Raw genomic sequence first — 52,658 nt, forward strand, 5'->3', positions numbered from 1 at the left:
ATAACAACTGGACGTAAAGAAAGCGTTCAAGAAATGTTAGCTACTAGCTTTCTTCTCTGACAATCGGTTTTGTCAGTTGGTTCCCACTAAGTTGTGGACTTTTTCGGACCAGGACCAGATATCTTGTCTTTTGATTTTCATCCACTCCCACACCATGCTAGGGCTTTGTCCAGCGTCTGGCATGAATGGTAGCACAAAATGAAAGTTAAAAATATGCTGTTGAATTAAATGATTTCTTCCCTTATGGATAAAGATAAGAATCTCAAGGTCTTAGCCCAAAGACTAATGTCCATCTCTCTGCCCCCACCTGTCCCCACCTTTAAAAATAAAGCAGGCCACTGTCTCCAGTTTACACCCTCACTCACAGTTCCATTCACCTTCCCCTTTCCTAATCAGAGGGATCTTGGGGTGGGGCTTCAAGGAACCTCTAGGAGTTTGAAGGGGAGGGAGCCTGGAACCATAGACTAGCTGTGACAAGTCAGGGGTGGGATTTGGTAGTTCAGAAAAGGAAGTACCAGACCAGGAATGGGGGATGGGAGTGATGGTGGAGTGGGCTAGTTCAGGATGGACCAGAAATGAGATGTTGAGGAAAGCCAGAAAGGACCGGTTGGCGGAGTGGGGGGGGGGGATGGGTGGGTGATGACTAGAATCTCGCGGAGGGTCGCTTGTGAGGGCACAGAAGCAAAGGCAGGTGATTGGACGAGAAGGAGAGTCCTAGTTGCCAAGGCAGCTGACTAGAGGAGAAGGTCTTCAGTTGAGGAGAAGGTCTCGACTAGAGAAGGAGGGAGCTCCGGCTCCGTGTGTTCTCTAAGTAGAGTCTGTGGATCGACCCCCAGATATCCCTGCTGACGTGTCACCCGGGAAAGGCTTAAGCCTTCCCGGGCGCCACCCCTCCCCGCTTCGCTACCCACCCACCCCCTGAGCCCCGCCTCCGGCGCCGCCCCTCCGAGGCCCGCCGCAGCCTACTCCACCGCGTCACCGGCTCCCCGAGGTGACCACAACATGGCTGCGGCGCCGGGGCTGCTCTTCTGGCTGTTCATGCTCTGTACGACCTGGCGAGCGCTGGGCCAACCGGACCCGAGCACCGGCCGGCGCTTCTCGAAGCACAAACTCTGTGCAGACGTGGAATGCAGCAGTGAGTGCAGGCAGGCGGGCGGCCCGGGGGCTCCGCGGTGGCTCTTTGGGGCCGCATGGGGCTCCGATCCCCCGGTCCCCAACACTGCGGGCTGGGCTAGGGGGTCGCAGGATGACGGGTGGGGGGGCAGGAGTGACAGAGCCTCGGGACCCTGCGTGTGTCCCCTCCGGCTCTGCCGGCGACCCGGCCAGCCTGCTCGGGTTGCGGGGGGCTTTGACTCCTACTTGTTGCCAGCGTTTTATTTTTCTCTACTGACTGAAGCGGGGGTTGGGAAACACGATTCCCCAGGGACAGCTCTCAGTTTCTTCCCTTCCAGGATTCACCTAGGATCTCAGTGGGTGATGGGGTTGTGCGCCGCGCGCTGGGGCTCCCCACGCTGTAGCAGAGCGCTTTTCTGCCCCCTCCACAGGGACCTGGGCCGGTGCGGTATCAGGGCAGATGCTCTCCAGGGCTTGGTAGCCCTAATCCCAGCGGCAGGTTGATGGTGGGGCTCCTTGGGAAAGGCTCACTGGCCCCTTCGTCCTTTTGCTGCACTGAGGATTGGGCTGGTTTTGCCTTTTAACAGGACTAGAGTTGAGGCTTGGGAAGAGCACTGAGTCCAGGCACGCAATGTGTTCCGAGGTCTCGGCCTGACTCTGCTTCAATCCTGTCATTTCTGTGCATAGAAGCCTCCCTTCATATTTGAGGTAGGGTAGCAGGTGGGCCAATAATCTTTTGCTTTTGAAAGAGGCCAAGGATCTGCACCGGCCACCTGGGAACTGCAGCCTCTTCTGTGCGCAGGAAGCAGACAGAATTGCTTCCCAGTCCTGGATTGGAGGTGGGCGGTGGGGAGGATGTAGCCATTCAGATTCAGATGAAGAGGTTTGTTGCAATAACAATAATAAATACTCCAAGATTTTTATAAGCCAATTCAGTTTTAGACTCAGTCGCTAGTGTTCTTGGAACCTCTTTCCTCTATATATTTACTGGCCCAGAATACTTCTTATGGCCTCCTGCTTGGTTTCTAGTAACCTTGCAACTTGATGACTGTGTTGTCCATAAATTGTAAGCAGTACATATTTTAAAATATTCATGCTAAAAAGGCCAAGAAGTTTACCATTGAGCTCTTTATGCCTAAATTGGTGTTACCAAAAACAAATTTTATAATTTGAATTGTTTGTTCCACTCCAATAAAGAAAAAAGATGTCTCCAATATATGTTAAGCAGTTCCTAGAGGTAACCCTAAGGCTGGAGTAAATAAACACTCAGAAAAAGCAAAGCAGCTGCCATGATATTTCCTTTCAGTTTTGCTATTCTTCGCTATCGAGCGCTATCCTACGTGGCTACCTGAACAATCTCGTCACTGATGCTTCCTCAGTACTGAGGCATGGTGTTGGTAAGGTTCAGTGGGGTATCATAACTTGAGAAATGGCCTGTGTCCAAACAGATGTGACCAAACACAACAGGTGGGTCTGTGTTGTGTTGTAGGAAGTAGTGAGGTGTGTATGTCAGGTGTCCTTGTGTGCCTTCCAAATAAGTGCTCCAAAAAAAAAAAAAAAAAAAAAAAAAGAACTAAATAGGTGCTCCATAGTATGCATTATGTTGTCACCTAATATATTACTGATTTGTAAATCCTCTATGACCTAAGGGGGAACAAGAGAAACATTGCCATTTCCACTTGTGATGAGAATTCCCCACCTTAAAGTGTCTCTCACCTTCAACTTGGCCTCTTAATTATATATGAATTAGGATGCTGACAGTTCTGAAAATAGTACTATTTTAGTTTCAAAAAAAACAAGTTACCCTCTCCAAATCTGTGTTTATTCCTCAGACATATATTTTTATAAAACACACATTCTTGTGTATTTTACTGCTAATTGGCTTTTAGAAAAAGTATTATTTCCATTTCTTTGTGCCTTTTACATACATCTATTGTCCATTTCGTCTTAAATCAGAAACTGTATATTTGGTCAACCAAAAGAAAAATGTTGCTTCTACCAGTTTCTAGATCAATTGTGCTTCTAGTCCTGCATTTTAAGCATGAAGGTATTGCCTGACCTTTTCTCATGGTTAAACTTGTTCCTTGTCAGATAGGATACCCACTTTTGATTTTGTTTATTAAAAAAAATACGAATGAGGATGTTTTGAAACAATCTTAATGTTAAATAGAGTCAACAATATTTGCTCAGAGAAAATACATTTCCTGGTAATTTACCCAGATCCTGAACACAGAGACAGCAACTCTGCTGCAAATGAAAGTGACAGTATTTACGGCTGAATGGTAGCACTTGCAGCCACTTAAAGGTAATGTCTTTTAGCGGTTAGTTCAAGTTAATTAACCCCTTGGGGGTTCCTGGATATTCTAACCTCTTCCCTATTACCTCTGCATGAAGCCATACTTAAGCCTGTCCGTGTCTACACTTGGATTTACATATTTGCAAAATGAAGCTTTTTATGATTATGAAACAGAAAAAAATTGAGGCCTGCAAGAACCAAGAGTTTCACTGAAACCAGCCATGGTTGGTGGTAGCCACTTTGCTTTTTATTTCTCAGCACAGAGAAAAATAGAGAAGCTTCCTTTTCCTTTGTCTAATTGCAGGGAATATTGTATTTTATAGCAATAAAATCTCTAAGGATTTTAGATACTTTGAGCAGGTGAATTAAAAGTGATTCCAGAGAGTACTGGAAAAACTTGATTTTTGTTCATAGTGGGATTCATATTTCCTGATGAGTCAATATGGACTGTGAAAAATCAAATCCTAATGTTTGTTTTCCTTTTTTCAATGTTTATATACAGTGTTAATGTATCGAGGTGAAGCTCTTGAAGATTTCAAGGGACCAGATTGTCGTTTTTTGAATTTTAAAAAAGGTGACCCTGTATATGTCTACTATAAACTTGCAGAGGTATCACCAGAACTTTGGGCCGGAAGTGTAAGTAAAAGTTTGACAGGTGTTATATTCTTACTTTTGATGGGTTTTTCAGCAGTATAGATTTAAATGACTGATTTCTTGGGGTCTTTGTAGAGTTAACCTGACCTCTCTGCCAGGCCCTGTGCTCCTAACATGCCTTAGGCCTGGCACAGCATAGAAAGTCAGGAGACTTTCTGAAACAGAACTGAACTGGTTGTGGTTGCTACCCCTCACATCAAGTTCCAGAAGGCTCTACACATCATAAAGGTTGTCATGGGGGCTGGGGATGTGGCTCAAGCGATAGCGCGCTCGCCTGGCATGCGTGCAGCCCGGGTTCGATCCTCAGCACCACATACAAACAAAGATGTTGTGTCAGCCGAGAACTAAAAAATAAATATTAAAAATTCTCTCTCTCTCTCCCTCCTCTCTCTTTTAAAACAAAAAATAAATAAAAAAAAATAAAGGTTGTCATGGTGAAAACCTGACAATTCTTAGCTTTGCTGCTTCAAAAGGGAAGGATTCATGGACATTAGAGTTAATCCTGTAAATTAAGTCTGAGATAGTAACTCAGGCATGCATATTTAAAGTTGATTTTTGTGTATTTTACCTAATCATTTGTGCTGTTTTTACTCTAAAAAAGCAGAATATTATGTTTATTATGTGCTTTTTTCCCCCCCTTTTTTTCTTTTTAGCAACTTCTGGGTCATCCATTTCCTGCTTTTCCTATATTCTATGCCTGAAGGTTCCCCCAGGGGTTCTACTTCCAGCCAGTTGTATGGATCTTCTGATGAAAGACATGACATTGTTTATATCATGCTTTGATATTTTAAATGGGGAGATTCACTAGGAGTGCCCTCATTGAGAGGCTTATGAGTATTGTCCTTTTCATTTAAAAAAATGTGATATGTGGATTGTTTACTTAAAATAGTAGCAAGGGTCTTTGATGGACTGTAGGAATGTTCCAGTTTAGAGACATTCGGGGTTGCATCCTTGAAAGTTCTCACCCTAAATAAAACACCACACAGCAGAAAATAAGACAGAAAATAAGAGTAATCCCTATGGGAAAACTAGTTTCATTTTGTTGCCATTTCTGATTCTTAGGGAATGATCTTGAAACATGGTGTCTCTAAGTACAAACTTTATATTTAGACAGAGTCCCAGTTGCAGTACTCCATATAAAGAACCATCTATTGTTTCTTTCAAGTATACCAAATAGGATTGGTAACCTTTAAACTTGGAACTGTTTCCCCATGTATCTAAGTGGCATTTTTCATATAGTAGTCGTCTTTCTCCCCTTCTTTGAGCTTTTGGATAAATGGGCTTGATTTACATTTTCTCCTGCAACATTGTAGCCTGTTAACTATGTTCATCCCTAGGACTCTTGCCATTCTGGGTGGCAGCACTCATCCTGTCTTCCTGAGGAGCCCTGCTTTTAGCCCTGACCAGAAAGGATCTTTGCCGACTGATGAGTGTTTGGGTGGCACTTTGTTTGCATTGCTCCTGTGGCATTCATTTGTCTTCTTTGCCTTCAGTCAGGTTGTGTTTTATCTTAGCTCCCTATAAAGTGAAAAACTCAGTTAGGAAAGGACCCCTGTCTAATCCATCTTCCTTTTGAATATTTCCTTTCAGGGCAGTGGCACTTAAGTACATTTGTTCTGATAGTAGCTTATGCAGAATTTGTTCTCTTGTGGCAGTTCTTTGCTCCCCACCCACAAATCAAATCAACAGCACCTTGGCAGGGATGATGTATGGAAGCAAAATCAGATATAAAAATTATTTCCAGTCATGAGCCTCCATGATTCTGCATCATTTTTTTTTCATATCACAAGAAATGGGATACCACCCAGTGTGTAATTATGGAGCTTTATATAATCTGTGGTCTCAATTGACACAGATTAAGAAGAGATAGATGTGTTTCCTTTCTCCATACATCTCTGGTTTCTTTCCCTTTTCCAAATTTAACCTTAATAGAATTTTCATCAGAAGGGAAAAGTGTATTTCCCCTCAGACTCGCCTCTCATGTCATGAGTGTTATACTTAAGAAATTAAAAACTCTTTAGTTTTTAAAATGATTCTCCTTTCGAGTTTTTAGTTTTCATTCTGCAACGTTGTTGGTTTTCTAGAGTCTCAGACTTTATCTGCAGTGATGAAGCTTTTAATTGCTCCGTCTTATCTAATCTTCATGGCAGTATTCTACCACTAATACTGGCTCTCAGATGGTTTCTAGATATAACAAGAACATTCATAAATGGGGATATTTTAGAGGTAGTGATAAGATGCCTTTTTTAATTTTCTTTTTCGGGCATTTGATTTGCCTATCAGTTTTCTTTAATTATTGGCAAGAATCTTCTGTTCCTTTTAGTCAGTAGTTAGTAATAAGAGTGTCTTTCTCAAGGGGAACTTTATATACCTTTTGTACACTTTATGTAACTTCATATAATTTAGCTGTTGGTGCTGAAAATAAATGGGGTTCTTTTCTGCAGAGGATTTATTTTGGGTGAAACTGAAGCTTGATATGTGGTTTCATATTGCATTATATTGTAATTTTATTTTCTCCCCAAGTACTTGTAAAAGTAGATTTGGAAAAAGCTAGGAAAGCATATACTATCAATACATTTGCTATAGTGGTAATACATTTTAGATATTTTGTATTGTTTTTACTTATTAATTTTTATGACTGTTGTGTATTGGTTAAGAAAGACATAAATATTGGTTTATGAGCAATGCTACAAAATGTACAGTAAATTCTTGCTAGAGGTTATTTGGAATTGCATTTATAACCAGCTTTGATTTACATAGTTTTAACCATATAATATACAAAAATCTCCTATGCAGATCTTTTATTTACTTTAGAAGTCTTAACTTTATATGCTCTGTGTTGAGAATTAAGCTAAATGTAAAAAAGAAAACTTCAGTGGTTGGAAATGTTGTTTTAACAGTTCTGTACTTAATTTTTATTTGGAATAATAATCTCAGTGTAATTGTTATAGCAACTTTCTTTCTTGGTTATACCATATACCTATCTATTATATGTATATTTCCTGCCACTTCTGAGAAATCTCTTATTGTACAGAATTTATTTGATATTTGTCTCTTTTGCACTATAGATTGGCCGTATTTTTGGATATTTTCCAAAAGATTTCATCAAGGTAGTTCGTGAATATACTAAAGAAGAGCTACAAATTCCAACAGATGTAAGTTATGGATTTCTTTTTTGTTCTCAATTGTAAACTGGCTTATAAATCCATCAGTTATATTCAGTTAACTGCTTCTGAAAGTTTTATAATGTGTTTGGGGGGCAATCTAACATTTGTGTATCAGATTTTCATTTGAAATCGGACTACCTGTAAAAAAAAAAAAGTTTGAAAGGCATTCAAGGATGATTATATTGTAATCTGAGAGTTGTCTAATATATTGAAACAGATATTCTTGTAGAAGGCTGTTTAGTGAACTATAGGGCTTTTCTCTTCTGTTTTATATGTGAAAAATAAATAATTTAATATATTTGTACTTGGCTATTAAATTTAAGAGGTAAATAATTTCATTTTATAGGCAAAACTCATTGGATAGTATTAGACATTTTAAGTATATTTAGGTTAAATTAATAAACTCTAACTTTTATACTAGGCTAGAAATATGTACTTACAAAGGTTTTCCTATTCTTAGTCATATATGGGGTCATAGTCATGTTATAGATTTGGAAAAGGGGACCTGAGCGTTTCAGGTGATGTTCAGTCTCAGATCTTTTAAGGCCCCACTGCTTCCTTTATACAACATTCCTGTATGGTGCTCTGACTTAAATTGATTTTGTGACTGAAAGGATTTTGTGTTCTAGAATTCTCACTTCAGCTGATTATTTTCTAGAGTTTTAAATTGTATAGTAATTGATGCCCACCAACACTGAAACATCCTTGGGCAGCTCTTTGTAGTGGCTGTAGAATATGCAATTTGCTAGGCTAAGACAGTTCTTAGATTAGATGGGCTGAATGGATAAAGTCATCCTGTTTTTTTGTTGCTGTTCCTAAAATTTCTTCATAATCTCAGGGGCCATAAAATCACTTCTGTTGCTTGTTGGAATTCATTGTTGGTAAAGAGAGTTCTTGGGATTTAAGCTGTGACAGCAGTTCACTGATTACAGAGAACTCATTTGTTTTGAACTCTGCCTTCTCATTATATTTCCCATTACATGCATCCCTCATGGCTTAGTGATGGGGAGAGGAAATCACTCATCCCTACTACATTGAACTGCCTCCCCCACCCCCGGAACCCCCGCAGAATATTATGAAGATTTAATTAGGAGATGGAAATTTTTTTTTTAATTTCCATTCATACTATGGCTCCTTTTATATCAATTTGCTTACTAGTGGCAAGAAGGAAGACTAGATAAATATATAGATAGTCCTGAGAGAGATCTTAGTGACTGTGAAACCCTGATGAAGAGAAAGGTGTATACCTTGTTGAATCTTGTTTTCAGTTTGTTCTTGTGGTAATAATGTGAGGAGCCTCCTTAATATCATTCTTTATTCCATCAAATGTACTTGTATCTCAGTAAGATACTTTAAAACTGATTCATCTTTCTCAATGCTGCAGGATCTTCCAGCTTCTCCTGAGCAAATGATTAAGAGTTAAATTTCTGAAACATAGGTGTAGATATTAAGAGCTGGAGGATCCTATAAGTGATACCTTGCCTTTCCCTACTTAAGTTCAGAGCAAATTGAGAGAGACCCAAGAGTCAGGCAGTTGGAGACCAAATTGTCACCATTTTTACTCATTATGCTTTTTAAAGAATATGACCCATGTTAAAAAAAGAAAGAAAGAAAGAAATAATAGACTTTCTAACACTGTAGTCTAGAAAAAGACAGATTTACTCAGCCATAGATGGAGTTAGCCAATGGGGGTTGGGAGCATGGATGAGTTTGCTTTTGTGACACTTTGTTATTGACACACTAATGGTTTTCTTTTCCTTACAGGAGACAGATTTTGTATGTTTTGATGGTGGAAGAGATGATTTTGATAATTATAATGTAGAAGAACTTCTAGGATTTTTGGAATTGTATGATTCTGCAAATGAAGATTCTGAGAAAGCTATAGAAAAAGAGGAACAATTTCCTGAAGTCTCCCAGGATGTTGAACCTGAACCTAAACCAATAGAGGCAAACTCACAACAAATTGAAAGTGCATTCTCAGAAAACACTATGGATCTTGAGGAACAATTTTTGGCTCAGAAGAACCATCCTCATGCAGATAGTCAAACAGATTTTGAAGAAATACTACCAGATAAATTGAAAGTGCCAGAAGGTGAAAACAACAAAACCAGCAACATTTCTCAGGTCTCAAACGAACAGGAGAAGACTGATGCTTATAAACTTTTGAAAAAAGAAATGACATTAGACTTGAAAACCAAATTTGGCTCTACTGCTGATGCACTTGTGTCTGATGATGAGACGACCAGACTGGTGACTTCATTAGAAGATGATTTTGATGACGAGGAATTGGATGCTGATTATTATGCATTTGATAAGGAAGAAGAGGAGAATGAGGAAAGCTTTGGGGAGCTCCCGTTACTAACCTTTATAAATGAAGAAGACATGAAATTCACAGTGGAGTTTGGAATGGAGAAAGATTCAATAGGTGAAGAGCAGAATTCAAATGAAGAAGATAAGGTTGAGGTAACTCTGCCCCCGGGCATCAAAGATGATGATAAAAATATACTGACAACCTTGGAGGATACTTTATTTATTGGCACAGGTGGTGACAAGAAAACAGATATGATGGATTTGGAGAATTCTTATTCAGAAGAAGAAAAAGAAGATGAGGAAGCTTTAGTCCCAGATAAAAAACAGAAGAAACCACAAGCAGCAACAGATTATATTTATCCTGAAAATGCAGAATATGGTCTTCTTGTGGAAACCTCTAAGACAGATAATGATGAAGAGCCAAAAGTGGACATCGAACTTTATATTAAAGGAAAAGAAACAGATGTTCAGGAGCCTAAGAAGCACCTGATGCAAGATGTTTCAGAATTAGAGGATGAGAAGGTAGAAGGGATGATTGCATATACTTCTCCCCAAAGCAATAAGCTCAGCTCATTACCAGCTGTTGAAAAGAGCAAGGACACATTAAAATCAGCCTTTGCAAACAAAGAGGATGACATAAAAGAAGCAGTTATTCATACCTCAAAAGAAGTGAATGAAGAACTCTCTTCACCTAGAGAGAAGATTTTGGAAGATAGCTTTGAGATTCTGATGACCCAAGAACAGAGTAAACCACCAGAATCCTTGGGTATTACAACATTCCTGGGAGATAATCAAAATGATGCATCCAAAGATGGAATGGAGGAGCCAGATTCAGTAAATACATCAACCCTGCACATAGACTCAGTGGAGCATCAACCTCAGGAAATTAAAGAGGGACTAGTTCTGAAAACTGAAAATCAATCTGGATTCTCCTCTCCAGATGGAATTGGTTTGTTAAGAGAACCGGAAGAAGAGGTCCCCAGTCCTGGAAAAAATCTTTCTTGGCAACAAGAAAGAGATGTGATTGTTACAGTTAGTCAAGTAAATGAGAAGATAGGGCTTTCCAAGGACGAGGGTAAAGAGCAGTCCTCGGCTGAAGAATTGATTCATCATAAGGCAACACAGGGGACTCAGGAAATAAAAAAAACAGAGCAAACTGACGAGGTAGAAGTACCAGGTCTCCATACAAAAAGGCTAGCAGCAGTAGAGGAGGATTATTATCCCCCTCTAGAACTACTAGAGGATGAAAATGCTCTAAGTGCAAAACAGTCAAAAGAAAAACATTCTGGGATTCAGAATGTTAACCAACACGTTCTTGAGAAAGCAATTTTAGAGACTATCAATCCTGATCTAGAAACCAAAGAAAACAAACAAGAAATGAGTATAATTTGGGAGATTTTAAAGAAAACTGAAACCACAGCCCAAAGGGTAGACATGATGGACAAGGAACGAGGTGATATGGAAATGGAAAAGGAGGAAAGTCCTCTGGCAGATGAGGAAGCCCAGGGACTCTTTGACAGAAGTGACGAGGAAAACACTCAGATTTCAGGGATAAGTGAAGTATTTCAGGATAAAGATTCTGACGATCTTGAAAAAGACAACCCTAAGGAACATCTGAACACTTTAGGGTTTACAGAAAAGGCTAGTGGAAAAGAAATCTCAAAAGAGGACCTTGAGGACATAGGGCATATCACAGATGCAAAAAGCCAGGGTCCTGCTTCTGCAGACCTTGAAGATGATATATTCCCACAGAGTCCACATATAGCCCTAAAGCCAGAGCTTAGCGATCAGGGGGAAGACTTGCCCATAATCCGCAGCTTCTTTATAGAACAAAAGTCCTTGCAACGCTTCCTGAAATACTTTGATGTCCAAGAACTGGAAGCCATGTTGCAAGAATTGTCTTTAAAGCTGAAGTCAGCACAGCAGGAGAGCCTGCCCTACAACGTGGAAAAAGTTCTAGATAAGGTCTTCCGTGCCTCTGAGTCACACATTTTGAGCATAGCAGAGCAAATGCTTGATAATCGTGTGAATGATAATACAGACCCAGGAATAAAGGAGAGTAACATGTTTGAAGAGGCTGCAGTGCTTGATGATATCCAAGACTTGATCTATTTTGTGAGGTACAAGCACTCCACAGTGAAGGAGACTGCTCCATTGATAACAGCGCCTCCTCTAGAGGAAATCTGGGCTAAAGCTGAAGGTAAATACCTGCCTGCGGCTTGGGCTGGAGAAAAGGAGTTGTTCTTCCAGATATTTTTGTGTATTATTGTAAAGTTCTGTTCAGTTTCCATGTGCCTAAAGGAGAAAGAAGGCTGACTCAGGAGCCCCATATGTTCCTTTATTCATTCTTTTGGGCTAGAGCATGAAAGGACATTGCTTATTCCTTTTTTTTTCTTTAGGACAGTTGGGATTGGTTAGCATGTTCAAAAAGAAATTTTATAAAAAGCTAAAGAGAAAGATATAAATGAGAAACTAATGCACAAAAGTAGACCTGTTAACAGTACACATTTTATGTTAAAATTATAAAAGGGCTTTATTAAACATAATTTCTTAATCATAAAATACCTGTACTAGATCATGTGGGTGTGGAGTGACTAGCATAACCTTTTTTTTTTTTTAGAATTTAATCTCTTTTTATGTGGTGCTGAGGATCGAACCCAGTGCCTCACCTGCACTAGGCAAGTGCTCTACCACTCAACTGTAGCCCTAGAATAACTTTTAATGGATAGCTTGCCTGAATTCCCCTCCCCAGCATTTATCTTTTGTGGATACCATGCTATTTCCAGTCTCTTGGGGGAGAGGTCACTTATTCTGGTTTTACTCCACTGGGTTCTAAGGTCCTTGCATTCATATTAATCAAGGATGGAACCAGGATGACAAGCCTTGTAATGTAGTGCTTGACACATAGAAGCCTTTCAATTAAATATTTGTCAAACTAACAATAATGAGCCAATATCCTGATAAAAGCTTTGTTTCCTGGTTTCATATTTGATCATCTCTATCCATTGTTTTTCAAAATGAAATATTTCAACTGAGAGTATATGATAAGAATTCCAGAAGGACATAAAGCCATTGGAAAATTTACTTCCCAAGAGTATTAATTTTACCTGATAATTGGGGGAAGAAAACAGTTGTACATTTAATCAAAGCAGATATATTTTGGATAAGAATGCAAAGTGCAAGTGAATGTTCAGGGTAGAATATGAAGCTGTAAAGAGATAATCTTTGCTCTGGATCCTATTGGTCTATGTCCTGAGCTCAGGAAGGAGATAGGTTCACTATTTGGCTCTTAGGTTACTTTGAACATATTTGAAAGGCACATTAAGCAAGCTAGACTTATGGATTTCCCTTCTCTATACTGGCTCGTTGAGACCAGCACACTTGTAGATGAAAGAGTTCCTGTTATTTCTGAGCAGAATAGACATTTCACATTTTTGTTCTGGACCAGAATTCTCTTCTGCACATTTATTTATGTGGGTGTATGTTGGTTTGCCAAGGGAAGGTAAGTTATTGAAGCTTCTATCATAAATGTATTTGTTTATGAAATACTTTGGATTAAAGGCTTCTTTATAAATTTGACTGTATAGTTCAGTCATCCTTTAAGTGGGATGAAAACAATTAACCCTCCCATATCCTTGCCCAGTTGTTCTCATGGGCGCATGCCAGGACATGGAGGGCAGTGTTGAGGTATCTGGAGCTGTGTGCTGAGGGGGTGTGCTGATCATTGGGCTTAAGTGGGGGTAGATAGTGTCATCCATCTGGCTCAATGCATTCTTCTCCCTTGTAGAGATGCAGCCATCCCATGAAGATGATTTTCCTAAAGAGAACACAAATCATCTTAATAGAAATCTTCATGAAGAGACTCGTCTCCTGAGTCATCATTTTAATGTGAACTATCCTGAAGAGCCCAGCCTCTTGAGTCAACCTGTGACTGAGGACATGGGTGTTTCAGAAGTGTCTCAGATCCCAAATACTGAGAAAGTAGACCCAGGTAAAGCTTGCCAGTTTTTCTCTACAAAGTAGAGGCATTATCATAATGAAGGCTTTCAAGGATATTTGTTGCCAAAGGTACGAAATAGAGCAGAGAGTGATATAGGTACATGTGAGTTAAAAAAAAAAAAAATCTCTCAAGTGAGAGAAAAGCAAGAATAAAGATGACTAGAAATCAAAAATAGGCCAGAGACTGTAACTCACCTAAAAGCAAATATTTAGCTATGACTAGCTTGTGTAAACCATTTACAACTAAAATATTATTCTTCAAAGGCCTTATGCTCTAAAACTGTAGTTTTCAACCAGACCAACAGCACCAGAAACTCTGGGGGTGGGACCCACAATCTGTGTTTAGCAGGCCTTCCAGGAAAGTCTGGCCTGGTACAAGTTAGCTTGAATAATCAATGTTCATAGTCTCATAAATTCTGTGTTTTTTCCCTTTTCTTCTAAATGGAATATAATATAGCTCAAGTCCTGTTTTGACTTGCTTCCTGGACATGGTAATTAAACTTTTTCAAATGCAGTCAGTGGCCCAGATCTTTATACTATATACTTACAGGAAACAGTACAGAACTGCAGTCCATTTTAGATTGACACTTATGAATACTTCATCATAGTGCACAGTATCCAGTGGGAGATGAGAAACAATTTTTCAAAAAAATCCCCAATAATGGAATCAACAGCATTCTACTTTTGTGTTGCTCACTCTCATTTTATCAGTAAATTAGATGATGACTAATTGTTTTATTTTATCCATCCAGTATGGTGCTATGAAGCCATAATTACTGTATTTTGTGTTTTTAAAGGTTCTGGTCTGTAAGCATAGCTATAGCATTATCCTGCACCAGTGCAGGGCTTGGCAGCACTGATCTGAACCCCCACCACCATCTGCACACATAGAGTGTAGGAGAACTCATAGCAGGGGGGGATTCAGTTAATTTGAGAAAGAATAACATATCAGTACTCCCATTTTCCAGAAGACATTGCTTCCATATATGAACACTACTGACTTCTGAACTGTCTTTAACTCCATAAGGTTCTGAAAATGAATCACGCACCATTAAGATTTGTTATTTTCATGCTCCAAAACTTTCAAGATTAGGGAAAACTTGGCTTACAAAATTAAGAATGAATTATTTCCCTGGCCTTTTAGGTTCCACCACAAAATGATGTCAATGACCTTTATAGGTAAAATCTTCCCAAATGTCATTTAATGTGTCTCAGGTGCTGAGATGCTGAGCCAATGGGGCAGACTTCACCAGCAGTCAAATTCATAGACCAATAGTGAATGGAGGGCCTGGGGTTGTAGCTCAGTGGTAGAGCGCTTGTCTAACATATGAGGCACTGGGTTTGATTCTCAGCACTGCATACAAATAAATAAAATAAAGGTCCATCAAAAACTAAAAAAAAAAAAAATAGGCAAAAGCTTAAAAAAATAGTAGTGAATGGAATCTCAGGGTTGAGAAAGACCTTAGAGGAAACTGGTCCAACTTCTTAATAACTGCATGTTGGACTCCTGCTGTTTAATCAAATATACCCCAGGCTCATGTAACTCATACTGAAATTCCACCCCTACAAGCTCTCAGGTCTAACTGGAATTCTACCTCATTCACAGAGCCTCAAAGCAGGTCTGTACCCAATTCCCTTTAGTCTCTTGGTATTACTGTGTTCTTTTTAAATAGCTGTCATCTGTCCATTCAATAAATAATTGTTGAGTATCTCTGCCAGGTGCCAGATACTGTGTTAAGTCTTGGCTCATTCCACCTGCAAATCTGCAAACCAAGACTCCCTCTCTTTCAGCTTTCCTAAAATTTTAAACACAAAGTTTCACCAGCACTAAATCCATGTTTTTTGAATGTGATCCTGTCTATATATCTCTGGTTTTAAAAATTTTCCTTGAGTAAATATTGTTCTGGTAGCAGTTGTATGGCCATGGAAGTAGTGGAGAGTAGACTGGAGATTGTTCATTTTATAATTGAAGGGTCTGACAGCTCTAATTAGGATTTTGAAGTTTTCTTCTCTGTGTTAATTGTCTTTAGGAGAGCCACATATTCCAGGCACTGTGACATATATTTAGTGAAACACTCGATGAATATTGAAACTGAAGAGAGACAATTCTTATTCTATAGCATAAAATAAAATAGCCATTTCCCCTTTCAATTTTAGAGCTACTTATAACAGAAGGTACTCCTGTTGATGCTGCTGATACAGAAAACCAACTAGGAATAAACGTGGAAGAGCCAGCAGATGCCACCCTTTTGGACAACATACTTTTCTTGTTATATTCATTCTTGCTTTATTTGTTTAAGATGGTAAGTTTGACATAGTTTCTTCAATTAGAATGTTGATTATTTATTAGTTTTTAAGTGGCTTCTGGTCATAAAGTGAAGAACTTAAAATGTCTTTATGAAAATGACTCCTGACCCTTTGAGTAGATAGCTCCAGAAACAAAAGCCATAGGGGTGTGGCTTTAATGGCTACTTGGTTTAGCACTTGAGGAAGATTTGCTGTCTACCAAGGCTGGACATTTGCACACCTGTAAAAACTTGGTTCTTCTCCTCAGAACCTTTCATTCTGGCAGGGAGATAACAGCATTCACTTGAAACACAGTAAGATAATGGCAGAAAGAGAGGTATTTATTCGATGGTAGAACATTATTGTCCATAAATGCATTTATTATGGTTGGAAGGGTGATCAATAAGGTCAGAAAGTAGTTGAGATGTGTTTGAAGCACAGGCAAAGGGCAAACAGGAGTCTGACATGTGGTTTGTTGTTGATTAGACAGGCTGGGGTGGAGGATGGTGGGGGAAGCTGGCAGTCAGAAGAAATGTGTTCAGAGAAATGGAAACATGAAGAAAAGGATATTTGGGGAGGGCAGGAGAATGTGAATAGTTGGTGTTGTAAAGTGTGAAGTTGGAGGGGGATGGGCCTGTTGGAGAGGCCAGCAAATCTTAAAGGAAGTCATGAGCCAAAGTAGCATTAGACCATTAATAGTGGGGATCCTTAGAAAGTTTTAAGAATGAAAAGGAATTAGGTTAGATCTGTTTCTTAGAAAGAGTCACTTAAGGCTGATCTTTCTAAAGAAAATCATGATTCAAACAAGACATTTAATCTGTCTAGAAGCTTATCTAAGCGTTTTAGGACTTACCTCCCCCCCATTGGTATTTGTTGATATTGGACTTTTAGAATTTAATTATAGGAATGAGAAAGCTTTTAGAGGTTGGAGGTCCTAGGGCCTTTGTGACAGTAATCCTCCTCAACTGAAGTTGTTTCCTGTAGATTGTGTTATTTCAAGGCTTGTGTAAGAAAGATGATGTTGTTGTTTTCCTTGTAAAATGTATAGATTTTGAAGCCAGGTAGATCTGGTTTCAAATCCCAAGGTTATCATTTAGAAGTTTGGGCAAATAATTAAACTTTTGAAAAAAGTTTTCCTCATCTGAAAAATGTAGATAATGCTTACTCCAATCATAAGAATTAAATGATTTGACAAGGTAAAATGTCTGGTGAGGTGTCTGGCATTTTGAAGGGTTTTACCCCTACGCACCCCCTAATTCTCATGTAGGCAGTCAGAAGGTGGTATAAATCAATGAATACCTGGGGAGGAAAGACCACCAGGGTGGAAAAGATGTGGTGGGGAGAAACAAATCATTTTTCAGTTGGCTCCATGTTTGTTCATGATGGTGGCAGCCACCTGGGTAAGGGGTATGTACAAGCCAGGCAGTTAGAATGATATTTCCAGTGATTAAAGTAGTCTTCCACAGTCATAATTTGATTATCAGAATGAATCAGCATCACTTGGAAAGTTAACAGCCTCACGATATGGAAAGGATTTCTTTATTCATATTTTTAGGTATGCACAGAGCCCTCCTCTAGGTCTAGGTCGGGGGACACGAATGTGGTGCAGGTGTGTCAGTGATTGTACGGTGATAGGTAAGACATAGACGTGAGTGGCAAAGAAGAGGCACAATGTTAAAAGACTGATTTGAAAGGAGATTTCAAAAAGGCATTTTGATGGCCCAGTATGTACAGGACATTGTGTGAGGACTAAAAGAGTCTAACAGGTGTAAGGCATGATTGTGATTTTTGAAAGCCTTAAGAAAAGGACTTAACAAATATATGCAAAAATTATGAACAAATCAATGTAAAATCTTAAACAAGTAGTATGATATCTGTTAGGACTGGAGAGTAATAGGCTCTGATGTGTTTGGGAGATGTGCACCAATCAGGTTCATTGATCAATGGAATCTTAGTAGAATCTTAGTGTTAGAAGAAACCTTGGAAGGCTGTTAGTCTAGTTTCTCACTCATTGCTGTTATTTTCTTTACTGTGGCCCTGACGAGTAGTTATGAGGCCTGTACACCAGTATTTCCTGGCATGAGTCACTCTCTTACAAGGCTATATGTTCTTCTGTTGTCTAGTTCATCCTTGTATTGACTCCAAATTTTCCTCCACATGATTTCCTCTATAAAACTGAATTCTTTTCTACATAGAAATCCTTTAAATATTTGAAGTTATATCTTAATTTAAAAATTATTTTTAGTATTTTTATCATGGAAACTTTCAAATAAGAGCAGAGAGAATAGTAGGGGACTATAGATAACCATAACATACTGTACATTTTAGAATACTAGAAGAAAAGGTTGTGAAAGTTTTACCATAGAGAAATGATGTTTGAGGAGGTAGATATATTTAACTGATTTAAACGTTACATAGTGTAATCATGCATCAAAATGTCATGTTACCTACTTCAATAATTATAATGTTTGTTTCTATGTACTAGTTAAAAAATAAATTTAATTAGAAAAGCTTTAAAGAAAAGCACAGAGAATAGTATAATGAACCCACGGGCCATCACCCAACTTAACAGTAATTCCTTGATAGCCAATATCAGTGAGTTTTTTTAAATTTGTTCTAATTGGTTATACATGATAGCAGAATGCATTTCGATTCATTGTATATAAATGGAACAAAACTTTTCCTAGTTGTACACAACACATTTGTATTCCTACATGTACCTCGGGTAATAAGGTTCATCTCATTCCACCATCTTTCCTATCCCTATGCCCCCTCACCTGTCCTACCTCCCCTTTGCCCAGTCAAAGTTCCTCCATTCTTTCCATGCCTCTTACCACCCACCTTACCCCCATTATGGGTCAGCATCCACTTTCAGAGAGAACATACAGCTTTTGGTTTTTGGGATTGGCTTACTTCCCTTAACCTGATATTCCCATTCACCCGCAGATGCCATAATTTTTTTCTCTTTTAAGGCTATAAGTAATATTCCATTTCATATATGTACCACAGTTTCTTTATCCATTCATCTGTTGAAGGGTTGGTTCCACAAAACTATGGAATGCTTCACAAATGTGGGTGTCATCCTTGCTCAGGGACCATGCTAATTTTTTCTGTATTGTTCCAATTTTAGTATATGTGCTGCCAAAGCAAGCACACTCTGAGTTTTAACAAATGTAGATACCCATGTAAAAACTACCATAATCAAGATATAGAACAGTTTTTTCACTAGAAAAGGGGTTTCCTTGGGATCCTTCCCAGTGAGTTCCTTCACCACCTGTTCCAGGCAACCACTGATAACTTTTTTTTTTAAACTATAGATTCATTTTTCCTACAGTACTATTTCATATATATGCCACTATAAATGGACTCATATCTAGGAGTGCAATTGCCTCCTACGTTTAATGTATGTTTTTATCTTATGTGATACTGTCAAGCCATGCTAAAAAATGACCACAATCATTTTATACTTCCACCAGCAATTTAGGAGACTTCCACTTGACTTCATCTTCACTAGCACTTGGGCCATTCTAGTGGGTATGTCTTTGTGAGTTTATTTCCTGATAATTAATGATATTGAGTGAACTTTTTTTTTTTCTTTTGAGATAGGGTCTCACTAACTTGCTTAGGCCCTTGATAAGTTGCCAGCCTCAAACTTGGGATCCTCCTGCCTCAACCTTCTGAGTTCTGGGATTACAGACATGTGCCATGATGCCTGGATCAAATACTTCTTCATGAGCTTGTTGACCATACTGTTTTTGTATGTCAACTCTCTCTGGCTAGCTGGAATCCAGACTTCTCCCAGCTCAGTGCCAACTGTGGGATTGGTTAGCTTATAGTTGTTCTTGGCCCTCGCAGGTACTGCTTAGAATGTAGCCCCAAACTGAAGACCACCTCCATGCAGATTTCTGGAACTCTCTTTCTTTGTGGCTCCCATCTTTCTGGTAGTTTTCTCTACATATTTTTGGCTGCTTAATCTCCTGGAACTCTGGTCTCTCTCTCCTCAGTGAGACTGTTATGCCCCATTTGGGTTCCCCTTCCCAAACTGAGGTCTAGAGGGTGCCTCCAGGTAGAATGCTCACTATTTGTTCTCCTGCTCTTAGGGGTGACAGTTGCATGTCCCTTGTGGCTTTCTATCTGAAAAATAGCTCTTTAAAAATATATTTTGACTGGGCATGGTGGCACATGCCTTAATCCTAGTGGCTCGGGAGGCTGAGACAGGAGGATCATGAGTTCAAAGCCAAAAGTGAGGTGCTAAGTAACTCAGTGAGACCCTGTCTCTAAATAAAATACAAAATGGGGCTGAGACTGGGGATGTGGCTCAGTGATCAAGTGCTTCTGAGTTTAATCCCTGGTACCAAAAAAAAAAAAAAATGTATATATATATATATTCCAACTTTCTGGTTGCTTTCAGTGGGAGAACAAGTCTCATATAAGTTACTCTCTATTGATTTATCCTTTTGTTGTAACTTTTTACGATAATTGAAAAAAATATGTTTGTGGGACTTCTAGGATATATTGTAGTTTTGGTGAATAAATGACATCCCCCTGGTACAACAATTTAACCTGTTTAGTCTATTGCCTTTTTTTTTTTTTTTTTTTTTTTTTGTTTGGTGGTGTTGGGGATTGAACCTCGGGCTCCATGCATTCTAGGCAAGTGCTGAGCTAACAACCTCAGCCTTTCTCTGTTGCTTTATATTTCTTGGAAATTGGTAGTCAGGTTTAGGTTCAATTCTGTTTCTTATGAAAACTTAATAAAATATTGCATTGACATCTGCATGTCCTCTCCTTTGATGTTGACTACTAGTCAACAGTGACCTTGGTGAGATTTGCTAATATATTACAGGTTGCAAAATAGCAATGGTCTGAGTTGCTGGGATTTTTCTTTCTTCATTTAAAGGCTGGGATGCCTATACAAATAAAAATTTATGATTGATTATTCTTTCTTTCTTTTTTTTTTTTTGTACTGGGGATTAAATTCAGGGGCACTTGGCTAGTGAGCCATATCCCCAGCCTTATTTTGTATTTTATTTATATACAGGGTCTCACTGAGTTGCTTAGCAATTCGCTTTTGCTGAGGCTGACTTTGAACTTGCTATCTTCCCTCCTCAGCCTCCAGAACTACTGGGATTACAAGTGTGTGCCACGGCGCCTGGCTATGATTGATTATTCTTTACACAGATATTTGGTTTGTATAGTTAAGGCAGGAGATAAACATTTGATTCCTTTTCTTCATTTAAACACTTTTCAGAATAGTAAGGTGGTATTCTAGCATTATCAAATGATACCCAAAGGGGCTTTTGAAATCTTTTTAACTTTTATTTAAGAGTCAATATGATGTCATGCATTTAAAAATATTTGGTGTGTTTAATCCAGTTAGGAATAGTAATTGTTCTTACCTGATGCTCAATTTCTCCCCCTTTTGCCTTGTAGAAGCCTCTTTATCTTGGCTCCTGGGACCCTTTGCCACCACCTAGTGGTCATTGTTACCTATTTCCCTTGCTTTTGAACTATGAGATATTCCAAGTTCATCTTAAACATTCCCTGTCCAGACCTTGAAGGAACTATTTCTCTAAAAGAACTTTGGTTCCTTTCAATAGGAAATGATATTTAGAGGCTACATTCCAAGTACTAGGATTGCTTATTGCTCAAATTGACTGTCATTTGTAGGCCTTTTTAGTGAACAAAGCTCAGAAATATGTGGGGATTTTTCATCATGTCATTTAGATAATTCCCATGAAAATTCAGGAGAGATTTTACTTCACTTCATCTATCTTAGATTTGTGTTTTCTTTCTCTGATGTTGGAGTTCCAGTTTTCAATGACATCAGTATAATTGTTTACAGTCTTGTGCCACTTAATGACATTTTGGTCATTAGTGCATAATAATGGAGCTAAAAAATTCTTGTCACCTAGTATTTTTAATATCTTTTTTGTGTTTTGATATGTTTAGATATATAAACATTTACAACGTTACAATTGTCTACAGAATTCAGTATAATAATATCTTATAGGTTTTTATCCCCAAAGCGATGATATACCATATATGAATACCTACGTGTGGAAATGGCTATATTTTCTAGGTTTGTATAAGTATGCTCAATGATGTTTACATGCTGAAATTGCCTAAGATGTGTTTCTCAGAATTTATTCCCATCATTAAGCAACACAAGACTATATTTATGTTATTTAAAATACTTTCAGGAATGTATTCCTGAAATGAAATGAAATTCTCTTGTCTTTAAGCTATATCCCACTAAGGTATGTTTGAAATAATTCATTTCTGTGGTTTGTCACCAACTTGATGTCACAGGTTGTTTCATTTTTGCTTTCAATATTTAGGTATTACTTTTTAAAGATTTTTTTTGTTTATTTTACAATTATTTAAATATTTAGAAGAGCCAAAGTTAATTTGTAAAAATAAGTTGTTTCTGTTTTCTAGTACTGGTGATTGAACCCAGGGCTCCTATCCACTGAGCCACATACCTAGCCTCTTTATTTTTTATTTAGAGATAGTTCTCACTAAATTGCGTAGGGACTTGCTAAGTTGCTGAGGCTAGCTTTGAACTTGTGATTCTCCTGCCTGATTTTGAAAGAATTCTAGCTTTTGTCCCAGTTCTGTCTACCCTGATGTTACTCTCTTTTATAGTTAACTTTTAAAATTTATTTCATTATGTATTCTGCTATTAAAAAAATAAGCAAATGAGAAAAGGGATATGTAGCTCAGTGGTAGAGCACTTGCCTACCATACATGAGGCCATGTGTTCAATCCCCAGCACCATAAAAAGAAAAAGAAAAGCAAATGATTTTTACATCTAGCTATGATAGCTTTATATAGGTACTGGCTTCACCTTCCCAACTGAAACAACTAAAATAAATATGAAAAAAAAAACCCACAAACAGATAAAATTTGAAGATCCAGCAACATTGAAGATCAAGCAACGAAGAATGATTCTGGAAACATAAGGAACAAATGCTGTGAGCTCTTTAGTTGTCCCAGCTTTTACTATGTTAAGAGATTCCCAAGCCATGACAAAGAAGGGGGAAGTCAGGCAGAACCAGAAGATACCATGAATTGAGAGATGGTGCTGAGATTCCAGGAAAACCGAAGTGACTAGAATTTACAGGGTGGAGTACCAAAAGAAGGTTGCTACATTGAGAGACAATTCTGGAAATCTGTGAAAGGCTCTCTGAGTGTTCAGCAGGGTATTGATCTGCACATAAGTGTGATGAAACTGCTTAGCAAGTCAGATCTTAAGTGATTAGAAGGAACAGGTCCTAACACAGGGACCAGAATAGCACCTGGAAAAAACTATCTAAGGAAGTTGGGTAGAATAATCAGAAGGGCGTTACCTCGGACTGACTATTACAATTTATGTCATACCTAACAAATATTCAGACCCAAGAGAATCAAATTGTTTCCAGTAATTTAATTGTATACAAAATATTAAGAATAGTATTCGTAATGTATGGCATCGAATCAAAGCTTACCAGGCATGCAAAGAAGCAAGAAAAATACAATCCACAATGATGAGGAGAATAATCATCCAATCAAAGCCAACTGCCGGAGATGTTAGAATGAGGTAATGGCATTTTTAAAAAAGTTATTACTACTATATTTCGTGTGTTAAAAAGGTAAAAAGAGATATAGAAGATATATTTTAAGAAAATCAGACTTCTAGAGTTGAAAATATATGATAAACACAGTGGATGGGATTAATGTCAGAATAAGCATTGTGATGAAATTGTTAGTGAACTTGAGGACATAGCAGGAGAAGTACCCCAAATGAAACACAGGGAAAATTTCTTCTGTTAAAGAAAACTGAAACAGAGCATCAGTGAGCTGTGGGACAGTTTCAAGTTGAGCGTTGAGAGGTATTCAGAAAAATATTTTAAGAAATGATGGCCAAAAATTTTCAAAATTTGTGAAAACTGTACATCTGCAGATCCAAGATATTAAAAGGAACTAGAGTACAAAAAGCATGAATAAAGCTATATCAAGGTATATTATATCATAAATAAATTGCTCAAAACCAGTGATAAAGAGCAATCTTAGCAGTTAGAGAAAACATTTATGTAGAGAAGAACTAAGGATGACATCAGATTTCTTGTCAGAAATTAGGCATAAGAGAATATAGTGGAGTGATACCTTTAATATATTTGAAGAGTAATAATGTTGGCCGATAATATCATGCCCAGTGAAATATCTTTCTAAAATGAAGACTTGTACTGACATACAAGCTGAAAGAATTCACCCTACACTTGCACCAAGACAGCAGATGGAAATAATGGAATAAAGGAGTAAAGAACACTGAAAATGGTGACTGTGTGCATAAATATTTAAAATAATTTTTCTTATTTGAACATTTTAAAAAGTCATTGACTGTTTAAAGACAAATATCAGTGTAGTATGGGATTTAGAAAACATGTAAAGTAAAATACATGACAACAGTATAAATCTCAGAAGGGTAGTAATTATTGTAACGTTCTTATTGAATATGTGAAGTAATACAGTATCATCTGAAGGTAGATTGTGACAAATTAAAGATGTACATTCTAAACCCTGAAGCACTAAGATTAGAAAACAGAGTTATAGCTTAATAAGCCAATAGAGGAATCACTAAAAATACCGATAGTGGTATTTCTGCAAAAGAAGACAGAAAGAAAAGAAAAAGAACAAAGAACAGAAGGAACAAATAGAAGATTATATTAAGCTTACACCTATGCACAGCAGTAATCCTATTAAGTGGAAAGTATCTAAATACATCAGTTAAAAACAGAGATTGTCATATTGCCTAAAGAAGCAAGACCCAAATAGATGTCTAAGGGAGTAACACTGTAAATAGACACAAAGAAGTCAAAATTAGAATGATTGAAAAAGGTATCTCATGTTAAACACTAGTGAAAGGAAATCTGGAGTAGCTACATTAAACCAAAAGAGGTTGTGGGGCAAAATATATCATCGGGACTCAAGAAAGTTATTTCCTAATGATAAAGGAATCAGTCAAGATTATATAATAAACTTAAATGCTTGTACTTTTAATATTAGACCTTCAAAATACATGAAGTATAAAAATTGATAGAATTATGAGGAAAATGATGAATCCTATAGATTACATTTAGAGATTTCAATATCCTCTCCTCAGCAATTGGCAGAAAATGAAAAATAAAAGTAAGATTGTAGAAAGTGTGAATGACATAATCAATCCATCCATTTGAAATTAATTGACGTTTATAGAAAACTCCCAAGGAGCTTAGTGCACATGGAACATTTACCAAGATAAACTGTATTCTGGATCTTAAAAAAATTATCAGTAAATATAAAAGTATTCAAAGTCAGGCAAAGCTTGTTCTCTGAACACAATAAAATGAGAAATCAATAATGGAAAAATCTGGAAATTTCTCAAATATTTGAAAACTTTAGTGCCAGACTGCTATATATATATATATATATATATATATATATATATATATATATATATAATGTATAAATGAACAACACAGTACATTTATTTTTATGTGGTGCTGGGGATCGAACCCAGTGCCTCACACTTGTGAGGGAAGCACTTTACCACTGAGCTACAACCTTAGCCCCCACTGCTAAATAATTTTTGAGTCAAATAAATCAGAGAAGAAATTCATATTTTGAGTTGAATAAAACTGAAAACAACATATCCATTTGTGCAATGTCACTAAAGCGTTATTGGAAAATTTATAGCACTACCAGGCCCAAGATAGCTTTATTAAAAAAGAAGTCTCCAGTCATTGACTTTAGTTCCTACTATGAGAAACTAGAAAAGGAAAAATAAGTTAATCTCCAAGTAAGCAAGAAAAAAAGATATAATAAAGACTATAAGTCAGTAAAATTTTAAAAAAGGAAAATAAGAGAAAATCAATGAAACCCAAAGCTAGTTCTTTAAGATGAATAAAATTGATCAACATCTAGTGAGGGAAATAAAAGAGGAGACACAGATTACCAATATCCGCAATCAGAGAAGGGATATAACTACAGATTTCACAGATACTAGACTGATAATGGGGATATTATGAACAGTTTATGTTAATTAACTTGACAATTAAGATGAAATGAAGAAATTCTATTTAAGCCACAAATTGCAAAAGTTCACTCAAAAAAAACAGACAACTTCATAAACCTTGTTGACTATTAAAGAAATTGAAGGTATAGGTAAAAACCTTTCTACAAAGAAAAAAATATAAGACCCAGATAGCTTTATTGGTGATCCAATTCCTGTAAGGAAGAAATGATACTAATTCCTAATAGTATTAGTAATACTAAACCCTTGTAGAATATTAAAGCAAGGAAATATTTCTCCTATGAAGCCAGTGTTATCACTACACCAAACCAAGACAAAGATATAACAAGAAAAGAAAATCACATACCTCTCAAGAGATCTCCAATGAATCTGTACAGAAATTCTAAAGAAAAATTTAAGTCAAATACAACAATATGTAAAAGGAAAATACATCATAGACAAAAACTAGACTGATGATGGGGATTTATGTCAAGAATCCAAAATTTATTTAACATTTGAAAATCAATGAAATTTACCACATTGATGTACCTAAAAGCACAATCTTTGTGTTTAGCTCAAGAGATACAAAACAAGCATTTAAAAAATATAGCAGAGGGGGGAAATGTTGGGGAGTAATATTGGCCAAATTATATTGTTATTTTGTGTGCATGTACAAGTAGGTGACAATAAATCCCATCGACATGTAAAAAAAAAATCAGCCCTGATTATTATTTAAAAAAATTTTTTAGATGTTGATTGACTTTTATTTTATTCACTTATTTATATGCGGTGCTGAGAATCGAACCCATTGCCTCACACATGCTAGGCAAGTGCTCTACCACTGAGTATCAACCCCAGCCCCTCAGCATTGATTATTGATGTAGAAAAACAAACAACAAACTAGGAATAGAAGGGAGCTTAAAATATCCTCTGAAAAAATGCAGCTAACCTCATACTTAATGGTTGATAATTGAATACTTTTCCCCAAGATCAGAAACCAAACAGAGATGTCCACTCTCATTACATCTATTTAGCATTGTACTGGGGTGCAGTAAGGAAATAGCTAGTATACTAAGGCAAGAAAAAGAAATAAAATGCACTCAGATTGGAAAGGAAGAAATAAAATTCTCTTTATTTTCAGATAACATGAATATATATAGATACAATCTGGTATGATCTAGAAAAAAGCTATTGTAAGGTTGACAGATAAAATTTACATCTAAAAGCAATTATATTTTCTATATATTAACAATGAATAATTAGAAATTGAAATTTTAAAGATTTCCATGTACAATAGAATAAAAATATGAAGTATTTAAACATAAACGTGGCAAAAACTAAAATGTATATATTAAAAACTATAAAATATTGCTGATAGAAATTAAAGAGAACCTAAATGGAGAGATATACCTAATTTATGAGTCAGAAGACTAAGGTGTCCATTCATCCCAGTTTAATCACCAGAGTCAACATTATTCCAATCAAAATCCCTGCAGAGTTTTGTAGAAAATGACAAGCTGATTGCAACAGACCTAGAATACGTGGCTTCAAGACTTAATCTAGGGCTGGGGATGTAGCTCAGTGGTAGAGCACTTGCCTAGCATATGCAAGGTCCTGTGTTCAATCCCTAGTACCATACAAAGAGGAAAAAAAGAAAAAAAATATTCTAAAGCTACAGTAATCAGGATTGCAGACAAAACATTGGAACAGAGCCAAGAATTCAGAGATAGGTACACAATATATATGGCAACCAGTCATTGACAAAGATGGAAAGACAAGTAGAGAATGGAAAGTTTTTTCAGCAAATGGTACTGAAATTACTGCATATTTATATGCAAAATATTGATCCATGCCTTGCATTAGACACCTGAATTAACTCACAGACTTAAATATTAAACTCAAAACTACAAAACCTCTAGGAAAAAAATAAGAGAAAAATTTTTGTTGAACTTAGGTTTGGCAAAGATTTCTTAAATTTGACAACAAAAGCATTAAAAAGGATTTGACAATGTGGGATTCATCAAACTAAAACCTCTGTAATTCAAAATACACTTTGAAGTGAATGAAATAGACAAAACACAAGCTGGGAGGAAATTACTGTAAAGCATTTATCAAGACTTGCATCAAGAATATATGAAGAACTCTTAGAACTCATTAGAAAAAATATAGTCCTGTAAAATAACACTTCATCAAAGAAGATAAACAGATAGTAAATAAAGACATTAAAAATGCTTGACATAATTATCAGGGAAATGCTATTTTGAAGCATAAGAGTTACCACTACACACTTATTAAATATCTAATATTAAAGACAATTGTGCTGAGTGGTTGGAGATGGAGGAACTGGATGGGTACACAGCTGGTGGGGATATAAAGTGGTAGAATCACCTTCTTAAAAAGGTAAACATATACCAGTCATATCCAACCATTCTTTTCCAAAGAAAAGATAAGTTATATAGCAATAGGAGGAATTTTATATTTGTAAAAGCCCCAAACTGGAAAAAAATCCAAATGTCTATCAATAGATGATAGACAAATTGTGGTATGTACATATAATGAAATGCTACTCAGCAATAAAAATAGATGATAGATAAACTGATGTAGATGAATCTCAAATTATGCTGAATAAGAGAAGCCATAGAAAATACATTATCCCATACACATAAAACTTGAGGAATACAAAGCAATCTATTAAGATAGACATTTTGCTGGAGGAATGGGAAAGTGGGGGGCAAGAAGGAAGGGTGACAAAGGGCAGAATTACCTAGAGAATGAGAATATTTTTGGAATTAAAGGATGTGTATATTATCTTGATTATAATGGTGATTTCATAATTTCATGTTAAAATTTATCAAATTGCACACTTTAAATACATGTAATTTATTGCATGTCAATTTTACCTCAAAGCTATAAGAAATAATATACTCATCTTTTTTCACTTTCTAAGATACAAATAGTATTCTACAAATATTTTTCTCTACTTCATTTTAAAAATATATATTCTGGAAACCAGCTCTTAGCAGTATTTGAAATTATTTTCTTTCTTCTTTGGTTTATTCAACAACTTTCATTGATGACGGTTGTTTCAGCCTTTTGTGACCATCTTGTATTATTATAATTTATGCTTGAATAACATAGTTTTGTAAATACAAGTTTTAAACATTTGTTGTTGTATTCCCAGTATCTTTAGAAGTTAGGGCTGGGGGACTATAGCTCAGCAGTAGAGCACTTGCCCTAGATACCCTTCCCCAGCACTGAAAAAGTTAAAAAAAAAAAAAAGTGCGATTGTTGAGTTAATAGGTAAATATATAAGCAGTTTTGGGAGATGTTGCCAAATCTCATTCATAAGGGTTGTATCATTTTGTATACTTATCTGAGAATTTGTATTCCCCCACATTCTCTCACCTACTGAATATGTTGTCAAACGTTTGGATCTTGCCAATGCAAGTGAGAAATGGTATCTTGGTGTGGTTTAATTTGTATTTTGTTCATTATGAGCTAAGCAGAGCATGTTTCCATATGTTATAGCTATTTGCATTTCTTTTCCTGAGATCTGTTTATTTCTTCAGCCCATTTTTGTATAGGTTTGCTGGCCATTTTATTTATAATGTTCTTTATATTTCAGGAACATGATTCTTTGGACAATAATAGGTTGCAAATATTTTTTCTCAGGTTGTCATTGTCAAACTGTGTGTGTGTGTGTGTGTGTGTGTGTGTGTGTGTGTAGCAGGTTTAGATACAGCCAGGAAAGATTTTTTCAATGAGGCAGGTTTTGCCCACTCATAATACATAGAAAATTTCACCCAATATTTTCTAGTACTTGTTTATTTTCTATTTTTACATTCATGTTTCTTATCCATTTGTAGTTTATCTTTTGAATAAGTAGAGAAAAATCCAATTTTATAATTTTCCATGTGGTAACGCTACTTATTAGAAAGTCTATTTTCCCCAAACTAACTTTTATTGTACCCCAAGTGTCCAGTTGGTTCTGTTTCTGGATTCTCTATTCTGTCCCACAATCTCTATGTATTCTTGGGCTTGGACGAGGGTACATGAATTAATTATATAGTCTGCCCTCCCTGTACCCTTCATTGCTCTTCTTTTTCAGTGCTTTCCTGCTTATTCTTGTTCTTTTGAATTGACTATAATCAACTTGATGACAGATTTTTAAAGATCCACATATGTTCATTCCCTCCCCAAGTTAAACGTCCCCAGTTTCTTCAATTTTTAGCACGTGCTTTTCGGGGGCTATTCATGATTCTGTTCTTTTCCACAAGTCATGCAACCTTAAAATGTGGCATCCAGAAATGAAGCCACCGGAGTGGGGTGATAATGACATGATTCCTTAGGGTAAGGCTTTTTAAAAAGAGTGTCATCCACAATTGGAGAAAGTAACAGGACTGGATTGAGCAGGGAAGGAAAGCCCAGTCCAAGCAGTAGTCCTTTAGAAGGGAGCAGGAGAAGCTTCTCCTCTTCTGTCTGCACTTTTGGGGCAGGTACCTGGTGTCTCAACACGTTGACAAAAGGGTTTTGCTCTGGGAGGAGCTGGGAGGCCTGACTTTCTCCTTTTTCCTAGTCTCTGCCTATAATCCCCTTTTGCTAGTTCCCTGGCTTCCTCCAGGGCCTTCGCTGGTCCTCTCCCAGTTCCGGGGACAGGTGAGCCTCTTTCCTTCTGGAGTCCTTTCATTTGGACTCTTCTGCTGGGCCCTCCTCGCGCTGTCCCCCGCTGGGCTCCGCAGTTGGTTCTTTCCGCTCCCTGCCCGCCCCTCTGCATCCTCTGTCCTCTCACTGCTGTCAGCCCAGGGGCTTCCTCTGATGACGCGTTTTACTTGCGTTGGGCGGAAAGCGCCTGCGGTGGAGGAAGGCAAAGTTCACTCCCAGTACCCGCCCCCTGCGCTGGGTCCTACCGAAGTAGGAAACGGTGAAAGAGGGTCCTGTGCTGTTCTGCATGGAAGCGTTGCTTCCGCTCAGCTGTCCCTACACCATGGACTCAGTACCTGCCACTGTGCCTTCTGTCACTGCTTCCCCGGGGGACCCGGAGCTCCTGGGACCCCTATCGGTGCTCTACGCAGCCCTCATTGCCAAGCTACTGGAGGTGACGGTCCCATTCCCAGGGAGGGACCCCAGCTCTGGCAGGCGGGTGGCTGAGTTCTGGCGGAGTGGGTGCACTGACTGTCGTAGCGACGGAGAAATGGAGTGTGTCGGGCCCAAGGCAGGCAGGACTTGACTGTATTGTTGAGCAAGGCCGGTGAGAGTGTACTTGAGCTTTCCCCACTTGCACTTTTTTTTTTTTTTTTTGACGGAATAGAGGTGACAACCTCATGGTATGTTCCGAAATGCAGCCAACAATCCAAACAGCTAAGGTTACTACAGGTGTTTTCCCTACGGAGACTGCTGGGGAATTGGGCCCAAATGACAGTTATCTCCTATTACGTTTAGAGGGCGGTGAAAACAGGGAAGAGTAGGCAGGTGTTTACTGCACTGCCTTTGAGCAACCATTTAAAATTAGGCTTTGAATTTTATAGAAGGATGTTAAATTCAGAGAAGTTTAAGCCAGTTTTCAAGAGTTGTCTGAAATTACATGTCACTTATCTGTTTATATAAGAGTGGAATGGAAGTAAGATTTAAAATCTTATATCATCATTGTTTTTATTTGTTGCCATAAAATTAATTAGTTCTTTCATATATTTAAGTTTTTGTCTTAAATGAATTTTTTTAAATTATAAAAACCAGGTTATCTAAGAGAAAAGAATGATCCAGAGGGATTCTAGCCAGGTGTTAGACAATGTGATGATATAGGGCCTGTTACAAACTGGAAATGTATGCTCAATTTAAAGTATTTAGATTCGGGCTGGGGTTGTGGTTCAGTGGTAGAGCGCTTGCCTAGCATACATGAGGCACTGGGTTGGATCCTCTGCACCATATAAAAACAAAACAATGTGTCCACCCTAAAACTAAAGATACATAAATAAATATTTTTTTAAAAAGTATTTAGATTCATTATACTTGAAAACACTGCAAGCCAACAAAAAATATGAGACTGCCAGTATCCTCTCTCTTGAAGAAGCTATTGGAAAATATTGAGGAGGTGGATTTCTGATGAGGAGGTTGGTTTAGAATTGCCATGATTCTTTGTGACTGTTTTGTTATAAATTTAAGGTTTCCCATTTCTTCTAATTTGTCTGTTTCAGGTGTTTACTACATTGCCTGATGATACTCAACCTGGGCCTGATTTTTATGGACTACCATGGAAGCCTGTAGTTTTCACTGTTTTCTTTGGGATTGTATCCTTTGTCATTTTCTTTTGGAGAACTATTCTTGTTGTGAGTAAATTAACTTACTTATACCTCAGCACATAAGCACAAGGATTATTTTATATAGTCACTGCCCCCCCCCTTTTTTTTCTTTTTCAGTTGCTAAAACACAAATTAGTGGTTTAAGTCAAACTAACCTTATAAAATAATTTAGTGTGGGTGCAGTTGGTAGAACTGGTAATTCTTACAGCCATCCTGACCAGTAGTTTCATATGTATCAGAAGTCTTAAAAGTGGGATAAAAGATGGGATAGGTTAGATAAATATCCTTTTATGTAGCATATATGTCTAGTAATCTATCTTAAAGAAATAACTATGCTTTGAAGATTTTGGTAATGTTTTTTAATGGAACAGTGTATTAGATTGAAGACTTAGCACAACATAATTCATTTAGGGGTTATTGTATGTTCAATTAATGGAATAGTAGGCAGATGTATTTATTTCAAAGCTTTGAGGTACAGAAAATGCTCACAATTAAATGTGAAGTGGGGAAAAAAAGCAGAAACTAAGATTTAAATGTTGATGAACTGTATGTTAATATAAACACATATAAACAGGGGGAAATGCTGCAAAGAAATACAGTAAAATGAGAAAAAGGAGATGAGATAATTTTTCCAGTCTTTTATATAAATTTTTCCCAGATTTTATGATTTGATCATATGTTCAGAAAATACCTTTTTATTTGGAAGTATAGATTATGTGTTGTCCAAAAATCCATTAAATGTTTTGTTCATTAAGTCTTTTTTTTTTTCCTGAGCAGAATTAGTCTATCTCTGTGTATATGTGTACATATATATATAAGTGTGTGTGTGTGTGTGTGTGTGTGTGTGTGTGTGTGTATATATATATATATGCGCTTATACATACTTATGTTTGTACTGTAGGTCATTCTGTTTCATAGTTATTTAACATAATTGGAAGAAAATTATTTTAGGTAAATGGACTTTGCATATGAAAAGCCTAACAGTTAAAGAGGCCAAAAGCATTGGATACAAATCTTTTCAAATCTGATTGTTCTTTTTCTGATTTCTTAATTATATTGTTAAGTTTCCTCTCCTTGTACAATTGAGTGTAAAATCTCTTAGAAAGTATTCCCTTCTTAAATAGAAGAATCGTTTGCCTGGATTCCTGTGAGGAATTTTCTAATCTCATTGAACTTTTTCTCAGCTAAAAGGAAAAAGGAAATAGAAGGATAAAGAGAAGGGAAAAACATGAAAACATTTTATATTTCTCTCTCTTGTTTCTTTCATTTCAAGAACCCTGGTACCTGTTTCTCTTTTCACTAGGTTATGTGGGATATGGTTCCTAGCTTGTTGCTCCTCAGTTTCAGCATTTGACTTTGGAACTTTAGTCCTTACCTTAGATGACTGCTTTTATGCTACTTCCCATTTTCCTCTGTTGTCATTTTGAGTAAAAGGTTAGCAAGGCTATGACATTAAAGAAATGTTTATTTCTTTCTGTGTTGGAGTTTTCTGAATGCAATTTCCTATTACGAAGATCCCATGGATGATCCATGGACACATCTGAGTATCCCATCACCATTTATAACATTTGAAAGGACAAGTAATATGCTAAGTTACAAAGAAATTTAGTGATGTTTTAAAAAAATTTCTGCTTACGTTTTATTATCAGGTAGTTTATTGCTGTCTTTTGGAAATGATTGTTTTTGTCCTTTCCAGAATATGTTAATTGTCATTTCTCTTGTTGCTTGTGCATTTTCTTCTAGCAGTCTTCCCTTTCAGATTTCTTGCTATATATTTAGTGGTTTGCAGAAATAAGATGATGTAGCCTCTTAGTTTCTAAATTCAGCCAATAGCCAAATTTAAATTGGAGTTCAAAGATGTTTTCTGGTGAGTGAAAGTGGCATATCTTAGTACAAAGATTATGCCTTTAATATTGTTTCCTCAGATTCCTTTTGAATAGTCATTGTTTCTAGACTTTATCCTGGTTATTTAGAATTGTCAAGTAAATGATTTTGAGTACACACACACACACACACACATACACACATACACACACACATATTTACTGTGAAATAAGGTGCATATCTTAGTGTTTTTATGTCAGAGGCTATTTATGAAATATCACTACCAATTAAATTTAAAAGGCTTGTTAACCTTTACTTATTTTTAATCCTATAAATTATTATCCTGAACCAGAATGTTATTAAATTCTCACTTGGTTATGATTCTGATTGTTGTTTTAGGAATGCTGTTTCTATTGAGCAGATGTTTGATATCAAATTTAATCTTTTTTCTCTCTTCTAGGTAAAAGATAGAGTATATCAAGGTAAATTTTTAGGTCTCTTAAACTTGTAATAACCCTTTGTATTGGTGTTTGATGTGTGTTTTATGTATGTTAGAAGTAGATACAGTGACTTTTAATGTCTATTATCTTTTTTACCTCCTGAAAATTTTACTGTTCCTAGGTTGCTAGCATGGATAATAGAGTAGATGATGATGGTTCCAACTCTGAGATAGGAGATAAAAAGGAGGAACAAATTGTGGATAGGGAGATGATAAGTTTTAATTTGGGGCAGATTAACTTTGAATATTGATATAATGCAGATGTATTACATTTGAAGAGTATTTCTATGCTAATGATTTAATCATGCATTAAGTAATTGAGTAGATAATTTAAAGAATGGTAATGTGAATCAGTATGTTTTCATTTCTGTTTTTCTTTGCAAAGAATTAAATGATTCCATTTTCTGAAAAGAAAGTGTTTTGAGAAGGGAGGAATATCAAGCTACAACACTTTACTGTATTTCCCATCTGTGAAATAAGCTTAAATTGAAATATCATTTTGGATGGGAGGGGGTACCTGGGATTGAACTCTGGGGCACGCTACTGAGCCACATCCCCAACCTCCTATATTTAGAGACCAAGTCTCACTTAGTTGCTTAGTGTCTCGCTCTTGCTGAGGCTGGCTTTGAACTTGGGATCCTTCTAGCTCAGCCTCCTGAGCCACTGGGATTATAGGTGTGCACCATTGCGCCCAGCAAAATATCATTGTTCTTATATTTTTCTTAAATTTTAATAATTTTTATACTCTTATTGCTAATAAGCATAGATTGCTTTTTAAAAGCATAATAGCTATGCTAAGAAGTGTTTCCTCATAGTACCATATAACATGTCTTTGCTTTTAGTAGATTGAATAATTGAATTTCATTTAGTGATTGTAATAATCTTGTATATTTCCCCCTTTTAGTCAATGAACAGCAAATTTCCAAAAAGGTGAACAATTTCATAAAAGAAAATGAAGAACTAATGCAGAAATTGTCAAATTATGAACAGAAGGTATAATTTTTTTTTTTGTTTCTTTCTCCCTTGGTTCTAGCTTGAATCATTTCTACCTGTTTTAATTTAAAAATCGTATTTTAAAATTTTTTTCATTATTTCCTACAAATCATCCAAATTCTAAGCAGTCATGTATTAAGTACTGCTTTCTTCTGGAAAGGGTCACTTGTCTGGAAGTAACTTGTATAGTAGCACTATAATTTGTGTATCTTAATTCTGAATGCTTTATTTACATAGGTGAAGGAATCAAAGAAACAGGTTCAAGAAACCATGAAACAAAAAATGATTCTTTCTGATGAAACAACTAAATACAAGGTAAAAATCCCTTCTTTGGGGGGAATTACATTCTAAACTCAAAAGTAAATGTAATGAGTGAGTAATCTTGACACCTATTTTTTCCAGGATAAAATGAAGCTTCTTGAAAAAGCTAATGAACTTCTGGATGAGAGAGCTAAAAGTCTTCATGTTATGTTAGAATCTGAGAAAGAACAGAAAGCTAAGAATCAGGACTTGGTAAGAGTTTTGCTGCTAAGTGTTACTGTAATTTGGCTTTTGAAATATTTTGTAAAATTGGTTAAGTTAAACTTAGTCTAGCTGTTAACTAAAGTAAGATTAGGAGCCAAGGAAGTTGAACCCACTTCTGCCTATTTTGTGGAACTTTTAAGTACTGATACAACAAATTATTTTTATGGGCCTAGGAAATATTTTTATTCTCAACCTTGGATAATTTTCATATTGCTTTGCTCTGCCCTTGGAAACATGCAGAACAACTAAAAAACTATTGTCCAGTTGAACAGTATTTGTTTACTTTTTACTTGAAAGAGTAATGAATTAATCAATTTTCTGTACTTAAAAAAATTTTATTTCATTTTCAATTCATGTTTCATTTTCAATTTCTATAAGTTTCTATAATTACATAAAAGTTGCAAAAGATAGTAGAGAGTGTGTTCTGAAATATCCTACCCCCAAGTAAGCTTGATCACCTAGCTGAGGTAGTATTTATCAGATTTCTCCACTGTAAAAATTCTTTCCAATCCTTTTCATATTGTATTCTTTGGAAGTTACCATGCACAGCCCACAGTTAAAGTATGAAGAGTTACAAGCTCAGGATGCAGCTCATGGTAGAGCACTTGCCTAGCATACATGAGGCCCAGGATTCAATCCCAGGCATTGCAAACAAAGATTGCAGAGTTATATCCACTTCCTTAAGGAGCGGGTATATTTATAAATTTTTTGGATTTCTTCTGTATGTGAGATTAGTCTATTCTCCCTTAAATTTTATCATTTTTTACTTCAGATAAGAAAATTTTAAAAATGATCTTGGGAAATTTTTTTCTCTATCACTAGAAAAAAATTACTAATTTGAACTGGTTTACTTGAAACAGTAATTAATTAGTTAATTTTCTATGCTTTAAAACATTTTATTTACTTATTGCATTATGATTTTCTATACTTTGACCTTTTTTTTCTGGTTATCTCATAAACAGTAAGGTTGTGGATGCCATGAAATATTTATGACTTCATTTTCCCTCATCTCTTTCAGTTCTTGATTTTTTGCTTAGTCCAAAGCTGGATCCCCTGCATTTACCTGAAATGTAATGGGATGGCTTGACAAAAATTTTGTTGTGTTTATCTTTTTAGTATATATATGTGTGTGTACACACACACACACATATATATCAGTATTTCTACTGAAATCCTAATGCATATTTTGTGTTCTGTTTTCACCTGGCAGATAATGGAAAATAAGAAAACTATAGAGAAGCTTAAAGATGTCATTTCAGTGAATACTTCTGAACTTTCAGAGGTAAAGCTGCCAACTCTTGCTAACGGATATTAATACTACATCTTAGTTTTGTTGCAGACCAAAAATTTGAGGTGTGCTAAAATGTGCAAAAAATGAGAACTGTATGATGTCTGGTTTGGGAAAGTATAACTTTGTTTTTTCTTTGGAATTAATTCACTAACTGTAGTGTTTTGCATTAGCTTCACATTGTCCTTAATGAAGCTAAGCTTCGTGAAGAGAAGGTGAAGTTGGAATGCTGTCAGCTTCAGAAAGAAAATACCATGCTTAAGAAGAAGAAAGAGCAGGTAAAGAAAATTTGATGTCATACATAATGTAAACTAGAGAAGTGAATATCATTATCTTGTATCTTTCTTGGATCTGTTTCTGAGGTAAGGAATATTCATGTAGGACCTTTTCTAGATATGCAAAATTTAAACAATGCTCCCCAAATTGAGTGCATATATATGGTCTCCATCTGTTTTGGATTTTTGGATTATTGCTTTTCTTATCAAATGTCAATCAGTTATTAACTTGCATAGCCTCAAAGAAACTTTTTAAACCAGAAAATTAAGTATTTTATGATCCTCTTTTGAGTAGTTACTGATTCACCGGCCAAGGGAAGATTACATGATAAGGAATCTAAATTTAGGAGACAGTCATATGTGCCCAGCCATTCCTGCTGGAGGTAAATTATTTGAATTGGCAGCAATTTTCTGGGGAATGCAATAAACAGGGTCAACTTCCTGATAGCTCTGATGTTCTTACTGCAGCTGTGAGAGTTGAGGCCACTCTGCCCTCTTCCTTAACCAAGGTCTCAACCTCCTCGATTGAGGCAGGCCACCGAGGAGTATGGCTCTGTATTTCTTTGTCTAAGTCTTGTAGTCCTGATGTATCCAGTGCAGAAACCCCTCCCTAACCCATAGGAATTCATGTGTTTTGACTTTTCAGTTGCAGCAGGAAGTGAAAGACTGGAGTACATCACACGCTGAGCTCAGTGAACAAATGAAATCATTTGAGAAGTCACAGAAAGATTTACAAGTAACGCTTAGTCTTAAAGATGATACTATAAATGTAAGTTTGTACTCCAAATACATGTTTCATCTCATGACTTCTCCTGAAATCTTTGAATTAAAATCGAGAGTCTTCCAACCTTTTGCTTCTTTTCTAGGCTTTAACTAATTACATCACACAGTTGAATCGGTTACAATGTGAATCTGAATCTGAGGATCAAAGTCGAGATGAGTCAGATGAATTAACCAATGGAGAGTTAGCAGGTAAGATCAGTCTCAGGGAGGTTGAATCCTTTTTTGCTTTCCTGTCTTTAATTAAGTATACAGATGCCACTTTTCAGCTGGCTGAATTTCTTCTTAAGCTTCAGGGTTGTAGACACATATCACTGGATCTATAGATATGTCTGTTGCATTGGCAGAGGTGGGTTGCTGGGGTATAATGTAGCAATAGGCATGTGAAGAACACTTGACTTTTTCTATCCCATTGAAAACTAGTAAGTACACTGCAGCTATAATAGTCACATCCTATACCTCTAAGTATTGAACATTGTACAGTAAGAGAAATTTATTTCTTAACTCATGCAGATGATACTTGATTTTGATACTCATCATCTCTATGGCTCTGTGGTTTTAAGTCCACAGTCAGTCTTAAGAGTCCGGAGGTAGTTGGAACCATAAACTAAGGCTGTGAGAACAGAGGCTAAAGACTATCAGAAAGCTAGAGAGGGAGTGTAACAGTGTTTACTGATGAGGAAAATATTTCCAGATGTTTTCTCCCAAGTTGGATATTGCTTACATAGCAAGTATTTCAAACCACACCTGGTAGTAGATTCAGGGAGAAAATAGAGGATTGAATCTTTCTAAACAAGACACTTACTTGCCCAGGTGAAGATAGATCTGAGAGAGAAGAAAAGCTTTTATCTTACAAGAATAACATAGATAACATTTTAGTTGTGCAAACTAGAAATTCACCTTTTTTTTTTTTTTTTTTTAAAAACAGACACAGTATTTTTATTTATTTTTATGCTGAGGATCAAACTCAGTGCCTCACACATGCTAGGTGAGCACTCTACCACTGAGCCACAACCCCAGTCTGAAATTCACCTCTTTCTTTTTTTTTTTTTTTAAATCTAAGCTTGCAATTCTCTTAAAAGTCATTAGTCTAATCAGTTTAATTATTTAATTGATTCTTTTTTTCTTCCGGTGTTTGAACACAATCATTCTTTAGTTTGGGGAAGTTAGGAGAATATAGAGTTAAAAGTAAGGAAAGGAAAAGCTAAAAGTCTTTTGTTTTTTAGGTGATCGGAACGAGAAGATCAAAGATCAAATTAAGCAGATGATGGATGTCTCTCGGGTATAGTTCTTTGTAAGAGTCCCATAGTGCCTGTGAATTCTTCCTGTGCCTCACTTTTAAGAATACCTCTCTTTTCTGCAATTTTTAGACACAAACTACAATATCAGTAGTTGAAGAGGATCTAAAACTTTTACGACTTAAGCAAAGCGCCTTGATGTCCACAATATGTAATCTAGAAGGTGGGTTCTTCTTGAGAAGAAATTGCCATGTTGGAAAGACTTAAAATTTTATTGGAAAGATAAAGAATGGCTTCTTGCTTTCATGCTTCTTACTTTTCTTGGCACTACTCCCTCAAACAAGTTCTTAAGTCCTTGTACACATATAGAGATAAGCTGTTTTATCCTTTACAGACCAAATAAAGAAATTAGAAAGTGACTGCAATTCACTACGGTCTTCTAAAGCTGAACTGGAAGAGGAATGCAAAACTCTTAGGCAGAAAGTGGAGATTTTAAATGAACTCTACCAGCAAAATGAGATGGCACTACAAAAGTAAGATTTTCATTGTTTGTTATTGTTATCACTGTGTGAACTAACAGATAATTTTATCTTAAGATTATTTACCATTTTTTCTAGTTGTAATAAGTAGAGATTTGTCTTTTTTCCTTTGTGTTTTGTTTCCTATAAGTTGCATTTTTCTTTCCATCGTCAGTCTTAAGAGTCCTGAGGTAGTTGGAACCATAAACTAAGGCTGTGAGGACATCGTAATCAATTGTCAAATTCATATGAAGGCAGGAAGTGGTAAACTGGTATTAACAGTCACTGATGTGGAAATACCTCTCAAAGATCTAGTCCCTTTCTATGATCCCACTATTTATTTTAATTACCTTTCATTGTGATCAGTTATGTAATTCTAATGTTTTGAACTTTTATCTCTAACTCTGGACCTTTAAAAATACTGAGTGATTTGGAATGACATGTTTTAGTAGAATAAAAACTTCAAAAAGGAATAATATTTACTTATTGATGGTACAAGTTTTGGACTTGAATATCTCAGATGTTCACACTAAAAATTGAACTGTGGCAAGGACCTTAGGAGTTATGATTACAGAAGTACTTGTTTGTAGTATATATTTATATATTAATCTTCTCAGTGTGGAGCTAGTTATTTTTTGAAAGTTCATTTGAAGTTTTTAACCCACAAAAATACTTGAATTCTCTAAAAATAGGTTTTTTGTGTCAGATTTTGTTTGTTTGCACCTGATTTTACTCTTCGGCATATATATATATCTTGTTAAAGCAAAGACAGACCTTCTTACAGACCTAACTATTTTTAGGTATTTTGACTTCTGTTGCCTAATTAATGCATTAAATATTGAAACCTTTCCATTAACTTTTCTAAAATTCTGTGATCTCCAAGCGACCTTTTAGAATCTCAAATTTTTGTTCAGGCCAGTTCTAAATGCCTGGCCTGTTTCAAAGAAACATTTCTCATTTTATCACTTTTTATTTAAGAGAACACTTGTTTTCTCTGTCCCTACTAGTAATATGAATGACCTAAATGGCAATTAATTTTCTTTGTAATGCAGTTAAATTATAGCACTATTTTCCTCAACTCCTCCAAAATTCATTCAGTCATCATCTGTGGTTTGTACTCTTTTTACTCATCCCCAGGTACTATGTTAGTTCATGCCTGTGTCATCTTTTCTGTTTCTAACCTAGGTCATCTGTCTTCATTCTCCATTATTTATATTTTTATATAATTTATTTCAAATTCTTAGTAATTTTCTCTATAGCTGCTTGAGTGGACTTTCTAAAATATGTCTGTCCATGTCAATATGTGCCTGTGGTTTATGAAGAATTTGCTTTCTATTTGATGACCTGTTCTTTTTTTCTTCCTTGTATCTTTTTAATAGTTTAAATATTTTTAATTATTTTCCTCATCCCCTGTATAAGCTTGATGTAATCATAAATTATAATGGAATTATAATTATATAATTGTAATTATATAATTATAATTATAATTTTATTCATCTTCTCATAATTTAAAGGCCATGGTATATATTCTGGATTTAATAAAAACCTGACATAGATTAATAGGTTTATTATTTTTTTTTATGGGCTTTAAGTAGCTCCCGAATCAGATAACTGTTGTGGCATTGTATGTTAGTACTTCATATACTGTGAACTCCATAAGACATTCATTCAATTTATACACATTTAAAGTTTCTGTAGTTCTGCATTCTACACTGTTGGTTTCATATTTGAAATTATTTTCATTCTATTTGAACATTGTCCTTTAATGATAGATTTGATTAGTGTATCAAAGTAGTACAAGGATAAACAGAATAGTATTTTATCCACTAAATATTGCTACCTTTATAATCTGTATTAGGTTGACATGAACTTCATGATTAGAGTTAAAACCAGTTTCCATTTTTAAAGGATCTCTCTTTTGGCTACTGAATTTTGACTGTTACTTAGTTTTAGCAATTTAAAAATATCCAATTAATTACCATCTGTTTTAAATTTTTTCTTTAAGGAGTCCATTATCATTGTTGTTTGGTCTTATCCCTCCCCTAGTTCCTGTAGTCATTTCTCTGTTTTTTTAACAGTTTTATTGGGAAGTGCCTAGGTGTAGTTTTCCCCACCCCACCCACTTTTTCCTCTTGCAGTTATGTTGTTTGGGACCATTAAATATTTCTTGAGTCTTTTTTTAAATGTTGATTTTACCTCATTCTCTCTTCTGATTATAATAATGCATATTAGAATTTGATTTCCCCTGCCTCCTACATTCTGGATTTACTTCTTCTGGATATTTTCTTCTGACCTGTCTTAAAAGCGCTAGGATTTATTTTACTTCCCAAATCTGCTGCTAAAATCATTCATTGAGTTTAGGATTTTAAAAAGTTCAGGGTTTAAAATATTATTTTAGTTGTAGATGGACATAATATTTTATTTTATTTTTTATAGAATTTTTTTAAGAGAGAGAGAAAGAGAGAATTTTAATATTTATTTTTTAGTTTTTAGCGGACACAACATCTTTGTTTATATGTGGTGCTGAGGATTGAACCCGGGCTGCACACATGCCAGGCGAGCACACTACCGCTTGAGCCACATCCCCAGCCTGACACAATATTTTATTTATTTTATGTGGTGTTGAGGACTGATCCCAGTGCCCCACACATGTGGGGCACGTGCTTCACCACTGAGCCACAACCCCAGTCCTATTTCAGTACTACAGCTCAAACCCAGGACCTTGAGCCATGTGCTCTACTATTGAGCTACCTCCCCAGACTCCTTGCTCTTTCTCATAAGGGACTAGTGTCTTACTGCTTTCCAAGCTATCTTTAATCTCATCATTCTGCCTCTGCCTCCTGAGTATCTTCGATTGTAGGTAGGTCACCACACTCAACTATTTCTTGGTTTTATAGTTTCTAATCCTTTGACAAAATTCATAATCTTTTTTTTTTCCTCTTTTGTGGTGCTGGGGTTTGAACTCAGAGCCTTGTGCATGCAAGGCAGCACTCTAACAACTAAGCTATATTCCCAAACCTGAAATTCATAATCTTGACTTTACTTTTTTGAGTATATAAAGCACAGTGATTTAAAAACATGTGCGGATAACCCCATTAGGTGGTTTCCTTTTCTGTGGGATTTTTTTCTCACAGAATTTTGTCTTATGGAGTGCCTGATCAGTTTTGATTGGCTAACATTGTTGTGATAATTATAGATGAAATTTGAGGACTAAGATGAAGTTATCTTTTTATAGAAAAGTGTTGAGGTTACTTGAGTAAGATTGTCTGTCACTTTAAACTTAGTCAGCAATTAAGATAATTCAAAATGACTTGTCTTTTCAATGTTTCAGTATTGTTCCTTTTGGATTTTTTGCCTGTTCATCACTTAAGTGTGCAGTACTTTCTAATCTAAACTCAAAGGCTAGGGCTTTTATTAAGGGTCCCTTTATTTGTAGCCCCAAACACTTGTTTTTTCCTCTAAGCCCAGGAATTTGATGAAGGCTTAGTTCAGACTCATTATATCTTTGTGTTATCTTCAATATGTGGGTAAACCTAGGAGAAAAGTACCTTAAAGTGCCAGCCTTACTTGTAATTCTGAGATTCCTTTTTCTAAATGATCTTGGCCACATACATATATCTTCACTGCCTTTTTAGCTTGGATCCTTTCAAACACAATTTTATATTCTTATAAAGATGTTTTGATTGTTCTTAGTGCTCTCAGACTAACTCTTTGATAATTGGAAACAAAATTCTCTCTGTCCTTCAAGATTCAGTTTTCTCCATATTCCTTCTTAAGCCAGTGGGGAAAATTATTATATTCCTTTAGGTGTCATTTATACCTGAAACAGTGAGCTCTTTTATTCTTTAGCATCTTACAAGGTAACTAGTATATTATAGCCACTCATAAAATACTTGCTGAAGAATTAAATGAGAAGCTATATAAGAATATATAATCCCCTTTTTCTATTTGGTATCAGTAATCCTTTTTTACTGTAGTTCTTCTGATTTATGGAAAATTAAGTTTCAATTTAATTATCTTTTGAATTGGAACTATGGCTAAAGTAATACAAGGATAGCAGAAAATAGTATTTTTTAAGTCATTAAATGTGGCTACCTTTGTCTCAGTAGATGAACATCTTGAGTTTCATGATCAGAGTTAAAACTTGTCAGTAGATAATACTCTGATCGTGGGTCAGTTTGGCTTCTTTTCAGACATTATCAAAACTCAGATTTGTCTTTTTGCTTAATTGCAATTCTTTTGAAATAGATATCTAAAGTGTGAAAAATGTTCTGTCATTAATTGCATAGCTAAAAAGACATATTCTAGAAGATTTTTTCTTTGACTGACTATATCTTTATTATGGTACCAGTCTTGGATTGAGAAAAGAGTTCCTCCATGACAAAGATATACTTAGTGTCCTACCCATGGCAGAAACGAGAAAAGAATTATCCCCTGCTTTATCCTAATATGTTTAATTATGTTAGGTTGATCAGTCCTGATCTTCCACATTGAAGTAAAGTGAGTTTTTATTATCTTACACAGAGGATACTTGCCCTTGGGGCACATGTTGTTTTCACATTTATTTTATTTACTGGTAAGTAGAAAATTAAGAGGAGAAGTTAGAAAATGTAAGTGATTTGCCAGAGTTTGATTTACGAAATTGCAGGTTTGAATTTCCAATTTATGTGCCTAAGCATTTTATAGAATTGTGGGAAGTGATATTCACAAAGAGAAACTTTTGATTTGATAACTGGCTTTATTTTAGGAAACTAAGCCACGAAGAATATGAGAGACTAGAAAAAGAGCAGCGGCTGTCAGCTGCAGATGAAACGGTGGTTTCCGCTGTACAGGAAGTTAAAAATTACAAGTGAGTTCAGTTTCTAAAGGAGGGTGTCAATGTCTAATGATCTAGTGTTAGCTTTCTTTTTTAATCTTTTTTTACATTATGTAGATAGAAGAAAATAGCATGGAAGTATAAATAACGAGAGGATATGAATACATTCAATTCACACAGGAGAAAAAATAAATTTCAACTTTACAAATGAAAAATGTTAACAAAAAATTTACTTACACCCAATGGGAAAGACCATAGGGAACTTGGTCAATGCAAACAGTTCTGGGGGTTTTGATTGTTGTAGTAATTCTTTAAGAAATCAGTTTGCTGTGTGATGTATCAAGACCCACAAAAGTGTGGCATTTGATAGACCTTGGAAATCTTCTATGGATATAATTTGAAAAAAATAAAAAATGTTTTAAGGAGGAAGATATTTCTAGCAGAATTACTTGAGAACACACTGATGAACAGTTACAGAAATTATAATTTATCATTCAGAATCTTTAGCAATTAAATGATAAAGAAGTTATTAGTATTAGGTTTTTATTTTATTTATTTATTTTTGGTGCTTTACTACTAAGCTACATCCTTAGACCTTTTTTTTCCCTTGAGACAGGGTCTCAGTTGCATAGGTTCCCACTTAATTGCTGAGACTGACCTCGAACTTGTGATCCTCCTGCCTCAGCTTCCCAATCATTGGGATTACTGGCATGTGGCATTGCACCTGGTCTGTAGTATTAGTTTTGATCACACTGGATTCATATAACTATAGAAATGTTTTTCTTATGTATGATAAAGTCTTTAAAAGTATAGCTGATGGAATAAAGGGAAAATGGTCAGAATGTTTCAAATGTTATTCAATTGTTGTAATTCTTAGGCGGAGAATTGAAGAACTGGAAGAAGAACTACAGAAAACCGAGCGCTCATTTAAAAACCAGGTAGTAATTAATACTGTCCTGTAATTGCAGAATTCTTTGTATCTAATACAGACAATTATAGGCTATTATAATGAGTCCCTAAAAACATATTTTTTTAATGTGTTGTCTTTTTCAGATTGCTGTGCAGGAGAAGAAAGCTCATGATAATTGGGTAAGATTTTTTCCCCCTTTTCTTTATTTTGTGCATAGCCTACTGCAACTGAATTTGAATATTTTCTCTTTAATAGCTCAAAGCTCGTTCTGCAGAAAGAGCTATAGCTGAAGAGAAAAGGGAAGCTGCTAATTTGAGACAGAAGTATGTGATTTTGGTATCTTACTATATGTTTTATAGTGTTTTAAGGTTATGCTAGATATTATCTATGAAGGAATAGATTGCTGTTTCATAATTCAGCCCATTCTTTCTCAATATTCAAGACTATTGGAAATGACCCAAAAGATGGCAATGCAGCAAGATGAACCCATGATTGTAAAACCTATGCCGGGAAGACCAAATTTACAAAATCCTCCTCTGAGAGGTAGGGGACACTTTGTAAAAGGAGCTATTTTATTTCTTGGTGCAGAATATATGTAAATTACTTTTTATTTCTGTGTGTAATGGTTATGAAATAATCTGAATGATTTGCTAAAGCGGGAGGTGAGGGTTGGTGTCAGGGAGAAGGCTACCTTAAAGTAGTAACACGGCATTGTTGTCTTTAGGTCCACTGAACCATAATGGCTCTTTTGGTCCATCCCCAGTGAGTGGTGGAGAATGTTCCCCTCCACTGACAGCAGAGCCAGCTGGAAGACCTCCTTCTGCTACTCTTAATCGAAAAGATATGCCCAGAAACGGATTTGGTGAGCTTTCACATGTTGCTTTATAGTAAACTGCTTCAAGGTTTTGTTTTTTTTTCCCTTTTGAATATTCTAATAAAAACATAGAATTTGGGCCTGTACAATACATAGAAGATAATTTCTTACTTTATCTTAGTGAATGTTTTCTGTAAAATCTGTTCTAGAATAGAAAACATTTTTTTTTTTTCCCCTGGAGGTCCCTGTATTGTTTTTTTCTTTTAAATTTTACACTGTGAAGTGTAAACCTTTATCTTTAAATTAAATCTCTATGGTGTTCCTTTCCAAAATATTATAAAAGTAGCCTTAAACTTTATGTAGCATACATATTTCCAACATGAAATACTGAGTCTTATTTCCAATTCTAAATAGGACTGTAGTCTTGGTAAGATTGGAAGTCAGGTTATACAGACTAAAGAAAAAACAGCCTACACATACTTCAAGTCTATAGCTTAAAGTTTAGGACCAGTACTTATTAATCTGCTGTTCTATCAACCCAAGGCAGTTCTTTATTTTACTTAAGTCTCTTCATAAATTGTGATTTACGTATTGGGCAACCCATTTTTTTAAAAAAATATTTTTAATTGTAGATGGACATGATATCTTTATTTATTTTTTAAATGTGTGCTGAGAATCAAACCCAGTGCCTCACACATGCTAGGCAAATACTCTACAACTGAGCTATGACCCCAACCCCTGGGCAACCCATTTTTAATGTTGCTTTCCAGTTATTGTTGAACCCTGACCTGTCCACCAGTGGTTTATTTCTTCTGAAAAATACATACAAGGGCTCTGATCTTTCTTTCCCAAGGGTCAATGGATGGACCTTTACCTCGTACTGGTCTTCTGAGGCATCTGGGAAACCCGTTGCCTCTGGTAAAGGACCAAGTAATTTCAAAGAATCTGTAATTGTGGATGGAGGATTTTTATTCTTTTCATGTTAGAATAAGTCTGAATCCATTCTTTGATCTCTAACAGACCCAGGATGTGGTCCATCTCACATGAACAGCAGCTCCAGAAGTTCTTCTCCAGCTAAGGTGACGAATGAGGGCAAGGTAAGTTCTGTAGTTACTGTGAATCATGTGGTCATGCAGGAACATGTAGCTTTCCTACAGTACTTGCTCTTTGCTTTATCCTTCTTTGTGTTCTATTTGTACTATCCCATTTGTTTTTTAAAAAGCAAACTGTTCCCCAAGAACCTGAGACCCCCTCAGTCTCCACCATTACTTCTTTGACTGAGCATCCAGTTGGAGTAAGTACTTAGAGGTTGAGAACTGAATTGGGTTTTATTCTGTGCATTTCTGGGAAGGATATTCAGAGCATGACACTGATCTTGTTTGCTTTAAACTGCATGCAATATTGAGCTTACTTTTCTCCTTAACTTGGGAATGTTGCTTAAGTGTGTACAACTATAATGAACTACAGAATGTGAAAAGTTATCACTCTAACTTTATATGGTGTTTTGTGTTGAATGTTCTAAGGCAAAGTAAATTCATTATAAATTATATAATTCATCATTTTTATTTTTGTTTGGAAGAATGTTATTTAAGAATTCCTCCATTTGTGCAAACCCTATTTTGAGTGATTTGAATTAGATTGGTATCAGATTTTCTGAAAGTGAAATACTGTTTCAGTGAAACAATGATAATCTGAAATGACCTCTTGAGCCAGTCCCAAGCAATGGTCTCATTTGTTCACATAAGTGTATTCTCTTGTAACTGTGTTGCTATTATATCTTGTAGGTCTTCTGCAGCTCTATAATAAATTTTTAATTGTTTAGTTTCAAACCCACTACTCATAGGAAATGATAAATCAATATCTCAAATGGTGTACAGTAAATGAAAGTAAATATTAAAGCCTTTTCTTCCTAATTTGTGTATATAGCACTGTGATGGAAAATACTTCTCAAGTTCCAGTGTATATATATTCCAGGAATATACATCTCTGGAGAAATCTAAAGGCAGCTTAGATAAGACCCCAAACCCCTTTGTAGTAGAAGATTTAAAAGAGAGCAAAGACCCATTGTTAAAGAGGAGTAGAGGTGGGAAAAGCATGGCTTGGAGGCAAACCTGGGATTGAGTTCCTTTAATATGCAGTGTGGCCTTCAACAAATTATGATATTCCATTTGCTTTTGTTCCCTCTTATTTAAAACAAGACAGTCTACTTAAAGATCTCAGAGGTTGAATAATATATGAAAGACTTACTGAAGATACTCTGAATAGTAGCTATTATTACATGGGTAGAGAATGGATTTTTCATTTTATTCTGTTCATTCTTAATATGGAAGTAATGAGCTATTGTGATGAAAGGGAAGTGATGGGGAGCGGGGGACTCCCTTTGAAATAGGTTGTAGTGAATACAGCATGACATACTGGTCAGAAATCACCTCTGTTAATAACCTCTGCCAGTCCTCTTGCCTTTCCCTTTCCTGTGCAGATATAATCAGTAACAAACTGCTCCCTCTTGTGGCATCCTTCCAACTTCTGTAAGCTGTCAGTGGGAATACACAGGAGGGGTGGGTAGAGTTTTGTTGCACTGATGGTGTTCTCTGGACAGGTGCCTGTTTTGGGTTTTAGCTTTTATCGGTGTTGGTACTTTGTCTTAATACATAGGAATTTTAAAACTTTTAACTGCTTTCAAATCTTAAATTGCAGGTTCATATGGCTGTGAAAGGGCCCCCTCCTTTCTCAGGGGTACCCTTCATGGGACCCCCTATGGGACCCCCGATGGGACGGCCTCCACCACCTCCCATGCGGTATGGACCACCACTTCAGCTCGGTGGGCCTTTTGGGCCTCGGCCAATTCCTCCACCATTTGGTATGATGATCTGAACAGTAGTGATTGACTTATAAATCACATTCATCTTTCATTTCTATTGCTTGCTAAAACAGTTGGTTGCTATCTCAGGTCTTAACAATGAAAGGATAAAGCTGAGTACATTTTAACTTTTCCTCCAGTTTTCTGGGACATATGGGACACTACATAATCTTATACTGAGATAGGCAATAGCTATCTCTCATAGACAAGGATAAGGGGCTATATACAGAAAAGCCAGAAATATTACTTATGCAGATGTTTGATGAAAATCTGTTGATATGCACTGCAATAGATGGAAAGGTGGATGAGACACATGCCATAACTTAAAATTTTGTCACAGATATGAAAATCCTATAACATAAAGTTTGTAATCACCCATAATGGAAGCATAAGCAGTAGGTTATAGAATATAGAAAAGGAAAAGTCAAACCCTCCTTACCTTGAGAAAAGTCAGAGGGAAGTGTTAAAGAGGAGGATTTAACAGTGACCTAATAAATGTTGCTGATTTAATTAGGTGACTGTGGAAGGCCTTTTCCAGGAGGGCATGCACCTTGATTCTGATGGCATGTGTAAAGTCCGTGCTGAAATACTTCATGAATTTTTAATGGATACAGTAATAAATAGTGGGATTTCCTTTTATCAAAATTTCTTTGATGTAGTAAAGTTCTTATTTCATAATCTATCATCTTGTCATGGTAATATAGTACTTCCAAATATAAATGGAGCTCTTGTGAGATAGAAATAATTCTGCAATTATATAATAGGGAAAGAAAAAAGACAAGCCTGGAGCTAGGTAGAGCCATGTTTAAATCCTTAATATATTGCTTCATGGCTGGTTGGTCAAAGGCTATAACCTAAACTTGTTCCATCTCAGTTTGCCTCATCTGGCAAGTCAGGATGTTCACCAGTTGATGTTCTAGGCTTGGGAGAAATTAAAGACTATATTAACATACTTGAAATCACCCTAGTTCAGAAATTTCTGGGTATTTACATAACTTCCTTTTTATTTTCCAGGTCCTGGTATGCGTCCACCAATAGGCTTCAGAGAATATGCACCAGGTGTTGCACCTGGAAAACGGGATTTGCCTTTTGACCCTCGTGATTTTTTTCCAGGACCCGCACCAGCACCATTTAGACCTTTAGGCTCATTTGGCCCAAGAGAGTACTTCATTCCTGGTGCCCCATTACCACCTCCAACTCATGGTCCCCAAGACTATGGGCCACCACCTGCTGCAAAAGACTTAATGCCTTCAGGCTTTAAAGATGAACCTCTACTTACACCTAATTCTCAGAGTAGTGAGGGCTGTTCAGAGGCCTTAAAACAGGGCCCATAAAGTTAACCTCTGACACTTAGTCAGAAAATAGACTATGAACTATTCATCAAGTTAAAGGATTATTGGCTTCAAAATATAAAAGTTTATTTTAAATGGTTTATGTTTTTAGAATGAAGCTGCCTTGGCGCAGTATACATTTTGAGCCAAAATATTTTCCCCCTAAATATCCCCCCCACTTAAGCTAGAGTCTCCTTCCAGTTTTAAAATGTGCAATAAGGAATACCTTTGTTTTAGTTAATGTAGCATACACAATTGCTAAATGATTTAGAATGTCATAATTATGGACATTTCCTGTGGAAATGCTTTAAGAACATGTATTTCCATTATCCTATTTTTAGTGTATTCCAGTTGATAACAGAGAAATGGTGTTTTATAAGCTTGATTTTTTTTCTCTTTCAATATCTGGTTGCAGAGACTGTTACGCTAAAAATGTTTACTCAAAGATCATAAACTTCATTTTCCTTCTTGCTGAAGTTCTTTGTTGTAATAGTTCATAAAAAATTGTTTATTAATATTTCCCAAGTGTCTGTTGATTCATTGGATCCTCGTGAGACTTTGTGCCATTGGGGAAGCATGTAAACTCACTCTCAGAACTGAAGATGGTGACTTGGCAGCATATTCCCTGTTGCTCACTGTTAAGGAGGCTGGACCTTGGTCAACTGTGGACTTCTACAGAGGATTTCTTTTACTTGTGAGAAGTCTTGTGGCTCTATTTTTGTAGCACATTCATGTACTTTTTTCTAACCACTGTCCATGTAAGAATGGTTTTCTGAGAATGAGTTTACATTAGAAGCAAGAGTTGTTTGACCTGAAGTTCTACTGCTTTTGCCATTATTGCATTATAACAGTAAAATATAAGGTGGTATGTTGTGTCTATAAAAAATAAGGAAATTTCTTTTTAAGAATGTACACAACACACTCTTCTCTTTACCATACCTTGCCACTGATTTTCAAGGAATATGATAAAAAAATTAGAAAAGTATAATCCTCTAAGAATGAATGAAACTCTAAGGCTTATAATGTCTTTAATCAGCAACTATGGGCTGAATTAAATTCTTTTTTTTTGATAGATACTCAAATATATTTTATTTAAAAATCAATTAAAGCAAGTCCTGAATCTGTAACTACTGTCTTTAAAACAATGTTTCTAAGAACTAGCTCTCCAGAACTGTAATTTTAATTACAGCAATTTTAACAGTGCATTTTAAGAGGTTTAAGATTTAAATACAATTATAAAAGCCTGGTACTTTTGTTTACTGCTAGACCATATTCTTCCATTCTTTTAAATTCTAGAAAGTAATAGGATTGTTGAAACCTAGAACATAACATATCATTGTTCTTTTTATGTCCCCTAAGTATTCTCAAAATAGGGGCAAAAGCTTCAGTGTGAAACAAAATCTCTGTGAAACAAAATCTCTAAACTACTGAAGATAACTCAGAATCAAAAATAATTTGAGTCCTTTAGGAAGAATTCAATCTACATAACCTCCATTTAATATTAGAAGCAGCAGCTGTGTGTAAGAGGAAAACCATATAATAGCTTATGCCATTTTTAACCATGTAAAATAAAATTTAAGTCACAAACACATTTTGAATGTATCTTTCAACCTCTACAGGACACAAGGCAATGCTGAAGTTACTATAACTTCTAATTTTAAAATAGCATTTAAATAAAGGTGATGTCAGCCAGGAAGATAGATTTTCAAGGAAAGGCAGATTTATTATTTTATTCAAAGCAACAGTAGTTTTCCCTCTAAAGCCTTTTTTGTATTTATTCTATTAGTAAGTTATAATGCGTTCTACGTAGTTTATCTGAGCAGTTCTGAACCCACC

General features: G+C 36.1%; 1 protein-coding gene and 1 non-coding gene across 3 annotated transcripts; one reads left to right on the top strand and one right to left on the bottom strand.

Moving 5' to 3' along the window:
* Positions 1 to 766: 766 nt before the first annotated feature.
* Mia3 (MIA SH3 domain ER export factor 3) lies at positions 767 to 51,339 on the top strand. Of its 2 annotated transcripts, XM_078022860.1 has the most exons (28): positions 767 to 1,135; positions 3,912 to 4,045; positions 7,132 to 7,218; positions 8,995 to 11,740; positions 13,328 to 13,531; positions 15,697 to 15,842; positions 32,047 to 32,178; positions 34,436 to 34,457; positions 35,379 to 35,467; positions 35,705 to 35,782; positions 35,870 to 35,980; positions 37,203 to 37,274; positions 37,454 to 37,558; positions 38,202 to 38,324; positions 38,422 to 38,527; positions 39,562 to 39,617; positions 39,706 to 39,796; positions 39,968 to 40,106; positions 44,839 to 44,940; positions 45,785 to 45,845; positions 45,961 to 45,996; positions 46,073 to 46,140; positions 46,260 to 46,360; positions 46,542 to 46,679; positions 47,652 to 47,728; positions 47,854 to 47,925; positions 49,329 to 49,491; positions 50,506 to 51,339. In XM_078022860.1, exons 1-28 carry the CDS (start codon positions 1,003 to 1,005, stop codon positions 50,823 to 50,825), a joined length of 5,712 nt encoding a protein of 1,903 aa, XP_077878986.1. In that variant the 5' UTR covers positions 767 to 1,002; the 3' UTR covers positions 50,826 to 51,339. The 2 variants fall into 2 exon arrangements, with proteins under 2 accessions (XP_077878986.1, XP_077878985.1); XM_078022859.1 differs by lacking the exon at positions 47,854 to 47,925 and having other exon boundaries at positions 768 to 1,135.
* On the bottom strand, positions 18,873 to 18,979 carry LOC144367680 (U6 spliceosomal RNA). The gene has a single exon (XR_013427214.1). It is a non-coding gene; the product is annotated as a U6 spliceosomal RNA (small nuclear RNA).
* Positions 51,340 to 52,658: the final 1,319 nt, after the last annotated feature.

The sequence above is a fragment of the Ictidomys tridecemlineatus genome, chromosome 10 (assembly GCF_052094955.1).
Source record: "Ictidomys tridecemlineatus isolate mIctTri1 chromosome 10, mIctTri1.hap1, whole genome shotgun sequence".
Taxonomy (NCBI): Eukaryota; Metazoa; Chordata; class Mammalia; order Rodentia; family Sciuridae; genus Ictidomys; species Ictidomys tridecemlineatus.

Bases quoted from the DNA above. Each gene is read 5' to 3' on its own strand.
- Mia3 (XM_078022860.1), top strand. From the start codon at position 1,003: ATGGCTGCGGCGCCGGGGCTGCTCTTCTGGCTGTTCATGCTCTGTACG. The intron at 38,325-38,421 runs GTAAGTTTGTAC...CTTCTTTTCTAG, and splicing joins TTAAAGATGATACTATAAAT to GCTTTAACTAATTACATCAC. The intron at 39,618-39,705 runs GTATAGTTCTTT...TGCAATTTTTAG, and splicing joins AGATGATGGATGTCTCTCGG to ACACAAACTACAATATCAGT.